At 48.6% G+C, this 72,089-nt stretch overlaps 3 non-coding genes across 3 annotated transcripts; 1 reads left to right on the plus strand and 2 right to left on the minus strand.

Annotated features, from left to right (window-relative positions):
- Positions 1–11,538: 11,538 nt before the first annotated feature.
- Positions 11,539–11,610, minus strand: TRNAA-UGC (transfer RNA alanine (anticodon UGC)). Its single transcript has one exon. It is a non-coding gene; the product is annotated as a tRNA-Ala (tRNA).
- Positions 11,611–23,282: 11,672 nt separating this feature from the next.
- On the plus strand, positions 23,283–23,354 carry TRNAA-UGC (transfer RNA alanine (anticodon UGC)). The gene has a single exon. It is a non-coding gene; the product is annotated as a tRNA-Ala (tRNA).
- A 14,678-nt stretch (positions 23,355–38,032) lies between these two features.
- On the minus strand, positions 38,033–38,104 carry TRNAA-UGC (transfer RNA alanine (anticodon UGC)). The gene has a single exon. It is a non-coding gene; the product is annotated as a tRNA-Ala (tRNA).
- Between the last annotated feature and the right edge of the window lie 33,985 nt (positions 38,105–72,089).

Below are 72,089 nucleotides of genomic sequence, written 5' to 3' on the forward strand. Positions count from 1 at the left end.
GTTGGTTACATGTTGGTTATAGATTGGGCGGCTGGAGCTCTTGTTGGTGGCTATAAAAAGAGCTGGCTGGGTATTCAAGTCGGTGGCACTCGGTGTGCTAAAAGATACTGCTCTCTGATAGTGTGTACACAATTGCTCTGTGAAGCACGTGCACGCTCCACTCGAAAAAATGGTTTGAATATTCGAGTGGGCTAATGTATAGTCTGAGTTTCCGGGTCATGCAAGTATGCGCAGGCGATACCTCCCAGCTACTGGCGTACGTCGCGAGAGTACGCAGCTTGGACGCCTCAGCACCACGCCACTTCGAATCATGTACCACTGCCCGCAAACGTACCACGATCACTCGAGCGCGTCGCCTGGAATGACACGTAGCTGACGCTGTCATTTCTCTCCGAGACAATGTTGCACGGTGCAGGGGCTGGCGATAGCGATTGGGCTTCAGCTAGCCTAGCGCAGCCACCACTCAGCGGATGTAAAGTCAATCAAAGTAACGCACTCGGGCGCTCGTCTTATACTTTTGGGCGCCGGTATATATATGCGATCTTGAAGTGTTGCACTATTCGGATTGGAAAATAAGGAAATGGCTAGAAACCGACGTGCAGCGCCAAGGCAGGGAGGATGCATTAGCGTTATCAGCGCCGACATCTTATCTTTCACGCAAAGGATGCTGAACAACGTTGTACGGCAACCTATTATCTACATGTACTGTGATAGACTGCAGAGCACTATGGAGATTGTTCTCACGACGCTGTTTAAACGCCGCCGCCTCGCCCATTCTTTCAAGGAACAGCTTCACCAGGTTTTCACAACCTCCTTTATCTACGACTATTACGTTGGGTACTTTTAATGCCTTGCTCATCACTTTCTACACGCAACACGCTTCTTCTCTTGCCTCTGCACGTCACCGCGCACGTTTCAAGGATGGGAACTGTCGCTGTCGTTAAATGTATGACTGACGTTAAGCACATTGAACCCGCGTGAGTTCAAAGCACTTTCTATAATTTGCGCTTGCTTGAGCGCTAGGCTGCTGAACCGTAGGTCGTAGTCTCGATCCTAACCGAAGTGGCGGGATTTTGACAGAGGTGAAAAGAAGAAAAAAAGCCTGTGTGCTTTGCGATGTCCGCGCACGTTAAGAAATTATAGGTGGTCTGATTAATCCGGAGTCCTTCAATAGGTCAGTGCCCATTCACAGCGTCGGAACATCCAACTCCCTTATTTACATACTGACCCGAAATGAGCGCGTTTGATCCCGGCTGTGGCTGGGGAAGTTTGATGAAGGGGAAATTCTAGAGGCCTGTCTACTGTGCAATGTCAGGACACGTGAACGATGGTAAAAATTTCCAGAGCCTTTCACAACAGACTCCACCATAGATAAACCAAAACAAACTAAACCAATCCACAACTTACGAAGCACTATTTCAGGAGGCAACTACGAACTGAATTCAGTTTCCGCTCGCCAGTATTACATTTTTTATCCAGTATCTGAATATTTTTTTCTTTTTTTATGATGCCAATCGCGTTTCTGGTTACTAGGCCTAGAGTACAAAACAATGCATTTAGATCATTCTGCTTTAGTTTTAGTGCTGTTTATTTACACTTTCGAATGGTCTTTGGCAGATTTTTTTATTAAAAGCTAGATTCTTTTGTTAATGCTAGTGGATTTGATCTATTTTAAACAAGCCAGTTTTCCTCATTTCTTATATGTATGTGATGTTCACTGTTGGGCGCAGTTTTCTAGTCTTTGTATTCCTGACATAGCGACAATGGTGAATCGGTATCTACAGGCGGCACATACGCCTTCAATTACGAGTCGATAGCATAGATTTCGTGGCCACTAAATGGAGTAAAAAGTAGAGTCGTATGTTGTTACTGCAGTGTTGTTTAACAACGCCTACGACATGGCAGCGAATGCCTGCAGGCCACCTACGTCCTCCCACTAGGCAATACGAAGATTTTCTGATGGCTGGCATGCCATAGCGGACAATCTCTATGCTGCCGTCGGAATAGCTTGCCGAGAGCTAGGAAAGCGAGAAAAACGCCCAAAACTGTGTTGGTGTGGTTTTGAGCATAAACTGTCAACCTAGCAAAAGCAGCTCCTAAAACCATAGCTAATGCTGCCTTTATGAGCCACGGTGTATTAAAAAATTTCAAGCGAACGTTATTAAAACATCCTATAATTACCACATAGCATGTGCCTTGATAAACGAACAAATTTCATTGCGTAAAAGTGTTTCGAAAGTTAAGAAAAGCTGTTGACGCCCATGTCACACAACGTAAGAAAAGAAAACTGTTCCTTGGCGGTAACCGCGCTATACTTTGAGATCTTTTCGGAGATCTGATTGCGTGGAGACAATTTCCAAGTAACTAAATTCTCCATCCTCACTGCAGTATCCGAAGCCACTCTGCGGAATGACTTCTCTTCTCTGTCAGCGCTAGCTCTTGACTCAAGACATTAACAAGAGTGCACTTGAAGAGTTCCTGCTGTGTTAAACTTCTTGGCCTTGTCTGTGTGTGTGCAGCACCCTTTGTTAAAATATCTGACCGACTCGCCCAGCAACGCACTCTCTTAAACAGAAGTTGAAGACAAATTGTATATAGCCTAAATTTATGGAGTAGAAAAAATCGCAGCCGACGTGAGACGCGTCCGTGTGCTCCGGCAGACACCTGGCGGTCCGTCGCGCCGCACATAATAGGCCTTTTGCCTTTCTCCTCAATCGAAACGCGGCGGCCGCAGTTGGGTTCGCACCCAGGTACTCCGGCTCAGTAGACGACCGCCTTAACCACTGAACCACCGCGACGGCGCATTCTGAACCGAAAAGCTTCGCTACGCTATGTAAAGGTCTTTGGGTAGGCAGCACAACCAGCTTGAACGACCTTCAGCCCAATCAAGGATCCCTTATGGCGCGGTTCAGTTGTCCACCGAGATGTGAGACAGATACTGCGCCATTTCCTTCGGTCAAAAACCAGTTTTCGATCTTCAATATTATACTAATCACGAGAACAACCTGGACCCATTTCTTATTGTGTAAATAGTTACTGCGTAAACACAGTTTACACAGTTTTTACTGTGTAAACTGTCCCCTCTCTTCTTTGATTTCATTTCTCCACTCTGCATGCTATTTATTTCCACTCTCCTGCTCAGGTGCTTTAGTATCGATTGCAGATGCTGGGGCTAGAAAAAATCTTTTCCTTCCTTTTTATTATTATTTTAATAAAAAACCACTTACACATATACTTCATTTTCTCCGTCTTCCTTTCATTTTCGCTCCCACTTTTATCCTTCTCTTACGGCGCGATTCAGGTGTCTATCAAGATATGCAAGTTGCTGTGCCATTTCATTTCCTCTAATCCAGAGAAAACAAATTAGCCGCCGACGTTAATTGGCGTTGACAACGTTGTAGAGGTTGTTGATTTTTACGAAAGGAAAGACGCACAACTGGCTGTCTGCGTCAGTGGACACCTCAATCTCGCTTTCATGTAGGTGGCTTTGGTGTCCAAACGCAAAAACTTGCTTTGATTGCGCTTTGACCCGCCGCGGTGCCTCAGTGGTTGGGGTGCTTGGCTACTGATCCGGAGTACCCTGGTTAGAAGCATCTTTTCTTAGACGAAAAAGAAATCTGCGAAGGTGGTTCGATACTGGTCCAGGAGTCCACGGGCTTGTGCTTCACATAGAGCCCGGTCCACCTGCCATTTCTGGCCGGCGGGCTCAGCGGTCCGTAAAGCAGCCTCCCGGGAAGAATGAGTAGGATTGGGGATGAGGGGTGCTGCCAGTGGGGAAGGACATTCCGAAAGGTAGTGGAAAAGTGTGGATCTCGGCGCGCCACAGGTGTTACAATGAGGAGGAAAGCTGGGGTGAAAGCATTATAGACGGTAGTGTTAAATAAAGCAGGCCGTCTGTAATTGTTGCCATGTGGCCCTGGAAAAGGGCGACAGTATTGTGGGGTGGTGGTAATGTCATGAGGCTGATTTTGTAGAATGTTGTGATTTGATGAGTTGTGTAAATGACCGATGAGGCCTCTTGTGCAGGGTTGGATGCCTGATCGTCCAGGGTCCGGGAGGAGAGTTCTTGGGACAGCCCATGAACGCGCTCATTACTGCGGATCGAGGCATGCCCAGGGATCGACGACACTGTCGAATGACCGTTCGGTCGAGAGAGGTGGCTGTGGCAAGAATACGGTGTGTGCCCGGCGTCGCCACGCCCTTTAGCTAGTGGCGGCATGTGGCCTGGGAATCTGTGCAAATTTCGGTTATGTTTTTGTCAATGCTACAGTGGGACAGCGCAAGTGCAATGGCGGCTCCTTCCGCCTCTGCAGATGAACTAGTTCGGATAGTGGCGGTGGCCCCCACAGTGCCGTCTTGATAGGCTGCGCCTGCCGTGAAGAATCCTGCTTTAGAATTTTCGGCCGCGTCGACATAAAGTACATCGGAGCGGTTGCTTTGTGTTTTGGAGTAATAGCACATTCGAGCCTGCCGCCTACCTTGATGGAGGCTAGCGCTCATAATGGGTGGTAGGGGATTCTGATATCTGTGATCCTGCGTGCGCATAGAAATCATGTAAGGTGTAGGACTTGTTTGCGTGGGAATGGGGGATTGAGACACCTGTCGCAGTAAGCATTGTCCTGTTTCCGTGCGACTCAGGCAGACTAATTGGTTGGTGCGTTGAGTCGCTATTAATGCGATCATGGTTTTGTGGATACCAGTGGCCGGGAGACGTTTCATGCTAATCGTCCGTGGAAGACGTAGGGCGGAGTTGGCAGCCGTGCGTATTAGGATGTCTGCCTGTCGTGTTTGGCGCTGAGTGAGAATGTAGTATAGGAAGTGGTATGTAATGCGGCTAATGATTAATACAGTGGTCATATTGGTCTCGCGATCAGAGCAGCCACCTGTTTGGTCTGTCTTTGCAAGAGCTGAGGAGTGACGGCTGCAGCGAGCGTCTTGTTAATGAGAAGGCCGAGAATCTTCACCTCAGACACAATGGGCTCTGGATTCCCATACATGTGCAGTTCAATGGGGAGGGGAGGAGTTTCAGCTGCAAGAGTTCCGATTTATTTGAAGAACAACGGAGGCCTGTGTTTGTTATTTGGGTGGTGGTGATATATATGGCAGATTGCAGGATATTCTGGGCTGTTCCAATGGATCCTCCCGTTATCCAGAGGGTTATATCATCTGCGTGTATGGCTGTGTGGATCCCTGGGATAGCAGCAAGGGCATTTGCCACTGGCGCTAGGGCAATACGGCAATGTTAAAAAGTAAGGCTGATAGGACCACCCCTTCTGGGGTTCCCTGTTTAGGCCGGGGGAAAGGCTGGGAGGCGACATCCCCAAGGTGGAATTCTGCCGTGCGGCCCTGCAGGAAGGCCCGAACATATTGCCATATGCGGGTGCCGCAGATATGGCTATGACTCATTGTGTCGAAAGCCTTATGAATATCCAGGGCCAATATGGCTCGCGCGGCGGCTGCACGGCGCTTAGCGTAAAAGAGAGACTCTTCAAGGCAGAGAAGTACGTCTTGCTCCGAGATGTTTGAACTGTAGCCAAATTGAACGTTGGAGAGAAAGCCTGTTGTTTCTAGGAACAGTTCCAGACGATTTAGAATTACATGATCGAAGTGCTTGCCGACACACCTCGTTAAGAAGATGGGGCGCAATTTTTGAAGAGTGAGGGGTTTGCCCGGTTTGGGTATAAATCGCGTGCTGGCATGGGTCCAGGTTGATTGGAGCGCCCCAGCGTGCCAGTGGTTATTAAAGAGCTCAGTGAGTTCTTGGAGGGAGACCGTCCAGACTGAGTAGTGCCGTGTACGTTATGCCATCCAGCCCCGGCGCCGTAGAACGGTGAATGCTAAAGAGTGCTCGGCGAAATTCGTTTAAGGTGATCTCGGCATCTATTTTCGGGTTAGGTGGAGGTAGATTGGGTGGATCGGCTGACTGAAGCGAGGTGTGTATATAAGTGTCCCGTAGTTGGCCAATTACGTCTGTGTCCTTTTGGAGATCTAGTTGTATTAGACGTTGTGCGTTTACTTGTGTCTGAGATTTAGAGGTATTTGGATTTAAGAGAGCGCGTAGGAGGGACCACGTGCGTTTAGTGCCTAATGTACCCTTGAGGTTGTTACAAAAGGTTGCCCAGTTTGCGCGGGCTAGCGTGTTCGCTCATTCTTCTGCGTCGCGTCTGAGAGCGGCAATGCGGAGTCTCAATATACGATCGTGTTGCTGGTGATGCCAGCGCTTCAGAAGTCCCTGTCGGGTCTCCCATAGATGAGGCAGATGTGGATCAATCTGCGGCGTCATAGGGGTGTTTTTAATGCGTTTGCTGTTCGCCTGGATAGCTCCCGCCAGACGGTCTGTCCAGTCGGTGACAGTATGGGGTTCGCTGGAATCAGCTGCCAAGTATGAGCGTAATTTATCTCATTTGGTGAGGAGCTGTGAACGAGGGTTGAAAATCTTGGAATCGTAAGCAATAGTAGTGGAGACTGGAAAGTGGTCACTCTGAAGCCTGTCTTGGAGCACCGTGTGAGATTTAACGATTATGCTCGGTGTGGCCCATGTGAGATCGGGTGTGGTGTCACGGGTGACACCTTGCCAATGGGAGTGGGTACGGTGGAGTTTGTGATCCGGCCAAGGTTGTAATGTCAGTAAACGTTAAAGATCCGCAGGTGGTCGAAATTATTCCGGAGCGTACACTACGATACCTCTCTCTTCGTTTCTTGTTTCAATTCCTCCCTTATCTCTTCCCTTATAGCGGGTTTCACGTGTCCAACGATATGAGACAGATACTGCGCCATTTACTTTCCCCAAAAACCAATTAATATTATTATTATTATAATGACATAGAACAGCACATGGGCACCTTAGCCTTTCGGCTCCATCAAAACGCAGCCGCCGTGGTATGGTTCGAACCCGGGAACTCCAGATCACTAGCCAATTTGGCTTCCTTAAATTATGTGCAATATTCGCGCCTCATTTGAATTCGAATTTGGTTTCATATCTCCGCATAAAACAAACAATAAAATAGTTGGGAATATCACCGAAGCTATATTATATATATACTGTCTCGTGTGAGCGCCTTTAATGTAGTTTTAAAGAAATCAAAGATGTTTAACAAATAAAAAGCACACTACTTTATGTGTGTCAGTATGGCTATGTATGGAAACCGCCAGTCGGTAGACCCCAAACGTAGCCCCGAATATGAAGCTTTTCCCTTTCGGCCAGGATTAATCAGAGCTAAACCACAGGCATTTTCGTCTTTTCTTCACTTGGTTGCGGCCCCGCCGCGGTGGCTCAGTGGTTAGGGCGCTCGACTACTGATTCGGAGTTCCCCGTTTCGAACCCGACCGCGGCGGCTGCGTTTTTATGGAGCAAAAACGCTCAGGCTCCCGTGTGCTGTGCGATGTCAGTGCACGTTAAAGATCCCCAGGTGGTCGAAATTATTCCGGAGCCCTCCACTACGGCACCTCTTCTTCCTTTCTTCTTTCACTCTCTCCTTTATCCCTTCCCTTACGGCGCGGTTCAGGTGTCCAACGATATATGAGACAGATACTGCGCCATTTACTTTCCCCAAAAAAACCAATTATTACTCTTGGTTGGCCCCGCCGCGGTGGCTCAGTGGTTAGGGCGCTCGACTACTGATCCGGAGTTCCCGGGTTCGAACCCGACCGCGGCGGCTGCGTTTTTATGGAGGAAAAACGCTAAGGCGCCCGTGTGCTGTGCGATGTCAGTGCACGTTAAAGATCCCCAGGTGGTCGAAATTATTCCGGAGCCCTCCACTACGGACCTATTTGTTCCTCTCTTCTTTCACTCCCTCCTTTATCCCTTCCCTTACGGCGCGGTTCAGGTGTCCAACGATATATGAGACAGTTACTGCGCCATTTCCTTTCCAACAAAAACCAATTATTATTATTATTACTCTTGGTTACTCCTCTATCCCTTCCCTTATCATGTATATTGATGTAAATAAAGTTCTATTTTATTTTTACGGCGCAGTTGAGGTGTACGCCAATCTGTGAGACTGATACCGCGCCATTTACTTGCCCTCTACCAATTTTCTTGCGTTCTGCAGACAGTATAGGTTGCGCGCCCAACCTGTAACCCTGGCAGGTGGCTTTAATGGTTGATCGCGAGAGGATAGATGGGTGGAAACAACTTTTATTAGATGAAAGAAAACATTATCTTCCGGGGTGGTCCCCTACTGGTCCAGAAGTGCACAGGCATGTGCTTCACATAAAGCCCAATCTACCAGCCATTTCTGTCCGGCGGGCTGAGCGGTCTATAAAGCAGTCTTCCAGAAAGAATGAGTGGGATTGTGGATGGGAGGCACTGCCTGTTACACAACCAAAACGTGCACAGATTCTGAGGGCGCATACCGCTACTACGTAAAGGGCGAGGCGACGCCGGCCACACATCATATTCTTGCGACAGGCGCCTCTGTCGAACGAAAGGTTACTCTGTCGTGGATCCGTGGGCATCGCTCGATGCCCAGTAATGAGCGAGTTCATGCGCTGGCTCGAGAGGTCTCCTCCCCGAACCTGGATGATCAGGCACCCAAGTCTGCGCAAGCGTCCACATCGGCCCTTTCTACATATAATCAAATCGTCACATTTTCCAGAGTGAAAATGAGGTTGGTCACCCATTGAACGCTGCAGCCTATTGGTGCAGTGGCGCGTGTCTATCACAACATTGTCAGCGCTAATGCATGCAGCCCCAGATCTCTCTCTTTCACTCTGTCACCACCTCCACGCACCTCGCGATTGAGATCCACTGACCCAAGGAGCATTTGTGCGCCCGTGAGCTGTGCGATGTCAGCGCACGTTAAAGATGCGCAGGTGCTCGAAATTATTCCGGAGCCCTCCCCTACGGCACCGCTTTCTTCCTTTCTTTTTTCATCATCATCATCAGCAGCAGCAGCCTTACTACACCCACTGCAGGGAAAGGCCTCTCACATGTCTCTCCAATTAACCCTATCCTTTGCCAGCCGCATCCACCCTTTGCCTGCAAACTTCTCAATCTCATCCGCCCACCTAACCTTCTGCCGCCCCCTGCTACGCTTACTTTTTTCTTTCACTCCCTACTTTATCCCTGCCCTTACGGCGCGGTTCAGGTGTCCAGCTATATATGGGAGAGATACTGCGCAATTTCCTTTCCCCAAAAACCAATTCCTTTCCTCAAAATCATCGGCGTCTAGAACGTTATCAGCGCCAACGCTAATGAACGCAATGAACATCGACAGCTTTTGTTTCGCATATCCTCTATTAGCTGAGCTAATCGAGGTCTTTAAAGTGTACTGTCATCACACTGCACACGGGAGCCTTTGCGTTTCGCCTCCATCGAAACGTTGCCGTGGCGGTTGGTTTCGAACCTGGCTACTGATCCGAAGTACCCTGGTGCGAACCCGACCGCGGCGAAAATGTTTTGATGGGGCCGAAACGCAAAGGTCCCCGTGTGCTGTGCGATGTCAGTACATGTTAAAGATCACTAGGCGCTCGAAATTATTCTAGAGCCCTCCACTACGGCACCTCTTTTTTACTTCTTTCAGTCCCTCCTTTATCCCATTCCTTACGGCGCGGTTCAGGTGTCTGCCGAGATGTAAGATGGACACGGCACCATTTCCTTTTTTTATTAATTGGTTTTTGGGGGACAGAAAATGGCGCAATATCTCTCTCATATATCGTTGGACACCTGAACCGCGCCGTAAGGGAAGGGATAAGGGAGGGAGGGAAAGAAGAAAGGAAGAAGAGGTGCCGTAGTGGAGGGCTCCGGAATAATTTCGACCACCTGGGGATCTTTAACGTGCACAGACATCGCACAGCACACGGACGCCTTAGCGTTTTTGCTTCATAAAAACGCAGCCGCCGCGGTCGGGTTCCATTTCCTTTCCCCAAGAACGATTTCCAATTCACAATAATAGAACGGCTGCCACTGCAGCGGGTTCCCGGATACTTTCTGTCACTTGGAGATCTTTAACGTGGACTAATATCGCACAACCCACGGACGCCTTCCCGTTTCGCCTCCATCGAAACGCGGCTACCGCGTCTCGCCTTCAAACCTGGGACCTCCACTTAGGCAGCCGAGAAACCTAACCGCTGAGCATTTCCATTCCTCAAAACGAGCGAAAGGTTTAGACTGCGTTGATGTCAAGGAAAGAAAAGGCGTATAACTGGTTTCCTGTGTGAGTAGACACACCAATCGCGCCTTGAGGTACATCCCGCCGTGAAAAGTCTTCGGGCCCACAGCGTGCAGTTCAAGTGGAATGAATTGAAAATTTATTTCTGAGGAAAGTAAATGCGTTCACGTGTAGTCGAATGCAGCATTCAATTGTATTGAATGAAAATAAAAGATAAAAAGAATAATAAATTAATAAGCTCCAAGAAACGCTAAATGGCAGAAAAAAAAAGAAAAATTGAGGATGAAAGAGGACATGGACAGGCTTTCGCAGTAGCGCTCATAAGCAGACAAGTGAAATCCTGTAATTATTTACCAAGACCGTGGTGGTGGTGCCGACCTTCAAAGAGAACTGTTCTTCGGCAGCATATTTCATGCTTTTCAGTGCTAAACGCCAGTCATTTTCTAAGCTTTGGCACTGTAGGAGTAATGCCACTTGCCAAGCTCCGCTGTACATCCGCTTTAGGGCATAAGCACGACGAAGCGGATGGCGGCGCGTGAGAAGCGCTCGGGCTGGACTCCACTATTTAAATATTACCCGCTACAACTCAACAGCTGCATGCACGGTTCCGTTAGACCATGGCAATACTAAGTCAATTCATCTTTACTGACGTAAGTAGTGTATATTTATGCTTATCATACGGGAGTTTTCAAGCCCACCTCCGGTCTCCTGGTCTGCCGTGCGCAGGAAGTTTTCCTCATCATTCAACTTTTTCTTTATTCGAAGTCAGCTTATAACTCCCCCCCTACCCCGTTCTTAGAACCTGTACCATATTCAAGCCACGGCCCGGTCTCCCGCAACTTATTGACTTCCTTGGCATTGAAATCTCCAACGATGACCTTGATGTGCGCTTTTACTTCACTCATTGCCAATTCAACGTTTCCCCAAAAGCTTTCCGCTACATCGTCATCATGACTGCATATTTGCGCAAGGGCAGGCGGGTCTTGTATGTTGCGACTTTCAACATGAAAGTTGGCCGGCAACACCAGATGGCGGACAGCAGCTATAAATACAGTGTAGGCAATGAACTCAACTGCGGTTGACGAAAACCAGTGAACGTCGTTATGGTCAGACACTCAATGTCTGTAGAAATTACCGCTCAATGTTGTTTTCATGACAATGCGCGCGCTGGCTGAGCATGTAGTGGCTGAAGAGTCTGGAGGAGATTACCGAAATGAAATTTAAATGCCTCTCATCACATTGTGGAACGATGTGTCAGCAGCTGTTTATGAACACGAATTTCGAGCGTTCTAATGCCGCGTCACACTGGCAGGCTTCGTGCATTTCTAGCGAAGTGGGTCATATATAGTAAATTTTGCTTGTCTGCCATCGCTAGCCCACCAACTCCCCCACATTTGCAGGAATATTAAAAAAAAACATACCACAGTGGAGGAGCCGGGGGTCGAACCCGGGACTTCTCGCATGCAAAGCGAGCGCTCTACCTCTGAGCTACACCCCCGCGGTAGTGGGAGTGATTATAATGGCAATATGTGCTTAGATTTGTGCGCACTGTTTTTTGTCTTGCGTATTTTTTTTACATTTGTAAGCATAAATTCTTATAAATGTAAGAGAGTAATGTCACTACTCATTATAGATCCGCAGGTGGTCGAAAGTATTCCGGCGCTTTACACCTCGGCACCACTTTTCCTTTTGCTTTGACTCCCACCTTCATTCTTCCTGCAGAGAATAATAATATTATTGGAGTTTGGGGAAAGGAAATGGCGCAGTATTTCTCTATAAGCCATCAGCGTTGAGAACGTTCTAGACTGCTGTGACTTTGAGGAAAGTAATGGCGCAGAACTGGCTCCCTGGGTCAGGGGACGCATATGTGGTGGTAGGTGGTTTTATTAAAATAATAATAAAAAGGAAAGCTAGCCCCGGCATCTGCCATCGGTACTGATTAAGAATCTGAGGAAATGAAAAATAGCAGGCAGAATGGAGAAATGAAATGAAAGAGTTGAGGGCACAGGTTGTGCGCGCGATTAGTTCATGATAATAATAATAATAGTAATAATAATAATAACAATAATATTTGGTTTTGGGGGAAAGGAAATGGCGCGGTATCTGTCCCGTATATCATTGGACACCTGAACCGCGCCGTAAGGGAAGGAATAAAGGACGGAGTGAAAGAAGAAAGGAAGAGAGAAGTGCCATAGTGGAGGGCTCCTGAATATTTTCAACCTCCTGAGGACCTTTAACGTGCACTGACATCGTACAGCACGCGCGCGCCTTAGCGCTTTGCTTCTATAAAAACGCAGCCGCCGCGGTCGGTTTCGAAAATAATAATAATAATAATAATAATAATAATAATAATAATAATAATAATAATAATAATAATAATAATAATAATAATAATAATAATAATAATAGTTGGTTTTTTTGGGGGGGGGGAAGGAAATGGCGCAGTATCTGTCTCATATATCTTTGGACACCTGAACCGCGCTGTAAGGGAAGAGATAAAAGAGGGAGTGAAAGCAGAAAGGAAGCAAGAGGTGCCGTAGTGGAGGGCTCCGGAATAATTTCGACCACCTGGGGATCTTTAACGTGCACTGACATCGCACAGCACACGGGCGCCTTAGCGTTTTTCCTCCATAAAAACGCAGCCGCCGCGGTCGGGTTCGAACCCGGGAACTCCGGATCAGTAGTCGAGCGCCCTAACCACTGAACCTCCGCGGCGGGGCGAGTTCGAACCCGGGAACTCCGGATCAGCACCCGAGCGCCTAACCACTCAGCCAACACGGCGGGTTTCCTTCAGAGAAAAAATACGGAACGAACGAACGAGCTTTATATGCAGACGCGGCAGAAAACATCAATCGGAGCGTTCATACTGTCGGTGGTGGATGTGGTGGTGCTGAAAAAAAATTATTTTTGGCGAAGCCCTTATAGTCCAAATTTCAGAGGCGGGCTGCTTCCTGTTCGTGGGTGGTGGCGGGCAGCCAGTGTCCGAAGGCGACCTTTTCCCCCCTTTTCACCAGCCTCAGTTGCCAGGCCGGGTAGGAGCCAGAAACTACAAGCTCCCACCCCGCCGAGTTCGCGAGAGCCCATTGGGCTGGTGGTTGCAGTTGCGGCAAATGAATATAATATGGTCGAATGTGGCTCTCGGAGCCTCACAAAGGGAAGATTTGTGAGCGTGAGCAGAAGGGAAGAAAAGAGCAAGGAGGGGGCGCTGGGGAAGGAGAGCTGTGAGCCTGGAGTTGTCGCCAGGTTGTCGTTGTTTTGTCAGGGATGTGTGTGGCTGGGTGTAAAGTAGGCGTTCTTCGCGGTTATGTACACTGATGTCGTGGTATGTGATCACCCGCTCTCTGCCACTGCCTGGGTCTTCGGCATGCACCGCTAGATTGACGTAAGCTAGTGAAGCGGAATGGACCACTTCGTTACCGGGATTACCGGAATGGGGCGGTACCCAGATTATTTGGATGGAGCGAGGTGGTTGGGGAGTTGTAGGTGAGAATTTTATAGGCGGCAGCATGTACCTTCCCGCGAAAATATTGAATGGCAGTCTTGGAATCCCTCAGGATGAGGTTAACAGTGGAAGACGATATCGCTAGCGTTATGGCTGCTTCTTGACTTGTATCGAGTTGTTTGCCCTGATCGAGCCTGCTATTGTGTGTTGTAGGTTGTTCAAGAGTATGAAGAGGGCGTAAGCAAAGAGTTGGCAGTACTCTGTGGCATCTATGTAGGCTATGTCAGGTTCATTTTCATGTGCTTTATGCAAGGCGCAGGCGCGGGTGGCCCGACGAGTCTGGTGGTGGACTGGATGCATATTTTTATGTAGGGGGTGTATAGTGAGATGGTCCCTGACGTATTTCGAGACATTGCGGTTGTTAAAGGCCGATGGACTGATCGGTCGAAGCTGCAGTCAGGCTAGAATATGGCGTCCAGTAGTAGTGGAAGACAATCTGTCTATCCAGGCTATGCGGTGTGCTTCTGTCAGCTGAATGAGCGTGTTGTCGACTCCGGTGCGTAAGAGACGAAAAATCAGGATGCGTTTGGGCAGACTTGAGGCCGTCTTGTAGTAACGTCTTATTAGTGCGTCTATCTTTTCTGCCTCTGTTTTGGTGAGGTAGAGGTAGGGGAGGAGAGGGAGTATAGCAACCGGCTTATCACGAACGCTTGTACCAGTTTTCGGAGGCTCTGTTCGCGCATGCCGCGGTGTATATTTTTCATGCGATGATTACTCGAATGATCATTTGCGTGGAGCCAGAGAGGTTGGGTGGAGTAACAATAGTTGTGACTTGGCAGTGGAGCAAGCGGAGCATATGAAGGCCGTGCACTACGGCACCACTTTAAATCTTGAATAAAGAGTTTCTTCCATCCTTCTGAGATTGCCTGCGGTGGCCCACAGCGTAATGTCGTATGCGAGAAAAAATGGTAGACACTCAAAATCTGAGAACGTTTGTCAGCCATCAGAATGAGTGTGATGTTAAAAGAAATAGAGTACCGACCCTTGAGGCTTCCTTCGATTAACTTGAGGGAAAGCGGAGGATTTCAGTGTTAAAAATAATAATATTAATTGATTTTTGGAGAAAGAAAATAGCGCAGTATCTGTCCCATATATCGTTGAACACCTGAACCGTGCCGTAAGGGGAGGGATAAAGGATGGAGTGAAAGCTGAAAGGAAGAGGTGCTGTAGTGGAGAGCTCCGGAATAATTTCGACCACCTGGGGATCTTTAACGCGTACTGACATCGCACAGCACACTGCGCCTTTTGCGTTTCGCCTCCATCGAAACGCGGCCGCCGCTGTCGGGTTCGAACCCGGGAACTCTGGATCAGTAGCCGAGCGTCCTAACCACTGAGCCACCATGGCGGGAAGGATTTCAGTGGGCCGACCCGAATTGCTGCTGTGTGATCCCGGAGGAAAGAGGTGATGTAGTATTGCGTTCGGCTCTCAACACCCATGTGAGTCAGAGCGCCTAATATGGCAGTGTGGTATACGTTGTCAAATACCTTTTGAAGCTTTAAGGCCAGCAGCGCTTGTGTTCGTTTGCAGTGCCGAGGGTGGAGGAAGTCTTCCGATATCGCAAGCCCAGTGTGCGCTGTGTAGGGGAAAGGAAATTGCGCAGCATCTGTATCACATATCGGCGGACACCTGAACCGCGCCGTAAGGAAAAGCATAAAGGAGGGACTGAGAGAAGAAAGGAAAAAGAGGTGGCATATTGGTGAGCTCCAGGATAATTTCGACCACCTGGAGGACTAGGAAAAAGATTTATTAAGAACATAAATACTGGATGGGTAAAGTAGGAGAACCCATTGGCCGCCATCATATTCCGGCCCCTCTCAACCAGCGTATCTGGTCGAGAGGACTGTGGCTATGAAGGGTTACTTCCCAACGCTCCTATGTCGGTTCAGGATTGCTGTCCAAGTCTGGGTTTTCTTGACATTCCAAAATTCTGCAAAAGAGTGTGCCGACTGCTCCACAGAATGGGCAGTACGAGTCGTAGGTGTCTGGATACCATTTACTCAAGTAGGGATTGGGCAAAGTATTAGTTTGAATCGTCTGATTATGTGCTCTTAAAATTTGCTGAGGGTTTTGTGAAGAAAAGGATATCTCCTTCTTATGATCTTACAGTACTCCGTAATTTTTGCGTAGCTTATTAAGGATGAGGGGTTGTTGGCTGTGTCAGAGAGAGGCTCCGTGCCTGATACTCGGAGGAGGAGAGCTCGAGAAGCTCTATTGGCCGCCTCATTGCCCGTCGTTGATAGGTTCCCTGGCGTCCAGAAGGTCTGGACGTTAGAAGGATTAGACGTTTGCGAAATTTCCCACCGCGGAGCCCCAACGTCACCTCTAAAGTAACTGCCCGCCGCTGCTTGTGAGTCGGACGTAACCGTTGCCTCGCTGTTCTTTGATATCGCTAGCGCGATAGTTGCTCCTTCAGCCGATGTGGTATCCACCGCTTGGATAACGTTGCTTGCTATTATATCCCCCCAGGGTGAAACTGCTGCAATTCTTGCGACCCCCTTCACGGGTGCAGCCACATTGACGTAGATCGTGTCCTTGCTTCCATGCCAGCACTTAGAGAGGTGAACAGCTTTGGCTAGTCTGCGTCCTTTATTGTATTCCTGATCCATGCGCTTTGGTACGGGGAAAGTCGCGATGTGTGATCTCATCTGCATGGGCATGTCGATCTTGTCGGTGAATTTCCGGGGACGGATTCTCAGTTTCGGTAATATTTTCCTGCCAGGCTTAGATTCGAGAGCCTGATAAGTTGATTTACATGGTGGGCCTCTATTAGTTCATCGATGGTGTTATGGATCCCCAACTGTATTAAAGGCTCAGTGGATGTGCACAATGGAAGTCCCAGCGGCGTCTTAACTGCCTTTCGAATAATAACATCAAGTTGGTCATTGTCCTTCTTCCAAAGCAGTAAGTACAGGGTGGCGTATGTTATGTTAGAGAGAATGAATGCTTGAAGTAATTTTAGGGCCCCCTTCTCTCTTAGCCCATTTATTTCCTTGATTACCCGGAGCAGCCTTTTACAGACTTGCTCGAGATTGGCTTTTGGCTGTCTGATTGTAGTGGTGTTAGTGTTGCCATTGCGTATGACAGCTCCCAGGGTCTTGATCTCTTTCTTGATCGGAATGCTCATACCCTGGACCATAATAGCGACGGAGGTACTGGACGACAAAAGTTTCTTATTCTGTTTCTGCCGTGGTCGATCAGGAGTAACTCGAATTTTTCAGGAGAGCACGCAGGAGAGCAAGGGCGATTGTCGCCTCTTCTGCCGTTTCCGAGGATTTCGTTATGGTAGTGCCGGAGACTATCAGTCTACCTTGCGTATCCACCGCCGTTTGTGCGAACGCTTGTTTCTGGGGATATTCTGCGGCATCTACATATACTGCATGTTCATCTTGGTTGTATATGTCGTGTAGAGCTTTTGCCCTAGCCCTTCTTCTCCCCTCGTGGTGAGCAGGATGCATAATCTTAGCTAGTGGCTTAACTATTATTACCTTAGCGATGCGTTTAGGTATCTGTGTTTTGGTATCTTGGGGTGGCAACTGTATGCCTAGTCTTAAACGATCAAGTATGGTTCTTCCTGCTTTGGTGCGGGAAAGCCGGCCTCTCTGCATTGTTAAGTGTGCCTCTGTAAGCTCGTCTAAGGTGTTGTGTACTCCCAAGCCCAGAAACCTTTCGGTGGAGGTACAGTTCGGTAGCCCTAATGCTGCCTTGTATGCTGTTCTAATCATAGACTCTACTTTGGCTTTTTCACTACTGTCTCCCAAGCCCAAAAAGCCAAGCGATATTGGTCATTTATGAACAATCTCCCTGAAGTCGTCTCTGGGTAAACTGTTCGAGAGGGTCGTGAGCGCGCGACTGAAGAGACTCCTTAGGAATAATGATACTCACCCGGAAACGCTGTATGGGTTTAAAGAAAAGCTGTCTACACAGGATATTCTCCTTGGTATCAGAGAGGATATCCTGGACAACCCCGGCAGATGTCAGGTCAAGGCCATCCTTGCGCTCGATTTAAAAGCGGCATTTAGCAATGTCAACCACCAGGGAATACTGGAGGAGCTTAAGAGAATCAACTGTGGCGACCGCACATTTAATTACGTAAGGGGCTTTCTCTCCAATAGGAAAGCGTCAGTAAAGATTGGTGATCCGACCTCCTCAACATTCAATCTAGGTTCCAAGGGCACTCAACAGGGCGCGGTCTTATCTCTGCTTCTCTTCTTCAACCTGGCTACGCGTGGGCTACCAGAGAATATGGACCGAGTTTAACGCATTGAGCACGCTATATACACCGACATTACGATCTGGTGTTTCAGTGGTAAAGAAGGGGAAATTCACGACCGGCTTCAGGAAGCAGCGAATGTCGTGTGCCAGCATGCGGCGAGGCATGGTTTAACGTGCTCTCCTGACAAATTCGAGTTACTCCTGATCGACCATGGCAGAAACAGAATAAGAAACTTTTGTCGTCCAGTACCTCCGTCGCTATTATGGTCCAGGGTGTGAGCATTCCGATCAAGAAAGAGATCAAGACCCTGGGAGCTGTCATACGCAATGGCAACACTAACACCACTACAATCAGACAGCCAAAAGCCAATCCCGAGAGAGTCTCTAAAATGCTGCTCCGGGTAATCAAGGAAATAAATGGGCTAAGAGAGAAGGGGGCCCTAAAATTACTTCAAGCATTCATTCTCTCTAACATAACATACGCCACCCTGTACTTACTGCTTTGGAAGAAGGACAATGACCAACTTGATGTTATTATTCGAAAGGCAGTTAAGACGCCGCTGGGACTTCCATTGTGCACATCCACTGAGCCTTTAATACAGTTGGGGATACATAACACCATCGATGAACTAATAGAGGCCCACCATGTAAATCAACTTATCAGGCTCTCGAATCTAAGCCTGGCAGGAAAATGTTACCGAAACTGAGAATCCGTCCCCGGAAATTCGCCGACAAGATCGACATGCCCATGCAGATGAGATCACACATCGCGACTTTCCCCGTACCAAAGCGCATGGATCAGGAATACAATAAAGGACGCAGACTAGCCAAAGCTGTTCACCTCTCTAAGTGCTGGCATGGAAGCAAGGACACGATCTACGTCAATGTGGCTGCACCCGTGAAGGGGGTCGCAAGAATTGCAGCAGTTTCACCCTGGGGGGATATAATAGCAAGCAACGTTATCCAAGCGGTGGATACCACATCGGCTGAAGGAGCAACTATCGCGCTAGCGATATCAAAGAACAGCGAGGCAACAGTTACGTCCGACTCACAAGCAGCGGCAGGCAGTTACTTTAGAGGTGACGTTGGGGCTCCGCGGTGGGAAATTTCGCAAACGTCTAATCCTTCTAACGTCCAGACCTTCTGGACGCCAGGGAACCTATCAACGACGGGCAATGAGGCGGCCAATACAGCTTCTCGAGCTCTCCTCCTCCGAGTATCAGGCACGGAGCCTCTCTCTGACACAGCCAACAACCCCTCATCCTTAATAAGCTACGCAAAAATTACGGAGTACTGTAAGATCATAAGAAGGAGATATCCTTTTCTTCACAAAACCCTCAGCAAATTTTAAGAGCACATAATCAGACGATTCAAACTAATACTTTGCGCAATCCCTACTTGAGTAAATGGTATCCAGACACCTACGACTCGTACTGCCCATTCTGTGGAGCAGTCGGCACACTCTTTTGCAGAATTTTGGAATGTCAAGAAAACCCAGACTTGGACAGCAATCCTGAACCGACATAGGAGCGTTGGGAAGTAACCCTTCATAGCCACAGTCCTCTCGACCAGATACGCTGGTTGAGAGGGGCCGGAATATGATGCCGGCCAATGGGTTCTCCTACTTTACCAATCCAGTATTTATGTTCTTAATAAATCTTTTTCCTAGTCCTCCAGGTGGTCGAAATTATCCTGGAGCTCACCAATATGCCACCTCTTTTTCCTTTCTTCTCTCAGTCCCTCCTTTATCCTTTTCCTTACGGCGCGGTTCAGGTGTCCGCCGATATGTGATACAGATGCTGCGCAATTTCCTTTCCCCTACACAGCGCACACTGGGCTTGAGATATCGGAAGACTTCCTCCACCCTCGGCACTGCAAACGAACACAAGCGCTGCTGGCCTTAGAGCTTCAAAAGGTATTTGACAACGTATACCACACTGCCATATTAGGCGCTCTGACTCACATGGGTGTTGAGAGCCGAACGCAATACTACATCACCTCTTTCCTCCGGGATCACACAGCAGCAATTCGGGTCGGCCCACTGAAATCCTTCCCGCCATGGTGGCTCAGTGGTTAGGACGCTCGGCTACTGATCCAGAGTTCCCGGGTTCGAACCCGACAGCGGCGGCCGCGTTTCGATGGAGGCGAAACGCAAAAGGCGCAGTGTGCTGTGCGATGTCAGTACACGTTAAAGATCCCCAGGTGGTCGAAATTATTCCGGAGCTCTCCACTACAGCACCTCTTTCTTCCTTTCTGCTTTCACTCCATCCTTTATCCCTCCGCTTACGGTACGGTTCAGGTGTTCAACGATATATGAGACGGATACTGCGCTATTTTCTTTCTCCAAAAACCAATTATTATTATTATTTTTATCACTGAAATACTCCGCTTTCCCTCAAGTTAATCGAAGGAAGCCTCAAGGGTCGGTACTCTATTTCTTTTAACATCACACTCATTCTGATGGCTGACAAACGTTCTCAGATTTTGAGTGTCTACCATTTTTTCTCGCATACGACATTACGCTGTGGGCCACCGCAGGCAATCTCAGAAGGATGGAAGAAACTCTTTATTCAAGATTTAAAGTGGTGCCGTAGTGCACGGCCTTCATATGCTCCGCTTGCTCCACTGCCAAGTCACAACTATTGTTACTCCACCCAACCTCTCTGGCTCCACGCACCAGATCATTCGAGTAATCATCGCATGAAAAATATACACCGCGGCATGCGCGAACAGAGCGTCCGAAAACTGGTACAAGCGTTCGTGATAAGCCGGATGCTATACTCCCTCTCCTCCCCTACCTCTACCTCACCAAAACAGAGGCAGAAAAGATAGACGCACTAATAAGACGTTACTACAAGACGGCCTCAAGTCTGCCCAAACGCATCCTCATTTTTCGTCTCTTACGCACCGGAGTCGACAACACGCTCATTCAGCTGACAGAAGCACACCGCATAGCCTGGATAGACAGATTGTCTTCCATTACTACTGGACGCCATATTCTAGCCTGACTGCAGCTTCGACCGATCAGTCCATCGGCCTTTAACAACCGCAATGTCTCGAAATACGTCAGGGACCATCTCACTATACACCCCCTAGATAAAAATATGCATCCAGTCCACCACCAGAGTCGTCGGGCCACCCGCACCTGCGCCTTGCATAAAGCACATGAAAATGAACCTGACATAGCCTACATAGATGCCACAGAGTACTGCCAACTCTTTGCTTACGCCCTCTTCATACTCTTGAACAACCTACAACACACAATAGCAGGCTCGATCAGGGCAAACAACTCGATACAAGTCAAGAAGCAGCCATAACGCTAGCGATATCGTCTTCCACTGTTAACCTCATCCTGAGGGATTCCAAGACTGCCATTCAATATTTTGCGCGAAAAGGTACATGCTGCCGCCTATAAAATTCTCACCTACAACTCCCCAACCACCTCGCTCCATCCAAATAATCTGGGTACCGCCCCATTCCGGTAATCCCGGTAACGAAGTGGTTCATTCCGCTTCACTAGCTTACGTCAATCTAGCGGTGCATGCCGAAGACCCAGGCAGTGGCAGAGAGCGGGTGATCACATACCACGACATCAGTGTACATAACCGCGAAGAACGTCTACTTTACACCCAGCCACACACATCCCTGACAAAACAACGACAACCTGGCGACAACTCCAGGCTCACAGCTCTCCTTCCCCAGCGCCCCTTCCTTGCTCTTTTCTTCCCTTCTCCTCACGCTCACAAATCTTCCCTTTGTGAGGCTCCGAGAGCCACATTCGACCATATTATATTAATTTGCCGCAACTGCAACCACCAGCCCAATGGGCTCTCGCGAACTCGGCGGGGTGGGAGCTTGTAGTTTCTGGCTCCTACCCGGCCTGGCAACTGAGGCTGGTGAAAAGGGGGGAAAAGGTCGCCTTCGGACACTGGCTGCCCGCCACCACCCACGAACAGGAAACAGCCCGCCTCTGAAATTTGGACTATAAGGGCTTCGCCAAAAATAATTTTTTTTCAGCACCACCACATCCACCACCGACAGTATGAACGCTCCGATTGATGTTTTCTGCCGCGTCTGCATATACAGCTCGTTCGTTCCTTCCGTATTTTTTCTCTGAAGGAAACCCACCGTGTTGGCTGAGTGGTTAGGCGCTCGGGTACTGATCCGGAGTTCCCGGGTTCGAACTCGCCCCGCCGCGGAGGTTCAGTGGTTAGGGCGCTCGACTACTGATCCGGAGTTCCCGGGTTCGAACCCGACCGCGGCGGCTGCGTTTTTATGGAGGAAAAACGCTAAGGCGCCCGTGTGCTGTGCGATGTCAGTGCACGTTGAAGATCCCCAGGTGGTCGAAATTATTCCGGAGCCCTCCACTACGGCACCTCTTGCTTCCTTTCTGCTTTCACTCCCTCTTTTATCTCTTCCCTTACAGCGCGGTTCAGGTGTTCAACGATATATGAGACAGATACTGCGCCATTTCCTTCCCCCCCCCCAAAAAAACCCAACTATTATTATTATTATTATTATTATTATTATTATTATTATTATTATTATTATTATTATTATTATTATTATTATCGAAACCGACCGCGGCGGCTGCGTTTTTATAGAAGCAAAGCGCTAAGGCGCGCGCGTGCTGTACGATGTCAGTGCACGTTAAAGGTCCTCAGGAGGTTGAAAATATTCAGGAGCCCTCCACTATGGCACTTCTCTCTTCCTTTCTTCTTTCACTCCGTCCTTTATTCCTTCCCTTACGGCGCGGTTCAGGTGTCCAATGATATACGGGACAGATACCGCGCCACTTCCTTTCCCCCAAAACCAATTAATATTATTGTTATTATTATTATTACTATTATTATTATTATCATGAACTAATCGCGCGCACAACCTGGACACAGTTCTTATTCTTTAAATTGTTAGTGTATATTACCTCTCCCCCATGCTCTCTTCCTGTGCCCTCAACTCTTTCATTTCATTTCTCCATTCTGCCTGCTATTTTTCATTTCCTCAGATTCTTAATCAGTACCGATGGCAGATGCCGGGGCTAGCTTTCCTTTTTATTATTATTTTAATAAAACCACCTACCACCACATATTCGTCCCCTGACCCAGGGAGCCAGTTCTGCGCCATTACTTTCCTCAAAGTCACAGCAGTCTAGAACGTTCTCAACGCTGATGGCTTATAGAGAAATACTGCGCCATTTCCTTTCCCCAAACTCCAATTAATATTATTATTCTCTGCAGGAAGAATGAAGGTGGGAGTCAAAGCAAAAGGAAAAGTGGTGCCGAGGTGTAAAGCGCCGGAATACTTTCGACCACCTGCGGATCTATAATGAGTAGTGACATTACTCTCTAACATATATAAGAATTTATGCTTACAAATGTAAAAAAAATACGCAAGACAAAAAACAGTGCGCACAAATCTAAGCACATATTGCCATTATAATCACTCCCACTACCGCGGGGGTGTAGCTCAGAGGTAGAGCGCTCGCTTTGCATGCGAGAAGTCCCGGGTTCGACCCCCGGCTCCTCCACTGTGGCATGTTTTTTTTTAAATTCCTGCAAATGTGGGGGAGTTGGTGGGCTAGCGATGGCAGACAAGCAAAATTTACTATATATGACCCACTTCGCTAGAAATGCACGAAGCCTGCCAGTGTGACGCGGCATTAGAACGCTCGAAATTTGTGTTCATGAACAGCTGCTGACACATCGTTCCACAATGTGATGAGAGGCATTTAAATTTCATTTCGGTAATCTCCTCCAGACTCTTCAGCCACTACATGCTCAGCCAGCGCGCGAATTGTCATGAAAACAACATTGAGCGGTAATTTCTACAGACATTGAGTGTCTGACCATAACGACGTTCACTGGTTTTCGTCAACCGCAGTTGAGTTCATTGCCTACACTGTATTTATAGCTGCTGTCCGCCATCTGGTGTTGCCGGCCAACTTTCATGTTGAAAGTCGCCACATACAAGACCCGCCTGCCCTTGCGCATATATGCAGTCATGATGACGATGTAGCGGAAAGCTTTTGGGGAAACGTTGAATTGGCAATGAGTGAAGTAAAAGCGCACATCAAGGTCATCGTTGGAGATTTCAATGCCAAGGAAGTCAATAAGTTGCGGGAGACCGGGCCGTGGCTTGAATATGGTACAGGTTCTAAGAACGGGGTAGGGGGGGAGTTATAAGCTGACTTCGAATAAAGAAAAAGTTGAATGATGAGGAAAACTTCCTGCGCACGGCAGACCAGGAGACCGGAGGTGGGCTTGAAAACTCCCGTATGATAAGCATAAATATACACTACTTACGTCAGTAAAGATGAATTGACTTAGTATAGCCATGGTCTAACGGAACCGTGCATGCAGCTGTTGAGGTGTAGCGGGTAATATTTAAATAGTGGAGTCCAGCCCGAGCGCTTCTCACGCGCCGCCATCCGCTTCGTCGTGCTTATGCCCTAAAGCGGATGTACAGCGGAGCTTGGCAAGTGGCATTACTCCTACAGTGCCAAAGCTTAGAAAATGACTGGCGTTTAGCACTGAAAAGCATGAAATATGCTGCCGAAGAACAGTTCTCTTTGAAGGTCGGCACCACCACCACGGTCTTGGTAAATAATTACAGGATTTCACTTGTCTGCTTATGAGCGCTACTGCGAAAGCCTGTCCATGTCCTCTTTCATCCTCAATTTTTCTTTTTTTTTCTGCCATTTAGCGTTTCTTTGAGCTTATTAATTTATTATTCTTTTTATCTTTTATTTTCATTCAATACAATTGAATGCTGCATTCGACTACACGTGAACGCATTTACTTTCCTCAGAAATAAATTTTCAATTCATTCCACTTGAACTGCACGCTGTGGGCCCGAAGACTTTTCACGGCGGGATGTACCTCAAGGCGCGATTGGTGTGTCTACTCACACAGGAAACCAGTTATACGCCTTTTCTTTCCTTGACATCAACGCAGTCTAAACCTTTCGCTCGTTTTGAGGAATGGAAATGCTCAGCGGTTAGGTTTCTCGGCTGCCTAAGTGGAGGTCCCGGGTTTGAAGGCGAGACGCGGTAGCCGCGTTTCGATGGAGGCGAAACGGGAAGGCGTCCGTGGGTTGTGCGATATTAGTCCACGTTAAAGATCTCCAAGTGACAGAAAGTATCCGGGAACCCGCTGCAGTGGCCGCCGTTCTATTATTGTGAATTGGAAATCGTTCTTGGGGAAAGGAAATGGAACCCGACCGCGGCGGCTGCGTTTTTATGAAGCAAAAACGCTAAGGCGTCCGTGTGCTGTGCGATGTCTGTGCACGTTAAAGATCCCCAGGTGGTGGAAATTATTCCGGAGCCCTCCACTACGGCACCTCTTCTTCCTTTCTTCTTTCCCTCCCTCCCTTATCCCTTCCCTTACGGCGCGGTTCAGGTGTCCAACGATATATGAGAGAGATATTGCGCCATTTTCTGTCCCCCAAAAACCAATTAATAAAAAAAGGAAATGGTGCCGTGTCCATCTTACATCTCGGCAGACACCTGAACCGCGCCGTAAGGAATGCGATAAAGGAGGGACTGAAAGAAGTAAAAAAGAGGTGCCGTAGTGGAGGGCTCTAGAATAATTTCGAGCGCCTAGTGATCTTTAACATGTACTGACATCGCACAGCACACGGGGACCTTTGCGTTTCGGCCCCATCAAAACATTTTCGCCGCGGTCGGGTTCGCACAAGGGTACTTCGGATCAGTAGCCAGGTTCGAAACCAACCGCCACGGCAACGTTTCGATGGAGGCGAAACGCAAAGGCTCCCGTGTGCAGTGTGATGACAGTACACTTTAAAGACCTCGATTAGCTCAGCTAATAGAGGATATGCGAAACGAAAGCTGTCGATGTTCATTGCGTTCATTAGCGTTGGCGCTGATAACGTTCTAGACGCCGATGATTTTGAGGAAAGGAATTGGTTTTTGGGGAAAGGAAATTGCGCAGTATCTCTCCCATATATAGCTGGACACCTGAACCGCGCCGTAAGGGCAGGGATAAAGTAGGGAGTGAAAGAAGAAAGTAAGCGTGGCAGGGGGCGGCAGAAGGTTAGGTGGGCGGATGAGATATAGAAGTTTGCAGGCAAAGGGTGGATGCGGCTGGCAAAGGATAGGGTTAATTGGAGAGACATGTGAGAGGCCTTTCCCTGCAGTGGGTGTAGTAAGGCTGCTGCTGCTGACGATGATGATGAAAAAAGAAAGGAAGAAAGCGGTGCCGTAGGGGAGGGCTCCGGAATAATTTCGAGCACCTGGGCATCTTTAACGTGCGCTGACATCGCACAGCTCACGGGCGCACAAATGCTCCTTGGGTCAGTGGATCTCAATCGCGAGGTGCGTGGAGGTGGTGACAGAGTGAAAGAGAGAGATCTGGGGCTGCATGCATCAGCGCTGACAATGTTGTGATAGACACGCGCCACTGCACCAATAGGCTGCAGCGTTCAATGGGTGACCAACCTCATTTTCACTCTGGAAAATGTGACGATTTGATTATATGTAGAAAGGGTCGATGTGGACGCTTGCGCAGACTTGGGTGCCTGATCATCCAGGTTCGGGGAGAAGACCTCTCGAGCCAGCGCATGAACGCGCTCATTACTGGGCATCGAGCGATGCCCACGGATCCACGACAGAGTAACCTTTCGTTCGACAGAGGCGCCTGTCGCAAGAATATGATGTGTGGCCGGCGTCGCCTCGCCCTTTACGTAGTGGCGGTATGCGCCCTCAGAATCTGTGCACGTTTTGGTTGTGTAACAGTCAGTGCCTCCCATCCACAATCCCACTCATTCTTTCTTGAAGACTGCTTTATAAACCGCTCAGCCCGCCGGACAGAAATGGCTGGTAGATTGGGCTTTATGTGAAGCACATGCCTGTGCACTTCTGGACCAGTAGGGGACCACCCCGGAAGATAATGTTTTCTTTCATCTAATAAAAGTTGTTTCCACCCATCTATCCTCTCGCGATCAACCATTAAAGCCACCTGCCAGGGTTACAGGTTGGGCGCGCAACCTATACTGTCTGCAGAACGCAAGAAAATTAGTAGAGGGCAAGTAAATGGCGCGGTATCAGTCTCACAGATTGGCGTACACCTCAACTGCGCCGTAAGAATGAAATAGAATAGAACTTTGTTTACATCAATATACATGATAAGGGAAGGGATAGAGGAGCAACCAAGAGTAATAATAATAATAATTGGTTTTTGGTGGAAAGGAAATGGCGCAGTAACTGTCTGATATATCGTTGGACACCTGAACCGCGCCGTAAGGGAAGGGATAAAGGAGGGAGTGAAAGAAGAGAGGAACAAATAGGTCCGTAGTGGAGGGCTCCGGAATAATTTCGACCACCTGGGGATATTTAACGTGCACTGACATCGCACAGCACACGGGCGCCTTAGCGTTTTTCCTCCATAAAAACGCAGCCGCCGCGGTCGGGTTCGAACCCGGGAACTCCGGATCAGTAGTCGAGCGCCCTAACCACTGAGCCACCGCGGCGGGGCCAACCAAGAGTAATAATTGGTTTTTTGGGGGAAAGTAAATGGCGCAGTATCTGTCTCATATATCGTTGGACACCTGAACCGCGCCGTAAGGGAAGAGATAAAGGAGGGAGTGAAAGAAGAAAGGAAGAAGAGGTGCCATAGTGGAGGGCTCCGGAATAATTTCGACCACCTGGGGATCTTTAACGTGCACTGACATCGCACAGCACACGGGAGCCTGAGCGTTTTTGCTCCATAAAAACGCAGCCGCCGCGGTCGGGTTCGAAACCGGGAACTCTGAATCAGTAGTCGAGCGCCCTAACCACTGCGCCACCGCGGCGGGGCCGCAACCAAGTGAAGAAAAGACGAAAATGCCTGTGGGTTAGCTCTGATTAATCCTGGCCGAAAGGGAAAAGCTTCATATTCGGGGCTACGTTTGGGGTCTACCGACTGGCGGTTTCCATACATAGCCATACTGACACACATAAAGTAGTGTGCTTTTTATTTGTTAAACATCTTTGATTTCTTTAAAACTACATTAAATGCGCTCACACGAGACAGTATATATATAATATAGCTTCGGTGATATTTCCAACTATTTTATTGTTCCTTTTATGCGGAGATATGAAACCCAATTCGAATTCAAATGAGGCGCGAATATTGCACATAATTTAAGGAAGCCAAATTGGCTAGTGATCTGGAGTTCCCGGGTTCGAACCCGACCGCGGCGGCTGCGTTTTTATGGAGCAAAAATGCTCAGGCTCCCGTGTGCTGTGCGATGTCAGTGCACGTTAAAGATCCCCAGGTGGTCGAACTTATTCCGGAGCCCTCCACTACGGCACCTCTTCTTCCTTTCTTCTTTCACTCCCTCCTTTATCCCTTCCCTTACGGCGCGGTTCAGGCGTCCAACGATATATGAGACAGATACTGCGCCATTTACTTTCCCCAAAAAAACCAATTATTACTCTTGGTTGGCCCCGCCGCGGTGGCTCAGTGGTTAGGGCGCTCGACTACTGATCCGGAGTTCCCGGGTTCGAACCCGACCGCGGCGGCTGCGTTTTTATGGAGGAAAAACGCTAAGGCGCCCGTGTGCTGTGCGATGTCAGTGCACGTTAAAGATCCCCAGGTGGTCGAAATTATTCCGGAGCCCTCGACTACGGACCTATTTGTTCCTCTCTTCTTTCACTCCCTCCTTTATCCCTTCCCTTACGGGGCGGTTCAGGTGTCCAACGATATATGAGACAGTTACTGCGCCATTTCCTTTCCACCAAAAACCAATTATTATTATTATTACTCTTGGTTGCTCCTCTATCCCTTTCCTTATCATGTATATTGATGTAAATAAAGTTCTATTTTATTCTTACGGCGCAGTTGAGGTGTACGCCAATCTGTGCGACTGATACCGCGCCATTTACTTGCCCTCTACCAATTTTCTTGCGTTCTGCAGACAGTATAGGTTGCGCGCCCAACCTGTAACCCTGGCAGGTGGCTTTAATGGTTGATCGCGAGAGGATAGATGGGTGGAAACAACTTTTATTAGATGAAAGAAAACATTATCTTCCGGGGTGGTCCCCTACTGGTCCAGAAGTGCACAGGCATGTGCTTCACATAAAGCCCAATCTACCAGCCATTTCTGTCCGGCGGGCTGAGCGGTCTCTAAAGCAGTCTTCCAGAAAGAATGAGTGGGATTGTGGATGGGAGGCACTGCCTGTTACACAACCAAAACGTGCACAGATTCTGCGGGCGCATACCGCCACTACGTAAAGGGCGAGGCGACGCCGGCCACACATCATATTCTTGCGACAGGCGCCTCTGTCGAACGAAAGGTTACTCTGTCGTGGATCCGTGGGCATCGCTCGATGCCCAGTAATGAGCGCGTTCATGCGCTGGCTCTAGAGGTCTCCTCCCCGAACCTGGATGATCAGGCACCCAAGTCTGCGCAAGCGTCCACATCGGCCCTTTCTACATATAATCAAATCGTCACATTTTCCAGAGTGAAAATGAGGTTGGTCACCCATTGAACGCTGCAGCCTATTGGTGCAGTGGCGCGTGTCTATCACAACACTGTCAGCGCTAATGCATGCAGCCCCAGATCTCTCTCTTTCACTCTGTCACCACATCCACGCACTTCGCGATTGAGATCCACTGACCCAAGGAGCATTTGTGCGCCCGTGAGCTGTGCGATGTCAGCGCACGTTAAAGATGCCCAGGTGCTCGAAATTATTCCGGAGCCCTCCCCTACGGCACCGCTTTCTTCCTTTCTTTTTTCATCATCATCATCAGCAGCAGCAGCCTTACTACACCCACTGCAGGGAAAGGCCTCTCACATGTCTCTCCAATTAACCCTATCCTTTGCCAGCCGCATCCACCCTTTGCCTGCAAACTTCTCAATCTCATCCGCCCACCTAACCTTCTGCCGCCCCCTGCCACGCTTACTTTCTTCTTTCACTCCCTACTTTATCCCTGCCCTTACGGCGCGGTTCAGGTGTCCAGCTATATATGGGAGAGATACTGCGCAATTTCCTTTCCCCAAAAACCAATTCCTTTCCTCAAAATCATCGGCGTCTAGAACGTTATCAGCGCCAACGCTAATGAACGCAATGAACATCGACAGCTTTCGTTTCGCATATCCTCTATTACTGAGCTAATCGAGGTCTTTAAAGTGTACTGTCATCACACTGCACACGGGAGCCTTTGCGTTTCGCCTCCATCGAAACGTTGCCGTGGCGGTTGGTTTCGAACCTGGCTACTGATCCGATGTACCCTGGTGCGAACCCGACCGCGGCGAAAATGTTTTGATGGGGCCGAAACGCAAAGGTCCCCGTGTGCTGTGCGATGTCAGTACATGTTAAAGATCACTAGGCGCTCGAAATTATTCTAGAGCCCTCCACTACGGCACCTCTTTTTTACTTCTTTCAGTCCCTCCTTTATCCCATTCCTTACGGCGCGGTTCAGGTGTCTGCCGAGATGTAAGATGGACACGGCACCATTTCCTTTTTTTATTAATTGGTTTTTGGGGGACAGAAAATGGCGCAATATCTCTCTCATATATCGTTGGACACCTGAACCGCGCCGTAAGGGAAGGGATAAGGGAGGGAGGGAAAGAAGAAAGGAAGAAGAGGTGCCGTAGTTGAGGGCTCCGGAATAATTTCCACCACCTGGGTATCTTTAACGTGCACAGACATCGCACGATTTCGCTCGGCGTTCGCACGGGGAGTCAGACGTGCTGGTCGTCGGCTTCGGCGATTTTCAGCCGGAGCAGCGGAAGTTTCCGCCTGACCCTAGCAAGATCATCCCCAACGTGCACCGAAAGCTGTCGGGAACATCTGGACACCAGTTTTTTCCAAGGTGGGCCCGGTTAAACCCCCTTTTCGGGCAACACATGGCCCGATCGGGCCGGTGGCGCGGCTAGGCCTAACGGCCGAACCGGTACCCGGCACATCGGGGCCTCTGGCCACTGACGCCAGTATGGCTGCTACGCAAATCTCCTGCCGAGGCTACGACCCCGAGAACATGCACTGGACAACGGTTCACCCAGCGGAAACCGCAGGCCCAGTTTCGGCAACGGTTACCCCAGCGGCAACCGGAGGCCCAGATTCGGCAAGATTTCGCAGCGCCGCGTTGAACGCCGCAGTGCTGCGCCGAGCGCAAGACCAAGCCTTAAAGCCGGCGTCCGTAGACGCGGCCGGCGTTCACGCCGGAAACCAGCAGTCACCCGCCCCGCGCGCGGCGGGCCGCAGTCGGCGACTGCTCACGAAGTGGAAACCGCCTGTTATTCCCAAGCCTGCTCCAGACGACTACGTCGTCGTCATCAAGCCCCGGACCCGCGTCTCGTTGTACGAGACTTTCCAGGAGACCGGCTACGGCCGGGCGTTCACGGCTCTCCTGGGCGCGCAACCCGCAACAGATCTTACCATAATACCGGTAAGAGAACAAAACCTCATTATTGTTCACACTGCGAAACCTGAGCTAGCCGACCGTATCATCGGCGAATTTGAACTTAATGGACCCGACGGGAAGGTCCCCCTTGTGGGGCACCTGCGCCAAGACGACAAGGACGTCTGCAACGGCGTCATTACCGTCCGTAACTCTGAAACTACGGACTCGCTCCGTACTAGGCTCCAATGGCGCTTCGGCACCATCGTGGAAGTGCGAAAATTTGGGACATCCAACAAAGCGAGACTGACTTTCGCCGGAACAGAGAAGCCACGTTTCGTGCACTACGACTCGGAGCTTGTACAAGTTAGGCCTTACCAGCGAACCATTCCAGCCTGCCGACATTGCGGTGTGGTCGGCCACCGCGTGGACGCCTGCCCCGGCCAGAGGCTGGACCGGTGCGGCCTGTGCGGACAGCAGGCTCTACTCGTTGAGGGGGAGCGGGCCCCTCACCAGTGCAACCCAAAGTGTTCAGTGTGCGGCGCGGCCCATGCCACGGGGGGGCCCAGCGTGTACTGCTAAATATCGCGCTATCCAGCCCACGCAGGCCGAGCGCGGGCGTAAATCGAAGCGAAACCGACGCAAGCGTGGCAAGCGTCGCCCGGACAAGCTGAAGGCCAAGGCTGCCGACCAAGCCATGGACCAGCCTGTGAATTCCTCTACTGGGAGCCAAGGGAAACCTCCAGCTGCGCCACCGCCGCCTCAACCCGGTGCAGCGAAGCCCCTCGGACCTCCACAAAACGGCGGCTCCAAGACGTGGGCAACCGTTGTCAAGCAACACTCCCAGGTGAGCGGCGCCGGCAGGGCAGCTTCTCCCTTCGCTCCCCCTTCCCAATCCCAACAACGGCCAATCTCTGCCGAACAAAAAGAAATATCTGCTCTCCGCGAGCAGGTTGCAAATTTTCAAATGCGCCTCGCAATAGCGGAGGCCCGCCAAAATTCCCCCAACCACACCTCTGCCTCACCCGCAGCAGAGGCAATGGAAAGCGACGCAACCCCTTCAGGACAGGCTGCGCATGCCCTCACGGCAATCGAGGCGAGAGTGAGCGCGCTCGAAACTCAAGTTAACAACAGAATATCCGCATTGGAAACGCAAATCAATGCCACACTTACGGCGGCACTCAACAAAATAAGCCACCTTGCGGCATCTATCCCGAACCTCATAACCGCTCAGTTCGCTCAACTCACCCGCGCTCCCAAGCGCGCTGGCCCGCTCAAAACCTCCGCAGGCCGGCAGCTCAAAGCGTCTAGGCGTCGAATCGCCGGAGAAGAAGAAGAGGTCCCCTGTGCCATCCTCAGTATAGAGAACGCTCCTCTCTTTGGAGCCACTGGCTCTCAAGCCTCCTCTCTCCAAACTCACAACTCTACCCTTGATCATGGCGGGCGCCCCTAGAAATAGGAAGCATCCGCGAAGCAATTCGATCCCTATTCAAATTGTGCAGTGGAACTGTCGCGGATTCAAGGCACGCACAAAGCGAGCCGATCTACGCCTTTTCCTTACAACGTTCCCAGAATTACCTGCTGTGGTGGCCCTTCAGGAGCCAGGAAATGGCGCCACCCTTGCCAGTTACACGGTGTACCAGCAGAATGCGCATAGCTGCCTCTGCGTAGATAAAAATTACACGGCCTCCCAGGTTGACCTGGATCTTAGCGCTACTTTCTCCTATGTAATGGTGACGATCCTTCCGCTACGCAAACAGGACCCCCCATTGCACATACTCAACATTTACTGTCCCCCAAAGCTACCAAATGTTACATTCGCAGATATCTTCAGCCGGGCTTTGAAGGTCGCGAATAGGGATCCCCTCATAATCGTTGGGGACATTAATGCTCCCAGCACCTTATGGGGGTACACACGTGAAGAGAAACGCGGACGCAAGTTGGCGGAGCTTGTTTCCACACTGGGCCTTACTCTTCACACGGATCCCGCGCAACCCACTCGTATAGGTAACTCCGTTACACGCGATACGTGTCCGGACCTCACCTTTACGAAAAATATTCGCTATGCAGATTGGAGGAACACCGAGGAATCCCTCGGTAGTGACCACTGCATAATTACCACTACAATCCATACCAAGCCACTCACAAGACCACAGGCCAAAGCAAAACTACCCGACTGGACCAAATTTAGGAACAGTTACACCAATCCTCAATCGATAATGGACCAAGGATACTCAACGTGGTCCCAACACCTAGTATCCCACTTGAAATCAGTCGAGCAAAATGTTCAACTCTCAGAGGCGAGCCCGGCGGAGGATAACCACCTCCTCCACCTCTGGGAGGCACGACACAGCCTAGTCCGCCGCTGGCGTCGTCAAAAACACAATCGGAAACTCAAAATTCGAATTGCGGATATCACCCAACAGGCGGCACAATACGCGGCCCAACTCGCCGACTCCAATTGGGTGCACCGATGCAACACTGCATCTCGGCAAATGTCGAGTCGGAGTACGTGGCGCCTCTTCCGCGCTCTTATTGATCCGGCACAAACCCGTACTGAGACACAAAAACAGCTTCAAAGGGCTATACATAACTTCACTGGAGACACGGCCAAACTGGCCGATGCGCTCCGAGACCAATATTTGAGTATACACCAGGATCCCCGTGGTCAGGCGTACTCGTATGCAGGTACCGAGAACGCGGATTTGGATCAACCGTTCCAGCTCCATGACCTAAAAGCGGCTCTGGCTAAAATGAAGCGAGGTACAGCACCAGGCCGGGACAAGGTGACGGTAAAGCTTATTGCCAACCTCCCAGATCCCGCCTACGAAACTCTCCTCGATTACTTCAACACTATCTGGATTGGAGGCACACCACTCCCCATAGATTGGAAAACGGCACTAGTAACTTTCATTCCCAAGCCAGGTAAAGCCATTAACACCGACAACCTCCGGCCCATCTCCCTCACTTCGTGTGTGGGGAAGCTGATGGAGATTATGGTCCGCGACAGATTGTCGGCTTTCCTGGAACAACAAAACATTTTCGCAGACACCATGTACGGTTTCCGCCCACACCGGTCCGCACAAGATGTCCTGTTGCAACTTCACAAGGAGATTCTCGACCCCGTCGAGCACCCCAGCAATGATAAAGTAGTCGTCGCACTTGACCTGCGGGGGGCTTTCGACAATGTGACCCACGAGATCATCCTATCCCACTTGTCGCAAACACATTGTGGGCGCAATACTTTCAATTATATCAAACAATTCCTTACAGATCGCCAATCCTATATCCGGCTACAAGACACAGAATATGGCCCATATCAACTTGGTACACGAGGGACCCCACAGGGAGCTGTCCTCTCGCCATTACTATGTAATCTGGCCATGATGAAGCTCCCTACCCAGCTGGCGGAGGTCGCCGGTGTGCAGCACGCTCTGTATGCGGACGACATCACCCTCTGGGCAACACAACAATCGGTTGGAGACATCGAGACCAACCTGCAACAAGCGGCAGCTATAGTGGACGAATACGCTCGTCGCTGTGGTCTTGAATGCTCCCCGAGCAAATCTGAATTTGTGCACATACGCCCCAACTCAAAGTGCACAACCAAAATTGCCCTTTCCCTACTTAGCGGACCGATACCTGAACACGCGGAGATCCGGGTACTGGGGCTTTTCATTCATCATAGGCGCAAGATAGACACTACCCTAAACAAGTTACGTAAGGTGGGGGACCAGGTGGGTCGGATGCTCCGCCGGGTGTCCAATAAAAGGGGGGGACTACGATGCAAAGATGCCCTGCGGCTGGCCAATGCATTCGTGACCAGCCGGATTTTATATTCGGCTCCCTACCTCCACCTACGCAAATGCGATGAGAATGCCTTAGAGGTAGTTCTCCGCAAGATTTATAAGAGAGTGCTCGACCTCCCCATAACGACGTCCAACAAGCGTCTCCTCGGTCTGGGGATGACCAACACCTTTGGGGAGTTACGAGAAGCTCATCTTAACAATCAATACTTGCGCCTAAGCAAAACACCTGCGGGGAGCCGCCTTCTAACCCGCTCACACATTTCCTACGCAACACATACAGAAGAACGGGTCCGCATCCCTGAAGCCTGGCGCTTTGCACTCCAGGTGCGACCCCTTCCGAAGAACATGACTGCAGACACCCATGATGGTCGCCGTCTCGCGCGGGCGGAGGCTATTTCTCAACAATATGGCCACAAGCCAGGTGTCTTCTATGTGGATGCGGCCGGCCCGCACCATGGGGGTTGGTACACGGCGGCCGTCATCCACCAAAACACTACAGTTCAGGGCCTTACTTTCCGTGCCCCAAACATTACATTTGCGGAAGAGATCGCCATTGCACTGGCCGCCGCAGATCCAGAGTCCCGAGTCATTATTACGGACTCCAGGGGCGCCTGCCGCAATATTGAGCAAGAGTACATTCCAGACCGTGCTTTCAAAATTCTCCACGCATGCGATTACACAGGGTTTCCGACCCATCGTACCATCGTGTGGGCTCCGGCTCATGCGGGTCTTGAGGGGAACGAGGCAGCCGACGCTGCCGCCCGCGCGCTTACTCACCGGGCGTCGCCTCATCCGCAGCCTGATCCGGAATTCAATTTCAATCCGGCCATCACCTTTAAAGAGATCACCTCTCTTTATCAAAATTTTCATGGTCTCTATCCCCCTCCCTGTAAAGGCCTCACCAGGGTGGAGGAGCGCTGGCTTCTCCGCCTCTATACCAATACTGTACTGTGCCCGGCAGTACTTAAGCACTTCAATTCTTCTTTCTCTCGGGCGCGTGCCCACACTGTGAGGAGGAGTTTTCGGACACCTACCACATGGTGTGGGCATGCCCTTCCAATCCTGCCTACCCCACCCCACCTCCACCCCACTCGAGAGGCCTGGGAAGCTGCCCTGCGCGGCTGCTCAGAACTCCATGCCCAACAGGCATTGGTAGCTAGAGCCCGAGCCGCTGCGGAAGCTACAGGCATCCCGGACTAGGGCTCCGTCCTAGTGTTTGTAAGGGACGGGCCCTTCCGGCTCGCCCCCATCGACCTCTCACTGTAAATAGAAATAAAAGTTTTCCTCCTCCTCCTCAGACATCGCACAGCACACGGACGCCTTAGCGTTTTTGCTCCATAAAAACGCAGCCGCCGCGGTCGGGTTCCATTTCCTTTCCCCAAGAACGATTTTCAATTCACAATAATAGAACGGCTGCCACTGCAGCGGGTTCCCGGATACTTTCTGTCACTTGGAGATCTTTAACGTGGACTAATATCGCACAACCCACGGACGCCTTCCCGTTTCGCCTCCATCGAAACGCGGCTACCGCGTCTCGCCTTCAAACCCGGGACCTCCACTTAGGCAGCCGAGAAACCTAACCGCTGAGCATTTCCATTCCTCAAAACGAGCGAAAGGTTTAGACTGCGTTGATGTCAAGGAAAGAAAAGGCGTATAACTGGTTTCCTGTGTGAGTAGACACACCAATCGCGCCTTGAGGTACATCCCGCCGTGAAAAGTCTTCGGGCCCACAGCGTGCAGTTCAAGTGGAATGAATTGAAAATTTATTTCTGAGGAAAGTAAATGCGTTCACGAGTAGTCGAATGCAGCATTCAATTGTATTGAATGAAAATAAAAGATAAAAAGAATAATAAATTAATAAGCTCAAAGAAACGCTAAATGGCAGAAAAAAAAGAAAAATTGAGGATGAAAGAGGACATGGACAGGCTTTCGCAGTAGCGCTCATAAGCAGACAAGTGAAATCCTGTAATTATTTACCAAGACCGTGGTGGTGGTGCCGACCTTCAAAGAGAACTGTTCTTCGGCAGCATATTTCATGCTTTTCAGTGCTAAGCGCCAGTCATTTTCTAAGCTTTGGCACTGTAGGAGTAATGCCACTTGCCAAGCTCCGCTGTACATCCGCTTTAGGGCATAAGCACGACGAAGCGGATGGCGGCGCGTGAGAAGCGCTCGGGCTGGACTCCACTATTTAAATATTACCCGCTACACCTCAACAGCTGCATGCACGGTTCCGTTAGACCATGGCAATACTAAGTCAATTCATCTTTACTGACGTAAGTAGTGTATATTTATGCTTATCATACGGGAGTTTTCAAGCCCACCTCCGGTCTCCTGGTCTGCCGTGCGCAGGAAGTTTTCCTCATCATTCAACTTTTTCTTTATTCGAAGTCAGCTTATAACTCCCCCCCCCCCCCTACCCCGTTCTTAGAACCTGTACCATATTCAAGCCACGGCCCGGTCTCCCGCAACTTATTGACTTCCTTGGCATTGAAATCTCCAACGATGACCTTGATGTGCGCTTTTACTTCACTCATTGCCAATTCAACGTTTCCCCAAAAGCTTTCCGCTACATCGTCATCATGACTGCATATTTGCGCAAGGGCAGGCGGGTCTTGTATGTGGCGACTTTCAACATGAAAGTTGGCCGGCAACACCAGATGGCGGACAGCAGCTATAAATACAGTGTAGGCAATGAACTCAACTGCGGTTGACGAAAACCAGTGAACGTCGTTATGGTCAGACACTCAATGTCTGTAGAAATTACCGCTCAATGTTGTTTTCATGACAATGCGCGCGCTGGCTGAGCATGTAGTGGCTGAAGAGTCTGGAGGAGATTACCGAAATGAAATTTAAATGCCTCTCATCACATTGTGGAACGATGTGTCAGCAGCTGTTCATGAACACGAATTTCGAGCGTTCTAATGCCGCGTCACACTGGCAGGCTTCGTGCATTTCTAGCGAAGTGGGTCATATATAGTAAATTTTGCTTGTCTGCCATCGCTAGCCCACCAACTCCCCCACATTTGCAGGAATTTTAAAAAAACATGCCACAGTGGAGGAGCCGGGGGTCGAACCCGGGACTTCTCGCATGCAAAGCGAGCGCTCTACCTCTGAGCTACACCCCCGCGGTAGTGGGAGTGATTATAATGGCAATATGTGCTTAGATTTGTGCGCACTGTTTTTTGTCTTGCGTATTTTTTTTACATTTGTAAGCATAAATTCTTATAAATGTAAGAGAGTAATGTCACTACTCATTATAGATCCGCAGGTGGTCGAAAGTATTCCGGCGCTTTACACCTCGGCACCACTTTTCCTTTTGCTTTGACTCCCACCTTCCTTCTTCCTCCAGAGGATAATAATATTAATTGGAGTTTGGGGAAAGGAAATGGCGCAGTATTTGTCTATAAGCCATCAGCGTTGAGAACGTTCTAGACTGCTGTGACTTTGAGGAAAGTAATGGCGCAGAACTGGCTCCCTGGGTCAGGGGATGAATATGTGGTGGTAGGTGGTTTTATTAAAATAATAATAAAAAGGAAAGCTAGCCCCGGCATCTGCCATCGGTACTGATTAAGAATCTGAGGAAATGAAAAATAGCAGGCAGAATGGAGAAATGAAATGAAAGAGTTGAGGGCACAGGAAGAGAGCATGGCGGAGAGGTAATATACACTAACAATTTAAAGAATAAGAACTGTGTCCAGGTTGTGCGCGCGATTAGTTCATGATAATAATAATAATAGTAATAATAATAATAACAATAATATTAATTGGTTTTGGGGGAAAGCAAATGGCGCGGTATCTGTCCCGTATATCATTGGACACCTGAACCGCGCCGTAAGGGAAGGAATAAAGGACGGAGTGAAAGAAGAAAGGAAGGGAGAAGTGCCATAGTAGAGGGCTCCTGAATATTTTCAACCTCCTGAGGACCTTTAACGTGCACTGACATCGTACAGCACGCGCGGGCCTTAGCGCTTTGCTTCTATAAAAACGCAGCCGCCGCGGTCGGTTTCGAAAATAATAATAATAATAATAATAATAATAATAATAATAATAATAATAATAATAATAATAATAATAATAATAGTTGGTTTTTTTTGGGGGGGAAGGAAATGGCGCAGTATCTGTCTCATATATCGTTGGACACCTGAACCGCGCTGTAAGGGAAGAGATAAAAGAGGGAGTGAAAGCAGAAAGGAAGCAAGAGGTGCCGTAGTGGAGGGCTCCGGAATAATTTCGACCACCTGGGGATCTTTAACGTGCACTGACATCGCACAGCACACGGGCGCCTTAGCGTTTTTCCTCCATAAAAACGCAGCCGCCGCGGTCGGGTTCGAACCCGGGAACTCCGGATCAGTAGTCGAGCGCCCTAACCACTGAACCTCCGCGGCGGGGCGAGTTCGAACCCGGGAACTCCTGATCAGTACCCGAGCGCCCTAACCACTCAGCCAACACGGCGGGTTTCCTTCAGAGAAAAAATACGGAACGAACGAACGAGCTGTATATGCAGACGCGGCAGAAAACATCAATCGGAGCGTTCATACTGTCGGTGGTGGATGTGGTGGTGCTGAAAAAAAATTATTTTTGGCGAAGCCCTTATAGTCCAAATTTCAGAGGCGGGCTGTTTCCTGTTCATGGGTGGTGGCGGGCAGCCAGTGTCCGAAGGCGACCTTTTCCCCCCTTTTCACCAGCCTCAGTTGCCAGGCCGGGTAGGAGCCAGAAACTACAAGCTCCCACCCCGCCGAGTTCGCGAGAGCCCATTGGGCTGGTGGTTGCAGTTGCGGCAAATGAATATAATATGGTCGCAATGTGGCTCTCGGAGCCTCACAAAGGGAAGATTTGTGAGCGTGAGCAGAAGGGAAGAAAAGAGCAAGGAGGGGGCGCTGGGGAAGGAGAGCTGTGAGCCTGGAGTTGTCGCCAGGTTGTCGTTGTTTTGTCAGGGATGTGTGTGGCTGGGTGTAAAGTAGGCGTTCTTCGCGGTTATGTACACTGATGTCGTGGTATGTGATCACCCGCTCTCTGCCACTGCCTGGGTCTTCGGCATGCACCGCTAGATTGACGTAAGCTAGTGAAGCGGAATGGACCACTTCGTTACCGGGATTACCGGAATGGGGCGGTACCCAGATTATTTGGATGGAGCGAGGTGGTTGGGGAGTTGTAGGTGAGAATTTTATAGGCGGCAGCATGTACCTTCCCGCGCAAAATATTGAATGGCAGTCTTGGAATCCCTCAGGATGAGGTTAACAGTGGAAGACGATATCGCTAGCGTTATGGCTGCTTCTTGACTTGTATCGAGTTGTTTGCCCTGATCGAGCCTGGTATTGTGTGTTGTAGGTTGTTCAAGAGTATGAAGAGGGCGTAAGCTAAGAGTTGGCAGTACTCTGTGGCATCTATGTAGGCTATGTCAGGTTCATTTTCATGTGCTTTATGCAAGGCGCAGGCGCGGGTGGCCCGACGAGTCTGGTGGTGGACTGGATAGATATTTTTATGTAGGGGGTGTATAGTGAGATGGTCCCTGACGTATTTCGAGACATTGCGGTTGTTAAAGGCCGATGGACTGATCGGTCGAAGCTGCAGTCAGGCTAGAATATGGCGTCCAGTAGTAGTGGAAGACAATCTGTCTATCCAGGCTATGCGGTGTGCTTCTGTCAGCTGAATGAGCGTGTTGTCGACTCCAGTGCGTAAGAGACGAAAAATGATAATGCGTTTGGGCAGACTTGAGGCCGTCTTGTAGTAACGTCTTATTAGTGCGTCTATCTTTTCTGCCTCTGTTTTGGTGAGGTAGAGGTAGGGGAGGAGAGGGAGTATAGCATCCGGCTTATCACGAACGCTTGTACCAGTTTTCGGAGGCTCTGTTCGCGCATGCCGCGGTGTATATTTTTCATGCGATGATTACTCGAATGATCTGGTGCGTGGAGCCAGAGAGGTTGGGTGGAGTAACAATAGTTGTGACTTGGCAGTGGAGCAAGCGGAGCATATGAAGGCCGTGCACTACGGCACCACTTTAAATCTTGAATAAAGAGTTTCTTCCATCCTTCTGAGATTGCCTGCGGTGGCCCACAGCGTAATGTCGTATGCGAGAAAAAATGGTAGACACTCAAAATCAGAACGTTTTTCAGCCATCAGAATGAGTGTGATGTTAAAAGAAATAGAGTACCGACCCTTGAGGCTTCCTTCGATTAACTTGAGGGAAAGCGGAGGATTTCAGTGATAAAAATAATAATAATATTTGGTTTTTGGAGAAAGAAAATAGCGCAGTATCTGTCTCATATAGCGTTGAACACCTGAACCGTGCCGTAAGGGGAGGGATAAAGGATGGAGTGAAAGCAGAAAGGAAGAAAGAGGTGCTGTAGTGGAGAGCTCCGGAATAATTTCGACCACCTGGGGATCTTTAACGTGTACTGACATTGCACAGCACACTGCGCCTTTTGCGTTTCGCCTCCATCGAAACGCGGCCGCCGCTGTCGGGTTCGAACCCGGGAACTCTGGATCAGTAGCCGAGCGTCCTAACCACTGAGCCACCATGGCGGAAGGATTTCAGTGGGCCGACCCGAATTGCTGCTGTGTGATCCCGGAGGAAAGAGGTGATGTAGTATTGCGTTCGGCTCTCAACACCCATGTGAGTCAGAGCGCATAATATGGCAGTGTGGTATACGTTGTCCAATACCTTTTGAAGCTCTAAGGCCAGCAGCGCTTGTGTTCGTTTGCAGTGCCGAGGGTGGAGGAAGTCTTCCGATATCTCAAGCCCAGTGTGCGCTGTGTAGGGGAAAGAAATTGCGCAACATCTGTATCACATATCGGCGGACACCTGAACCGCGCCGTAGGAAAGGATAAAGGAGGGACTGAGAGAAGAAAGGAAAAAGAGGTGGCATATTGGTGAGCTCCAGGATAATTTCGACCACCTGGAGGACTAGGAAAAAGATTTATTAAGAACATAAATACTGGATGGGTAAAGTAGGAGAACCCATTGGCCGCCATCATATTCGGCCCTCTCAACCAGCGTATCTGGTCGAGAGGACTGTGGCTATGAAGGGTTACTTCCCCAACGCTCCTATGTCGGTTCAGGATTGCTGTCCAAGTCTGGGTTTTCTTGGACATTCCAAAATTCTGCAAAAGAGTGTGCCGACTGCTTCACAGAATGGGCAGTACGAGTCGTTGGTGTCTGGATACCATTTACTCAAGTAGGGATTGGGTGGCAAAGTATTAGTTTGAATCGTCTGATTATGTGCTCTTAAAATTTGCTGAGGGTTTTTGTGGAGAAAAGGATATGTCCTTCTTATGAGCTTACAGTACTCCGTAATTTTTGCGATAGCTTATTAAGGATGAGGGGGTTGTTGGCTGTGTCAGAGAGAGGCTCCGTGCCTGATACTCGGAGGAGGAGAGCTCGAGAAGCTGTATTGGCCGCCTCATTGCCCGTCGTTGATAGGTTCCCTGGCGTCCAGAAGGTCTGGACGTTAGAAGGATTAGACGTTTGCGAAATTTCCCCACCGCGGAGCCCCAACGTCACCTCTAAAGTAACTGCCCTGCCGCCTGCTTGTGAGTCGGACGTAAACGTTGCCTCGCTGTTCTTTGATATCGCTAGCGCGATAGTTGCTCCTTCAGCCGGATGTGGTATCACCGCTTGGATAACGTTGCTTGCTATTATATCCCCCAGGGTGAAACTGCTGCAATTCTTGCGACCCCCTACACGGGTGCAGCCACCATTGACGTAGATCGTGTCCTTGCTTCCATGCCAGCACTTAGAGAGGTGAACAGCTTTGGCTAGTCTGCGTCCTTTATTGTATTCCTGATCCATGCGCTTTGGTACGGGGAAAGTCGCGATGTGTGATCTCATCTGCTATGGGCATGTCGATCTTGTCGGCGAATTTCCGGGGACGGATTCTCAGTTTCGGTAATATTTTCCTGCCAGGCTTAGATTCGAGAGCCTGATAAGTTGATTTACATGGTGGGCCTCTATTAGTTCATCGGTGGTGTTATGTATCCCCAACTGTATTAAAGGCTCAGTGGATGTGCACAATGGAAGTCCCAGCGGCGTCTTAACTGCCTTTCGAATAATAACATCAAGTTGGTCATTGTCCTTCTTCCAAAGCAGTAAGTACAGGGTGGCGTATGTTATGTTAGAGAGAATGAATGCTTGAAGTAATTTTAGGGCCCCCCTTCTCTCTTAGCCCATTTATTTCCTTGATTACCCGGAGCAGCATTTAGAGACTTGCTCGGATTGGCTTTTGGCTGTCTGATTGTAGTGGTGTTAGTGTTGCCATTGCGTATGACAGCTCCCAGTGTCTTGATCTCTTTCTTGATCGGAATGCTCATACCCTGGACCATAATAGCGACGGAGGTACTGGACGACAAAAGTTTCTTATTCTGTTTCTGCCATGGTCGATCAGGAGTAACTCGAATTTGTCAGGAGAGCACGTTAAACCATGCCTCGCCGCATGCTGGCACACGACATTCGCTGCTTCCTGAAGCCGGGTCGTGAATTTCCCCTTCTTTACCACTGAAACACCAGATCGTAATGTCAGTGGTATATAGCGTGCTCAATGCGTTAAACTCGGTCCATATTCCTCTGGTAGCCCACGCGTAGCCAGGTTGAAGAAGAGAAGCAGAGATAAGACCGCGCCCTGTGGGAGTGCCCTTGGAACCTAGATTGAATGTTGAGGAGGTCGGATCACCAATCTTTTACTGACGCTTTCCTATTGGAGAGAAAGCCCCTTACGTAATTAAAAGTGCGGTCGCCACAGTTGATTCTCTTAAGCTCCTCCAGTATTCCCTGGTGGTTGACATTGCTAAATGCCGCTTTTAAATCGAGCGCAAGGATGGCCTTGACCTGACATCATCCGGGGTTGTCCAGGATATCCTCTCTGATACCAAGGAGAATATCCTGTGTAGACAGCTTTTCTTTAAACCCATACAAGCGTTTCCGGGTGAGTATCATTATTCCTAAGGAGTCTCTTCAGTCGCGCGCTCACGACCCTCTCGAACAGTTTACCCAGAGACGACTTCAGGGAGATTGTTCATAAATGACCAATATCGCTTGGCTTTTTGGGCTTGGGAGACAGTAGTGAAAAAGCCAAAGTAGAGTCTATGATTAGAACAGCATACAAGGCAGCATTAGGGCTACCGAACTGTACCCTCCACCGAAAGGTTTCTGGGCTTGGGAGTACACACAACACCCTAGACGAGCTTACAGAGGCACACTTAACAATGCAGAGAGGCCGGCTTTCACCGCACCAAAGCAGGAAGAACCATACTTGATCGTTTAAGGACTAGGCATACAGTTGCCACCCCAAGATACCAAAACACAGATACCTAAACGCATCGCTAAGGTAATAATAGTTAAGCCACTAGCTAAGATTATGCATCCTGCTCACCACGAGGGGAGAAGAAGGGCTAGGGCAAAAGCTCTACACGACATATACAACCAAGATGAACATGCAGTATATGTAGATGCCGCAGAATATCTCCAGAAACAAGCGCTCGCACAAACGGCGGTGGATACGCAAGGTTGACTGATAGTCTCCGGCACTACCATAACGAAATCCTCGGAAACGGCAGAAGAGGCGACAATCGCCCTTGCTATCATTAACACAGAAGCTACTACCATACTGAGCGACTCTAAATTTGCATACGCAATTATGCGAGGGGCAGAATTTCTCAGGCAGCAATGAGCATATTGGGTCAAACCAAAGACTTAGAATTATTGAATTGATATGGGTCCCGGCTCACTCGGGGAACCCTGGTAACGAAGCGGCACACATAACAGCTCGAGGATTCGTCAGCCGAACAGGGGCCGCTGTCGTTGCTGAGAGTTTCTCGAAGGACGGTCTATCATCTTTTCACGATATTACTAATCATTTTAAACTTGAAAGGAGGATATTCCCTCCTCCAGACAAAGCCTTTAATAAGGAGCAGGAGACCACTTGGAGGCGACTCCAGACGCGATCCTTCATGACGCCTTACATGTTGTCAAAATTCTACCCCGGTGAATACGACCCTGCATGTACATTATGTGGTGATATAACCACTTATGATCACCTATTGTGGAATTGTAAAGAGGAGCCGCCCCCGAAATCTCTAATACAGGTTCCTACTCTCGAGCAGTGGGAGGCCGTGTTGGTCAGCTCAGACTTGGGAGTTCAAACCCGGGTCATTGAATGGGCTACCCAGGTCGCTGTCAGTCATGGACTGATAGCCACCTAGCACGGATCGTCTGCATTCTGCCTTTTCTGACGAATTAAATGTTTTCCAATCCAATCCAACCTTACAAAAGCAAGTTGCCAAGAGTCGGGGACCTGGCCCTTGTTCCGGTGCTTGCTTTTTGAAGTATTTCATTATTTTCTTTGAAGAGGGTTCATCCATGTTAACGAGCATCTTGCTGTTTATCTGGCCCTGCCCTGGAGCGGTGTTCTATAGCACGACTTCAAGCTCCGTCCTCAGTTCTGCCGAGTTGAGGAAAGCAGGACCATTGAAAGAAGCGGCCTGAGAAAGAAGCGGCATGATTACCAATACAGTTTTCACGCTTCTACTGCAGCAACGATTCGCAGTGGGTGTGCTCATGGCTCTCCGAACAAACCTTGCATAGGTGCTTCCCGCTGCAGTTCTTTGCAACGTGGCCGATTCGCCGGTAGTTGAACCATCGGAGTTCTGGTCTAAAGTATTCTTGCCAGGATAACTAGTGAAGCCCAAGAACACCCTCTCTGGCAATGGGCGGTCTTCTCTGCTTGTGAGAATCACTGAATATATGGGACGGGATACCACCGCTCCATGCTCTTGACGCCGGTACATAGTCTATTGGCGTGTCGAGTTTATTGCGGCATCCCTCAGAAATTGTAGTTGCTCATCGCTCAGCTCCATTTTCCCAACGTTTCGTGTGTAGGGCTCAAGAATGGAAGGATTGACACCTAACACAGCCACTTCAGATAGCAATACCAGAGGCTTAGCTGATGCCAAGGAATTAACACATACAGAGACACTGTCGTCTCTATTTATCCTGAATGACGTAACTTTCTCCTTCGCGGCAGAAACAATTTCTGACGAAAATTTGTTTGTATTCACTTGCCAAAAGTTTCAGCCCTCTTGACTCGGATGGGACACTACAGGAATCCGTTCCTTCCACTTTTTATTATAGGAGACAAGCGTAAACGGGGCTTCATCACACTCCGACTCGCTCTGCGCATTGTGTAAGGTGCTCTTATTATAATTGGCTCTTTCCTGAAGGCTAGGTTTTTTGTTCTCCACTTCCGCTACTTCATCCTCTGCGGGAGGATGCGTTGGGATAGATCCCACTCCGTTAACACCAGTAATGGTGGTTCGAGGACGTTATTCACCACATGTTGGTCAGCCGATGCTTAACTGGACGCCGGAATGCATTTAGTATGACGGGATACCTATCGCAACATGAGGTTCGGAAGACTGGGTTTTTTTCGGCGTTGGTCTCCAACCACCGCGGTGGCTGCGGACACGCGAAATCAAACAGAGCGCATTCCGTACCATGAACTGGACGTACCGAAATCCCGGTGGAAGACTTGTTGCCCACACGAGGACCAGTGGGCTCACGAAATGGCCGTCATACACAAATTCAAAAAAAAACGACGGAGCGCAGCAGAACAGCGATCGAACAGGAGCACCTCTTCCTTTAACATGTTATTATAGAAGAACACAATATGGTATCAGGCGAAGATGACACTTGACTAAGAGCTCTTTACTTTGCACTTGAAAGTGTAATGCTTGGCAGCACATTCCCACTATAGTCGGATAAAACTTAAGAACGCAGCGGCTTCCACGTCCAAGAACACCTTCCAGCCAATGGCATCGGCCGCTTCTCATCACCCTGCTAGTGTGAAAAAGCAGGAGGTGGTAAATGAAAGGGGATAATCCCTCCCCTCATAGGTCGGGGATAGACTCTTGTTTACATTGTGGCGCAGCTCCTATATTTTCACGCTTGTAGGGTTGTGAGAATTGGCCGACGCCATTGGCTGAAAGGAGGTCCTTTGAGAGATAAAAGCTGCTGCGTTCTTGAGTTGTATCTGACCTTAAGCAGTAGCCAATCTTTCAGCATATTCAGAGCGCGGGAGTTTCTCGTCGTCATATAAACTTTTTGTATGATGTGTCCTTCAATATTCCTCTGGATTTACCGCGTTCTTTCTTCGAAAAAGGCACCCCACCCCCCCCCCTTTTTCTAGAGGAGAGTAGCGAGTTCCCATGTGCAGTTCTCCCTGAATTTTATAGTACAACAAAAGTCCGTGTTGCTCGTGAAACCTGCTTGGCACGTACTCCCTTTTAAACGGAGAGAATCGGGCCTCGGCAGCAACTGCAGCCATTCCATTTATGTGACACTGCTTCCTTAGAATTATTCAGTATCGTCATCACTGTTACAATCAGGCGTGCGACACTTGTGGGAACCAGGCGTCGGCTCCTGTGAGGGGTGCGCATTGACCAGCGGACTATTTGCTCTTCACATGCAAGGCACCGTGAAGCGTCTTCTCTGTCTTCACCTTTCTGGCTACTCTCAATCCTTGAATGCTGATACAGATAGGACTTCATTACCAATGAGCTTTTGGCTGCTCTTTAGAGCTCATTGGCTGTGCCGTGGTCAGCACAAGATGTTGAACTGCAGGCGCTGCACCGCTATATTAGCTATGAATACCCAATACACAAGCCTAACTTTGTAACAGCGGTTCTACAAAGCGGCGTGAGATAAACAGTCTGGAAGTTCGTTTTCCCAGCATCAAGGATTCTCTTTATGAGACAGCGCACCGTTTTGTTTGTTTCAGATCTCTATGCAATATCTCTCTGTATTCGAACAGTAAGTTTGCTGCTCTCTGGCAACGATAAAAATGTGAACTAATCCGCAGCGTCCAGACATGCACCTTTTGTAAGGCCGCAATATATATGCTGAATTCAAATATAAGAATGTCTGCTTGTTCAGTGTGGGTAGAAGCACTTATCACTCCGTCAGTCTTTGAATGCGGCGTTGACATTGCATTCGGAGAGATTATTCGATTGGAATATTTCGGACACCGAAAGCAATGGCAAGAAACCCAATTTGAAATACTTTATCAGTTGGATAAAAAATTGACTACTAATTGTAGTGTCATTATGTGAAAACTGCGAGCAGGATTAATAATGTATACACGCCATTAACTTCACGGCAAAGGTCTTGCTGCTGTAGTTGCTTCACATTTAGATAAAAAAGGCCACTTAAATGGTATTAATTAGCAAGTATGGAAATATTATCTGTGTCCCGCTCTATAGCTACAATCCACGCTTCCTGTTGCACGTTACGGACGTCATAATTTATTTGGGGCTTTATTTTTTCAGTGATAATAGTGAACCATCTTTTGCGCCGCTTATTCCTGTGCTTGAATTCCCAGTCCCTTGAACTTTCAAAAGCTGTTCCCTGCACCGGACAGTCGCATCACAAATATCGCTTTCCCTTTGCTACAATGCAGGTCCTTCCCAACTACATATGTTCAGTGTATATGCCATGTACACTGCCACACGTCCAAACAGTAAGCATGTGGTGAATGCTGACACTGTGCAGGCGCTGGTGCTGATCGTGCTGTGCAAGCCCTACTGCCACCATCTACGCAAGGTGAAGAACGGCCAGCCGCTGTACACGCCCTACGACCACGGAGCCCACCGCGACCACCACTGCGTGTTCGCACCCGCGCCGCGTCCCGAATGGAGCGCCGTCATCGGCAGCCGCTTCCCGGCGGCTAGCGTCAGCGCCGACACCTCTGTGGCCACAGTGAAGCGAGCCGCTAGCAGCCTAGTTCCGCGTGCTCAATGACCGAGACGCTACTCGTCTGGCCTTCAGGACAGCGTTTATCTGATTTTGTGTGTGCACTGTTTTCACTAAGCAGCTACTACTAAGAATTTTTTTTAGATGTTATAAAAATCACACATTACTTCATTTACGTGCTTGTGTCACACAGCACTGCTTAAAGCTCTCGCTAAGCTCGCATAAAGTTTCTCTGCTTTGGCGGCACGCAAGCACGCTCAAGGAAATATGAGACAAGTTTGTTTTATTTTACTTTACGTTATTGCACAAGGACTGAATTTTAAGGAACAAGCAGTAACTCATTGTGCAAAAACTCGTTGCTTCTTGTTTTCGTACCATTCGTAAGCCCTAAATTGCTATGCTATTTTATATCCGAACCTAAAGTGTGGCTTACGGTTCTCAGCACAGATGCTGCTACCTTGCTACTAAGGAAAGATAGCAATTTTTTGCATTAATGAAAGGCTTTTAAGATGAACAAGTCTCGGCGTATCACTTTTGTTAGATGTCGGTAATCTGCTAAGTGAAGGCAGACTGAACGAAAACAATCGTAGTTCAAACTATGCTGCATCTTTCCAACCACTTCTCACACACTCTAAAGCTCTAAAGGTGAACAAAACAGGGACGTTAAAGTAAAGATTGCTACATTGTTGCCAGCAATACCTTTTTGCAGTCATGCCCCTCCGGAATGCCTCTTTCCAGCTTTTACACGTTTGCGGAGGCGAAAAACGTTGACAAAGTTGATCTGTCCTTGACTCTTTCGAGTACTTGTGTTGCTCGATTGCCTACTACAGAAACATTGGCGTCAGAGGCACAGCATGATACCATTACTCGGGAATGAGCCGCTATGGCATTCACTGTTTGCCGTTTAGAGTCATGCTCTGCCAATTCCTCTCGAAGCTTCTGTCAATAAAGCACCAAAATTAACAGACCACGGCAAGTTGCACACTAAGCCATGAGTGAAAATTGCGTGCGTAAGAACTGGTGAAAAAGAGGTCTGTCACGTTCGCCGAGGTACACAATTGTTTTATCTTATGTACCACTTCTCGAACTCTCAGGGCACTGGATTTTACTTTGATTTGCTTTTTGCTGAAGAGCAGTGTCGGACTCTTCTCTTACGCCAGGACCTGTTCATAGGCTTCAGATTAGTGTTTTGCTTAGAAGGGACATTAGAAGAACAATTATGCCTAAAATTTGAACAACCTGCATGAATAACGGGACGGGTAACACCGTCTGCAGTTTCTTGATGCGTGCTCTTGTAATTCTTAGGTTTTAGCCCCACAGCAAATGTATCAGCAAGGTAGTAGCTGCCAGCATGTCTAGCACCAGACACTAACATTTCATGCCTTACGCACAGTGAACTCTTTGTTGCAAGCATGAGCTGCGTTTCAAAGGTCCCGAAACCTTTTCCTCTAATTTTAGACACGCGATCTGAGGAAGCTACTTTCTTGAATAATAAAAAGCCTCGGCTGCTATGGCCCACTGCACTTAGAAAGATGACATGCATTCTACAGCATAAATAAAAGAGCAAAGCATCTCATTGTGCCCACCGTTAAGCATCAGCTCCACCCCGTGGGCAGACTGAACTTCGAAAGCGTTTTGTTCAAGTAACTCGTTTTTTTTTCCAATTGTCCTCTGCGACTTGCACGCCATTATGAATACTTCTTTCTGATTTACGATTTATTGAGTCTAATTTGTTTCTCTCAGTACCCTCTGAGTCCCATAGCCGCAGGGGGTGCTTGCTCTTGTGGCTGTAAATCCGGTTTTAACTCGACTAGAGCTAGACTCAAGAACCTTATCGAGTGAGACTAATTTAGCGGTTTTGGTCGAGGAGTAATCGAGCAATAAATGTGAGGTCATAGAGCTTAGTTAAGTTAAGCGTCCCGGTGAAGTGCATAGAGTGTTAAAATTGTCGGATGTACTCGGATGCCTTTCTTGAGAGGCAGAGAACTAACAACAAGGGCAATGAAAACGCGAAGAAAACAACAGTCATCAGAAATATGGCTGTGCGCACTTGCAAACACTGATGGCTAGCAGACTACGAGAGCCGGGATTAACACTAAGGAGGGTTCGCCACTGCGCCGCAACGTGGCCGCTGTGCTATGCTTTGTTTTTTGCTCGTGTTTCCGCCTTTGGCATTGGCATCCAAATACTCGTCGCCGGGCACTCACTAGCAAAACCGACCTTTCGAGCACTTGTAACCATTCTTCGATTATCCATTTCTAAAACTTTAAAATTTCTGCAGCTCAAGTGCTTGTTGAAAATTCCGACATGATTTCTGATGGAAATCTTGATGAACACATTGAAAACACATTGATAGGTGCGTTGAAAACACATTGGCGACATTGGAAATAATCCTGTGATTGTTGAAAGATGAGCGAATATTGGGCACATGGCAGACTCGGTGGAGGCGGTGGAAGCTCATGTTAGCAACGATGGTGGCAAAGTTGGGCTTGTTGGTAACATGTTGGGCAAAAAGTGCGCGGCTAGAACTCATGTTGGTGACGATAGAAGAAGAGCTGGATTGATATCCTAGCCGGTAGCGCTGGATGTGCTCAACGAAACTGATCTCTGATTGCGTGCACACAACTGCAACTGTGAAACGCGTGAGCGCACCACCTGTGCCCCTCGCAAAAATGGTTCGGGTATCCGAGTGGGCTAATGTATAGTATGTGAGTTTCCTGGTCATGCAAGTACGCGCAGGAGATACATCCTAGATATCGGCGTAGGTGGCAAGAGTACGCAGCTTGAGCGCCTCAGATCCACGCCCTTTCGAATCATGTAAGACTTCCCGTAATGGTACCACGATCACTCGAGCGCGTCGCTTGGAATTACATATTTTAGCGTAGCTGACGCTCTCATTTCTGTCCGAGACATTGTTGCACGGTACATAGGCTGGCGATTGGGCTTCAGCTAGCCTAGCATAGCCACCGCTCAGCGGATGTAATCTCAATCCAAGCAACGCACTCGAGCGCTCGTGTTATATTTTCGGGCGATGGTATACATACGCGATCTTGAAGTGCTGGACTATTCGAACTGCAAATAAGGGAATGGCTAGAAACCGACGTGCGGCGCCAAGGCAGGGAGAAAGCGATAGCGTGATCGGCGACAACGTCTAATCTTTCGCGCGAAGGCTGCTGAACAGCGTTGTACGGCAGCCTATTATCTGCATGTACTGATATATACTGCAGGGCACCATGGAGATTGTTCTCACAACGCCGTTTTAACGCCGCCACCTTACCCATTCTGCTGCCTATCAAACGTTTTAAGGAACAGCTTCACCACATTTTCACGACAACCTCCTATATCTCCAACTATTACGTTGTGTACTTTGTAAGGCCTTGCTGACCTATTTCTACGCGTTTCTTCTCGTGCTTCTGCACTCCACCGCGAACGTTTGAAGGATGGGCCTTTTCGCTGTCGTTAAATGTATGACTGACGTTAAGCACATTGAGCACGCGGGGGTTCAAAGCACTTTCAATCAGCCGCGGTTGCTCAAGCGCTAGGCTGATGAACCCTAGGCCGTAGTCTCGATCCTAACCGAAGTGGATACATTTACTGAGGTCAAATGAAAAAAAAAATGCCCTTGTGCTGTGCAATGTCAGTGCACGTGAAGAAATTACAGGTGGTCTAAATTATTACGGAGCCCTCCAGTAGGCCAGTGCCCATTTACAGCGGCGTAACGTCAAACCACCAATTTATATACTGGCCCGAAAGGCGCGCGTTCGATCCCGACCGCGGCTGGGGAATTTTGATGGAGGGGAAATTCTAGAGGCCTGTCTACTGTGCGATGTCAGGGCACGTTAAAGATTGTAGAAATTTCCGGAGCCCTTCACTACGGACTCCCTCATAGATAAACTGTGTTGGTGTGGTTTTTGCATAAAATGTCAACCTAGTAAAAGCGGCTCCTAAAACCAGACCTCATGCTGCCTGTATGAGCCACGGCGTATTCATAAACCTCAAGCTAACGTTATTGAAACATCCTAGAAGTACCACATAGCATGTGAATTGATAAACAAACAAATTTCATTGCGTAAAAGTGTTTCGAAAGTTAAAACTGTTGACGCCCATGTCACAGAACGGAAAAAAAGAAAACTGTTCCTTGGCGGCAACCGCGCTATATTTTGAGATCTTCCCGGAGATTTGAATGCGTGGAGACTATTTCCAAGTAACTAAATTCTCCATCCTCACTGCTGTATCCGAATCCACTCTGCGAAATAACTTCTCTTCTCTGTCAGCGCTGGTCCTTGAGTGTTAAACTTCTCGTCCTTGTCTTCGCGCCGCGCATAATAGGCCTTTTGCCTTTCTCCTCAATCGAAACGCGGCCGCCGCAGTCGGGTTCGCACCCGGATACACCAGCTCTGTAGACGAGCGCCTCAACCACTGAGCCACCGCGACGGCGCATTCTGAGCCGACTAGCTGCACTACGCCATGTAAAGCAGTTTCGTATAGGCAGCACAACCAGCTTGAATGACCTTCAGCCCAACCAAGGATCCCTTAAGGCGCGGTTCAATTTTCCACCGAGATGTGAGACAGCTACGGCGCCATTTCCTTCGGTCAAAAACCAGTTTTCGATCATCAATTTTTTAGTAATCACGCGCACAACCTGGACACATTTCTTATTGTGTAAATAGTTTGTGTATATTACTTCTCCCCCTATCCTTTCTTCCTGTCCTCTAACCTCTTTCATTTCGTTTCTCCACTCTGCCTGCTATCCTTTATTTCCGCTCTCCAGCCTATGTGCTTCAGTATCGATTTCAGATGCCGGGGCCAGCAAAAATCTTTTCCTTTCCTTTTATTATTTTAATACAAAAACCACTTACACAAACACTTCAATTGTCTCCGTGTTCCTTTCGTTTTCTCTCACACTTTTATCCTTCCCTTACTGTGCAATTCAGGTGTCTATATAGATGTGACAGTTAAAGCGCCATTGCATTTCCTCAAAACCAGAGAAAACAAATGAGCCGCCGACGTTCATTGCCGTTGAAATCTTTGTAGAGGCCGCTGATTTTCACGAAAGAAAAGGCGCACAACTGGCTGTCTGGGCCAGTGGACACCTCAATCTCGCTTTCATGTAGGTGGCTTTGGTGTCCAAACGCAAAAACCTGCTATGATTGCGCTTTGACCCGCCGCGGTGGCTCAGTGGTTGGGGCACTTGGCTACTGATCTGGAGTACCCGCGTTAGAAACAACTTTTATTAGACGAAAAAAAAATATTCGATGGTGGTCCGCTACTGGTCCTGGAGTCCACGGGCTTGTGCTTCACATAAGGCCCGATCCACGAGCCATTTTTGGCTGGCGGGCTGAGCGGTCCGTAAAGCAGCCTCCCAGGAAGAATGAATGGGATTGGGGATGAGGGGTGCTGCCAGTGGGGAAGGACATTCCCAAAGGTAGTGGAAATTTGTGTATCTAGGCACGCCACAGGCGTTACAATGAGGTGGAAAGGTGGGGTGAAAGCATGAGAGACGGTATGATGAAATAAAGCAGCCCGTTTTTATTTGTTACCATGTGGCGCTGGATAAGGCCGACAAGTTGCTGTGTGGTGATGGTAATGTCATGCGGCTGATTTTGTAGAATGTGGTGATTTGAGCATATGTGTAAAGGACCGATTAGGCCTCTTGCGCCAGGGTTGGGTGCCTGATTGTCCAGAATCCGGGAGGAGAGTTCTCGAGCCAGCGCATGAACGCGCTCATTACCGTGAATCAAGGCATGCCCAGAGAACGACGACACTGTCGAGTAACCGTTTGGTCGAGAGAGGTGGCTGTGGCAAGAATACGGTTTGTGGCCTGCGTCGCCACGCCCTTTAGCTAGTGGCGGCACGCGGCCTGGGAATGTGTGCAAATTTTGGTCATGTTTTTGTCAATGCTAAATTGGGCCAGCCCAAGTGCGATGTCGGCTCCTTCCGCCTCTGCAGGTGAACTAATTCAGATAGTGGCGGCGGCCCCCACTGTGTTGTCTTCATAGGCTGCGTCTGCCATGAAGAATCCTACTCTAGAATTTTCGGGCGCGTCGATCGACATAAAGATGATCGGAGCAGTTGCTGTATGTTTTGGTGTAATAGGTCGCTCGAGCCTGCAGCCTACCCTGATGGAGGCTAGCGCTGAAAATGCGCTGTAGTGGCTTCTGATATCTCTGATCCTGCGTGCGCAGAGAAATTATGTAAGGTGTAGGACTTGTTGGAGTGGGAATGGGTGGATTGAGACAGAGCTGTCGAAGTAAGCATTGTCCTGTTTCCGTGCGACTCAGGCAGACTAATTGGTTGGCGCGTTGAGCCGCTATTAATTCGATCACAGTATTGTGGGTACCAGTGGCCAGGAGACGTTTCGTGCTAACCGTCCGTGGAAGACCTAAGGCGGAGGTTACAGCCGTGCGTATTAGGATATCTGCCTGTTGTGTTTGGCGCTGAATGAGTATGTGGTATTTGAAATGGTATGTAATGCGGCTAATGATTAATGCAGTGGTCATATTGGTCTCGCGATCAGACAGCCCATGATTGCGTGCTGCCACCCGCTTGGCCTGGAGAAAGGCTGGTAGGCTACATTCCCGAGGTGGAGTTCTGCCGTGCGTCCATGCAGGAAGGCCCAAACATACTGCCATATGCGGGTGGCGCAGCCCGTAGTGGCTAATGTCGTCAGGATATGGCCATGGCTTATTGTGTCGAAAGTCCTATGAATATCCAGGGCCAGTATGGCTCCTGTGGCGGCTGCACGGCGCTTAGTGTAAAAGAGACTATTTAAGGGCGGGAAGTACGCCTTGCGTCCATATGTATGGGTGGAAGCCAAATTGAACGTTGCAGAAAATTTTTTCCTTGATTTTTCTCTGATTTCCAGCCTTGGCGCATGCGCTTGGTCGTTAGGCTGAAGTCCTGGTTGAGACGGCTTTGTGTTTTTCCTTTAGTCGGAAGTTAGCGCTCGTGCTGTGTGTTCTGTCTTCGTCCGTCATTTTGTTTTCGCGCTCCTTTTCTCATGGATGAATACCGACTCGCCCAACATTCCACCCTTGTCTGTCATCATTGTGTCGGCGGCATCTGAGCAGGGGCAGCGGAAATAAAGGATAGAAGGCAGTATGAAGAAGAGAAATGAAAGAGGTGAGGGGACAGCAAGAAAGGACATTGGGAGTGGTCATATATACACTATTTACAGAGTGTCAAAGTAAAGTTGTCCAGGTCGTGCACGTGTACAGTCAATGAGAAAAATGAAATTAAAATAAAAACACACGCGCACAACATTTTGCACACAACAGCTGGGGTGGGGCGCCCAGCTGTTAAGCGTCCGATATAGTGCACGGGGAGCGTTCGGTTACATCGCATTAATACCTGGCGCAGAACAGACGGGACGTCAAGTCCGTATGTTCGAGAAATGTACAGAGGCTCACCATAGTTCGCTCACGGGTGCGCGCACTGCCCTGCGGCCACAATAGTGTCTTGAGCGAGTCTGGCAGTAAGCCCAGCTCTCTGTAGGCCGCGAGCATATCACGACGAGCATCAGCGAACGCGGTACAGCGAAGGAGCAGGTGCTACAGTGTCTCCACTGCACCGCAGCCATCATACACATCACTCGTCGCGAGTCCGTGACGCACCCGTCGGTCCCCGGGCCACACGCAGCCGATGCGCGCGCGGAGGATCATATCGCGTTGCTACCACGAAAGAACGCGGCCGCCGTTGATGCTGGCGATGCGCTCACCTCCGGCGATGCGTGGGTCGGGGTGCTGTCGTCGGAGATGTTCGTGAACGACCGAACGCACGTCCTCCAGCGCAAGGGGGAGATCACGTGGCGGTAGCTGGTGTGCGGCGGTCGTGAGTTCGTCGGCCTCCTCGTTGCAGGTGATGCCGCAGTGGCCGGGAATCCACTGTACACGCACAACGCATCCTTGCTGCGCCAAGGACTCGACACTTGCGCGGATGTCGCGCACTAGTGGGGTACCACGGCCGTTGCACTGGAGGCGGGTGAGGGCGGCGCGGGAGTCGCACAGCAGAGCACTCCTGGGTGGAGGAGGGACGATCGAGAGCAGCAGGTCCAATCCCAGCTGGATCCCCATCAGCTCCGCCGTGGTGGAGGAGCCCAGCTAGGTGGTGTTTGCCTGGTTGTGCAGCCACAGCGCGGGTATGGCAGCCGCCCCTGCGAGGGAGTGGCAGTCGCGGATCACTGAGCCGTCGGTGTACACGAGGAGATGGTCCTGAAGCTCCTCGTGTATGACGGCTCTGGTCAGCTGCTGCAGAGCGCACAGGGGTGTGCTCCGCTTTCCCGCGATGACTTTTATACCCAACTTTCAATTTTCAGTTTTCTCTTTCTTCTTTCCCTCCCTCCTTTATTCGTACCTCTACGGCGCGGTTCGGGTGTCCACCTAGATATCTGAGATGGTTACTGCGCCATTTCATTCCTCAAAAACCAAACAAAACAAGTGAGCCGACTGCGTTCATAGAGTTCAATGGCGCTGACAACTTTGCAAATGCCGTTCATTTTCAGGAAAGGAAGGGCACACAATCGGCTTCGCGGGTCAGTGGAGACCTCAATCTCGCTTTCATACGTGGCGTGGGTGCAAGAGCAAGTGCAAGAGCCGGCTTTGATTGCGTTCCGTACTATGGATAGGCATCGCGCCTCCCATCCCAGTCGAAAAAAACACCAGCCCGTTTCTGGTGTATACACCAAACCGGCTTTTCAGACACGGGTTCTGCTGTGACCCGGTGTAGTGTTTTCTGGTGTGACCGTGTCTGGTGTTCCGACCAGACCGGGATTTTAGATACGGGTCCTGATGTGGCGTAGTGTGGTGTGTTTTAGTGTGCCCCAGTCTGGTGTTTGCTGTCACCCGGTCGTCTGATACCGGCTCTGGTGTGCTGTGGTTTAGTGTTTCCTTCTTTTGTTAGTGTGCCATTTGATTTGGTGTGGTTGGTGTAGCGTACCATCTCTTTGTAGAGATGCTGTGAGTTTGGACATACTATCACGACCAAAATAGAGATCCCTGCGAGGCACGCCAAATGGTGTAACACTGTAAGCACTCCTGATGTCGAGACAAGTGCACTAACATCCACCGATCTCGCTGCGCTGGTCTTTACGGCACGAGCATTGTATCACGTAGCACCTGCACGCAGTTAGGCATAGTTTCGCACACACTCGCAGTGTCATAATGTTTCGCGTGATTGTACGCTAGAGCATGCACACAACCACATCATTTGTGTTCTTGCCGAAGATGGAGAGCAAGCACGTATCGAAAGAAAGAAAAAAATGCTCACATTTGCTCAAAAGCATACTTACTTTTATTGGTAGACAAAATTGGGAGTCCAGTTAAGCTAGAGGCCCTTGCGTCATAGCGTTAATCGTTTCTGACAAAGTCGATTACCTTTCATTTCCCTGATAGCAGTTTGAATCCAGTTGTGTAGCCACAATGCTGATGGAACAAAAGAACAAAATCAAATTTGTGTTAAGTAACTATACTAATCACAGTGCAAATGCAACTATCAAATGCTGCCATTAAATTTAACTAAATGGTGCAAACATGTACTACACAATCAATACGACTCGCAAAGCTTCTGCAGTGAACCAACTGGGTCTTTTGCTTTAGAGTAAATCAATGGTACTCACATAAAGCACCCTACTTGCATTAAGTTGTTTGAAACGAGTTGCTGGATTAATTAGTATTTCATTACTTTCATTCACACAGTATGACGATTAACACGGAAATAGGGAAGACAGAAAAAGCGCTTTGTGGTGCCTCCTCTCTTGCCCCTGTTCGTCATCATGCTTGAGAAAGAAAGAGTCAATTATTGTGATGTTTTTAATTCATAGCTGATTGCTTATATTTACACCACAGCTGGGTGCCCCTGCTTCATAATCTGTATTCCTATCGTATTTTGGCGTTGCAGCTGATATTGAGCTTGGCAGTCCTTCTAACAAAAAATCAAGCTTTCTAAGACAATCAACAGCACTCAAGCACATAGGGTAATTTCATTCATTGCCAGGCTCAGGGACTACTACTTCGTAACCTCGAGAAATAAATTGACATGGAAATTTTACTGCTGTAGAAAACAACAAAAAGTAAGAGGAATTAAGGGGTTAGACAAGTTATTAGAAGATGCCTGTAAAGATAGGCACAAAAACGAGATAAGCTGCGGGTCCAGTAAAAAAAATATTTGATGCGAGGTATACATTTCAGGGCGGTAAAATCCATGTATTGAGACTTTTTATGCACACAAGGGGCAGAGCAGTAAAGCACTGGCTGGCTGCAAGTATTTAAAATACCATTTTTCTTCATTTCTTCCTATTTTGCCAGCAAACTATAAAAATTCGACTGTTGAAATTTATTTTAAGCTGAATGCCACACACCAAACAACAAGGCTGGAATGTTAACAATCCGAAAAGAAACCTTGCTCCCATTCAATTTAAATGACAATTATAGAAGATGCTCTGAACATTGGCACTGGTAAAACCACAAGAGATGTGCAAAAAAAGCTGCCAGATTATTTTCCTGCTGAATGTATTGAAACCAAAGCTGCCTGAGCGCACATCAGTTTTGTTTGGGTGTTGATTGCTATACACATCCTGAGCTTCTGAAGCAATTCACTGCACACTACCTGCATACACTTGCACACACACAAAACACACAGTAGATTCGGCGTGCTGTGCACTGCCCACTATGATGCCTAGCACTGCCTCTCTTCCAGTGAGATGCACTTCTTTTGGTGCATCCACGCATTAGGGTTCCAGTTACAAAAAGGTCCGAGTTGATTACGAGCCAAGTGAATAAACAGAACCAGTTTACAGGTTCTAAGCAGGCAGATCACTAGCAAGAGCCGCTTCTCACAGCAAGGCAGATAAAAATAACGGCTGAGGACACTGTAGTGAAGGGCTCCAAATTATTTTAGACCAAGTGGGGTCCTTTAAGCTTCGCTGACATTGTATCGCAGACCGCCGCCTTTTACAAAGTAACAATGTTTACTGCCGCACTTATACATAACACACAAGTCGCATGATCCCTTCCAACTTGTATGCAACAAAGTATTGCAACCGCATCGAGCATCTCTACAAGGCCCCACTGGGCCGTCCCTGCTAAGTGCGAAAAAGTGGCTAGGATATGCTTTGTCGTATTCAATGCCACAAACTAAATTTACAAAGCATGCAGCAAAACTAGCAAAAGATAGCTCAAGCACACCTGTGCTTGAGTAAAAAGTAGTCAAAACTTTTTTACATATAAACTGAAGTAGCGCAATATAGGACATGATTTGCAAAACAGTATGCATAACAGCTAGCAACAGAGCAGAGAAGGAAAAGGGAAAGAGGGGCTCATTATGGGCTACATGATCGACGCTAACAGTCAATTCCATCATGGCATATGTCAGCTAAACAATAGGTCAGCTAGCATTCAATTAAAGCTTATTTTCATGCAAAATGCTTGCAGTGATGGCTAAAAGTTATAACATACAAATTTTCGTCGTTGATGCAGTAGAATCCAGAGGATTCATGAACGATGGCAAAAGTGACGGCACCCACGAATGCCTATACTGAACCAGCAGAACTTAGGCCTCAGCACTTAAAATCTAAGCATCAGGGCCAATGACTGCTAAGTACCATCAGTCGTCCGTTTTCAAGCATTATACTGAAGTATTCATTGAAATTTGTTCATTACCGTTGATTTCATTGATCATGCACTGCTGTACTGCACTTAGAGCCTAGGCCTTTAAGCTGCTTTTATCCTCATACGAGCTAACGGCACCCGTGAATTAACCTCCTGTAAATAAACTTTCACATGAAGACAATATCTACACCGGACATATTTTTGTGCGCTGGAATGATGTCTCATAATTCTGCCCAGAGCCAACTATCCCAGCCCTCTACGCTTAGCCTAGTGGAGAACCTTTTCCTTGCCATCCACTGTCACCTCCTGAGCACATGCTACTGGAACTGCATTGTGCAACTGCTTCTGTTGACCAGATAGTAGTGGTAGTCCTCTAGCGATGTACTGCATCTTTTGGGATTCTCTTCATTTTGTCGTACAGTGCCTTTTCTATTTTGAATTCAGATACACCTACAGGAAAAAGAACGCACGCATAAAAATTTTAGCCATATAAGCAGCCAGGAATATGATATTAATTGCATTTATACACTTCACAGCGGCAGTATGGTTTAACGCATGTTGAAGAAAGAAAGAAATCACCTTGTTTATTTCCAACACAAAACTTACACCTTTACTTTGATGACCATGCAGTAGTGCTGAGTTCTGATAGGAGTGTGAAGTACAAAAGACAACTGCATGCTTTTCCTTTTATATTTTTAAACTTTAACTGCACAATTAATAAACAAAATTTTACCTCATTGTTGAAAATCGCAGATTGGTTTGTGTAGCAGCAAATACTAAAAATAAAAAGACTAGGAGCACTGCCAGAGTGTAAATTAACACGCAGTGACTGCTAAGAGCAATATTTAATTACAATTCTTCCCCATTCTCTTGCCAAGCAAGGCACTAACGGCGGTTGACCTGCAGTATAGCTAATATGTCCTCAACATGTTGACTGGTTAAAAAATTTTTTGTGAAAAATGAACGAAACATGACTTAACTTTTTTTGAGCTAGAAGTGCATGAGCTATTGATATAGCCCAAGGCAAGCAACTTAGTGCCTTAGAATAGTTTTCAACGAGGAGCCCACACGCAGAGAGGCCGCACTCGCCACTGTTTTCTTATACAAAGCAATACTGGAGTGCATGAACCGTGGTGTTCATGCTAAGAATTACACAAAGTGAAATAGAAACAATACTAAAGGGCAAAGAAAAATTAGAGACAAGTTCTGCCATTACAACTTATGTAAGAGTAGAGTGTACATGTTCATAAAGGAGTAACAAATGGTCTTTTTGAAATTTTGCGCAATCATCAAAATGTTACGAGGATAGTCAGCATGCCTTTTCTTCACACGAAAGGTTCCTCCGGTGCAGTTTAGTTTCGTTTTAGTACAGTGCCTTTAAATGACAAAAATTGGTCAAGGATCACAAATTACTAATAAGTATGTGCTATCATTTTCATTTCCTTGCTTCATTACTTCTTACCACAATATCTCAAATGTCCCACACGATTTGCTGCAGGAGCAGAAATACGGTGTCCACCATTCACATTTCATGTAGGACGTGGCTGCCTTTTCCAAGTGTTATACTCATTTTCACAATGAAAGGGCAGTTGTGCGAGTTTGACTGCAAGCAAAAACGTTATTTGAACCCAATAGCTTAAAGGTGCACTAAATAGGAATCTGAACTCACCTTTTTACCGCAGGAACTTTTTCTACACGTTCCTGAAATGCATAGAAACTAGTAATTATTGTCCTGCGTGGCTGACTGCCATAATTAAATCGGATTAATCGTCCCGGCTGCCGCTTTTTTTAACTCAACGCAGTAGGCAAGAGTCGGCGAACGCGTCAGCCAGTCCCGTGGTCCGTAATATTATGCTTGTGAAAGACGACTTGAGGTGTCAATGCTCATCAAAGTTGCCTTTAGATCTCAGCTTTGGTGTCCTCATAAAGTGAGGGTAGGGTGCTAAGTTATAACGACCAGTTTTCATGGCTGGTACATTGTGCTACCCTACTTCAATGCTGAAGGCTGTGACAAACTATCCTCCAAAATCTGCCATCTGGCATAAAGGCTGAAAAGAAAAATCAAATGAAGGACCACTCATGCCCGAAATTATTCTCTAATAGCACAGTTATGCACATCATAAAGAAAGGAGACAACCGGCACGAAGTTATACTGGTATTTTTTTGCCCCAGCTGCTCGCTCATTTGAGCCACAGTATCCTAACTAACGCAACAAAAAAGACATGACTGTTAAAGAAAGCATATTAAGCCCACGTAAACGCTCATCAGCAGTGAGAAAAACAAAATATAAGCCCTCATAATAATACAAAAGTCAGGCAACGAGGCCACTGTGTCATCCACCAACTAAGGGAACGTGCACAGTCTATACACTGTAAATGCGCAAACTCTACATCAGAGCAAAACATGCCCTGCAATTGTGAAACAAATTTGTGTCAAATTAAGATTCTTAGCAACAGTAGGCATCACCATTCATGGCATCTGCAAAAAAGGAAGAGGGCGCCTAAATTATGCTCTACAATTTAGAATTCAGCTTTTCAGTAAACTATACTTTGTCTAGTAACATGAGCACCGGTAGAAGTGAAGGCCAAAATGGAAGGAAAGCTGCCAGTTGTTATGAGGCCTGCAACAAAATAAAACACTGAAGAGAAGGGATGCACAAACAGAAAAGAAGGCATGCCCTATGCGAGGACACAACACAAAATAACACAGGGAAACAGGGCACGGTGAATGAATGAAAACAGGACTACAAAAATAAGTCAAGCTGTACTAAACATTGCTACTTCATAATATTGAGAACAGCAAAATGTGCAAAACTTAAAAATTAGTGTCAAGGACTATTAACACCTATTTTTATCATATATATTTTACTGCTGCATTAGACATTATAATACATTAATAGACAAGTGGTATCCGCCTACAGCCTTTATATAGTTTATAATTCTATTTCTTTTCCTCGTGTTGTTTAGTCTTGATCAGCCGAATTATGGCTGTGATGCCTAGTTGGCCTTTAGGTCTCCTGAGGCATAGAAAAAAGTACAATATAAACGTTGATATGCAACTTTACTTCACTAAAACACCTAAAACAGCCTGTTTCAAAAGCTGGAATGACAAAAAATGCCGTATCAGCAGTTATATTACCAGTTTTCTTGCCTTTGACATTACCTGAAAACCAACAACACGTCGCAGCCATCGTTCGGTTGATAGAAATGAAACAACATAGAGAAAGACAATTATAGATTACTTACCAGCCATAGAGCAAATGCCACGGGGTGGTCCATTTACATTAATGTCTAAGGCATCCTTTGAAAGAAGACCCAAGCAAATACCTGGTGTCCATTGTATATGTAATTTCTTTCAAGCTTTGTTTAACTGTTTTATCAGATAGCATGCCGAAAAGCTGAGTCAAACAGGTCACTACAAGCTCCTAATTTCCTGTGAGTGTATTAGAGCAAGTATATTCACTGACATTGCACAGTGGCATCACCAAGCAAGTGCAATGGCAAAAAAACACATCTAAACTGACCACGATAGTAACGAGAGTAACCGAGGCTGGGTCAGTAGAGGATTTTCAAGTCGGGGCACCAATGCAGCATCACCTCCGGGAGCTGCACTGGCTAGTTTCCATCGAAGCGGCCTGCAGAGGACGGTGAGTAACTGCGGTGCGGAAGAGGTGAGCGGGAACGGTGGGCTGTCGGGAGGGAGAGCGGCTGGTTCTACGAGGAGGCGGTGTGGACTCGGCGCTGGGTGGGTCATTCCGAGGCGTGAAGCGACGGGGTCCATAGTCATAACGGCGGTCGACGTAGGGCAAAGGTCGGGGAGGTGCGGACCAACGGCTGCGGCAGTGGCGGGAGATGTGGCCTACGCGCGAGCACGTAAAGCAGATCGGCCGGTCGTCAGGAGTACGCCACTCATCCGGATTGCGATACCTTGTGTAACTTGGGACGAAGGTGTTGCGGGCCGTAGCAGTAGCGACCACGGGAGAGATGGGGCTCGCACTCCGAGGTTCGACGGGACGATGGCTGGAGGGCATGCCCAAGTTGGCGACCTCCTGGCGGACAACAGCTTGAATAAGGGATATATTGGCCAGGGTGTTGTCCGACAAGGGCGCGTTGGGCGTAACAGGAGCCAGCGCCTCAACTTCACGGCGCACGATGCGAGTCACGTTGTCGGGGTTGGAAGGCTGCCTTAGTGTCGGCAGATCCTCGCACGTGGAACTGGCAGCTGTGTTAGGCAGGCGGTCGAAGCGGTGTGCAATGCGCCGGTGCTTGGCTTGCTCGAAGCATCGACACACCTGCAGAACGGAGTCAACCGTAGAGCAGTCCCGGCATAGAAGAAGGTGGAAGGCATCGTCGGCAAAGCCTTTAAGAATGTGGCCTACCTTATCGTCTTCGGTCATGTTGGGATCGACCTTTCGGCACAGTGCCAAGACGTCTTGAATGTATGCAATATATGATTCAGTGGCCGTTTGGGCGCGAGCTGCAAGTTCTTTTTTGGCAGCAAGCTGACGGCCAACTGGTTTCCCAAACAGGCCGCGGAGCTTTTGCTTGCAGGCATCCCACGTGGCAATCTCTTCTTCGTGGGTTTCGAACCAGACGCGTGCGGTGCCGGCGAGATAAAATATTACATTGGCCAGCATCAGCGTGGCGTCCCACCTGTTGTGCTGGCTAACACGCTCATAAAGCGAGAGCCAGTCCTCGACGTCCACGCCATCTGTACCGCAGAATGTGTCCGGGTCGCGAGGGTGGTCTACGACGACAGTTGGCGTGGCAGGCGCAGACGGAGGGGCCGGGTCGGTAGTCATCTCGCCGGTTCGGCCCGTCGTCTCGTCGGCTCGTCGGGTCGTCGGCATGTCGGCTCGAACTCGCGACCTTTACCAAAAGATGTTACGGGGATGTTACGGCGGTAAGTCTATATTGGCGGCTGCTCTGAGATGGCCCGCACTCAGCTCAGAACCGAGCACCCAGCTACCAACTGTCAACGTCGTCGTCGTTCAGCGCACCGCCACTTCTTCGTTCATGATTCGTTCACTTGTAACACTATCATGGTGAACACTCACCTATTTTCATTTATCAACTTTATAATTTTATGCATAGGCTATAATTGAACACATCCTGAAGTAGTTTGTAGTCGACGGTGCTTAATTTTTCTTCAGATCTAGAGGCAGTGAAAATATTGCAACTACAGTAGAGGCCGCAGAAGAGAAGCTTACAAGAGAAGCTGTCAAATCCAATTAGTTTTTCATTTTCTAGGCGCATTCATAGCTGCACTATGTAACACCGTTCATATTATTTTAGCCAAGTGAGATAACACGCCTTTGCTGGAGCAGTCACTGAGGAGTGCCATGTGACACCGGCATTACTGCAGAAGAATGACATGGTTATGCTTCTGCTATAATTGTCTATGAGGAGTGCTATGTGAGCTGGTTACTAGAAAAAAAGTACAAAAGCGCGGGTTTCCCTTCTTCTTCTACCCTTTTTGTTGCGCTGTCAACTTTGCATTTTTCAATCTCGGGTTTAAGAAAACGTGTTTATGATTCTTGCTTAAAGTCACAACGAAATTTTAGAAATGACAGAAGAAATGTTCGAACCACCACTGACAAAAAAAAAGAAAATTGTTTGCTTGTTTCGGATTCATAGACTCCCTACATTGTAGTACTAGGAGTCTCAGATTCCTCGTTACTCTTGGTAGGGGTTCTGAGGCCAGCCGAGACACCCTGAATTTAAGCACTGCTTCATACTGAGCATGAAAGCGGCACTATCTGATGATGACCTATTGAGAAGAGACACACGTTATTTTGAATAGGGGAATGCCAATACATGCCATCAACGTTCTGGTGCAAAACAGACATTGCAACCCACTGATCTTTAGCACAGAGGTTAAAAAACAGAGCTTATAAAACTCAATATATATTCGTGCTCTGCAGATGTACGCTGAAGGGGCACAGGCAAGAACAGCCCCAAATCTGGACAGTAGAGACATCCTCTCTGACGAAGCTTTTTTCAGACCTCTTCACTACTGAACTGCAGGCACTTCAACTGCACATCATAATTTCCAGCTATTTTTTCTTGCACCCGCAATGCCTGCACTTCCGGGTAATTATTTGTATTACTGCCATTTCAAAAAACCGGAAGAAAATGTTGAAATAGCCTAACTTTAAATACATAAAGCCACTTGCTCGCAGTAGTTTTTCTGATAAGCTCTGTACTACTTAGGTTATTCAAAACCACTTAATTTGAAAGGGCCACAATGGGCTCCTTTTCTAGGGGTACTTCGTCAAAATTTAACAGTTATTTTTGTTCACGGCCGCCTGCAACTTAAAGAACTTTACAGCTACAGGCAGCGTTATCAATGTTACACAAGTGACCGAGCAGGCAGCTCCCTGTTTGTTGCGGTAGCGCAGTGACGCGCCACTCAATTAACTCAGTGCTTGCATGCCTTGACGCGTCACACCCCTCCCACCCTGAACGTGACATCTGTATCTGGTGTAATCGTCGCGTAGAGGTGTGTTCTAACCTTAAGACGCCACATCAGATCACAATAAAGACACACATACGGGTAGCGAATAACACAACGCTAAAGAGACGGAGCGGCGCACGCTATCAGCAGTCCGCCACGGGCCGATAGTGGCGCCAAAAAACACGCGTGGTGGCAGCACACGATCGCGTTTCACGTCGAATATTGAACAGGAAGTAGGGCAACCACATTAACAAAATCCCAAAACATAGTCACACAGTTTGCTGGGCCAGCGCCTTGCAGGGCGGTATCCAATTGCCACACTTACATTTAGGACTCCTACACATAGCTGCCGTTTAGCAAACGCATCTATGCACACACCACGGCACTTCCGCCGCAACGCAAATCACTGTGAACACTGACGGATCAGCATGTTGATGATTCGACGTGGAATGCACTTTGCTGCCGCGGAAACAACCAGTGAACCACGCAGTTGAGTTTCCCCCTTCAGGAGGTTATGAGAGGAAACACCTTGTGGATGAAATCGGGGTTTCTTGATGACCCGGTGGTTCCAACTCGCAAACATTCACATTACTCGAAGCAAGGAGAAGGTTAACTATGTATTTACAACATAAATAAAGCAAGACGAAACAAAGCAAGGAGAAAACTATTTACATGACTAAACTGTTGATCAGACGAATTCAGCCCTCGTTCAACCCTGTGCGCGTTTTTTACACCCTTTGTCTCCGCCCTTAGAAGGGACAGCCACCGATAAGATTAAAAGCGACACACCTCACCAATCAGTGGTCAGGGAAAGGAAAATAAGGTTTCTGCCAACCAATAACAGATTGGGGAAAGAGTGCTGATTAAACATTTTCGAGAGGAGAGGTTGCAATCAGATGCACAAACAGCACAAACGCGACCACCCTCACCCACGGCACCCACAGCCCAGCCGTTACCACTTTTCTCTCTTTCGCGCACGCGACGAAGATATGCCGACGAGGACATCGCTAAGGTTGTTTACAGAACACACCGCAAGAGAAGAAGACCATCGCTAAGAGAATAGTGGGTTTCCTGTCACCCGGCTAATACACAGCCGTATCTCGTGCGCCCCCGAAACCTCGTCAACACCTTGACAACGAACACATGTCGACAGCTGCACATGGTTAGGCTTCTTAAGACGGGTTATGCCCGTGACGGCGCGCAGTAAACAAGGATGTCCGCCACACGAAGGGGAGGCCAGGAGGGGACGGGTTTCTTTGTTGGCGACTTCCGACCCCACTGGAGCGGCCTTCCTTGCGAGCACAAGACCAACGAGTCCGCAGAAAGGTCAGCGAACTCCACACCTCCCAACCAAGAATGTCACGCAGACACTTGCTGTCAGTGTGACATAAAAGTCCAGCCATAGTATCCCGGAACAATATTACACACACGCGCGCATGTATGCTCGGCTGTTCCATCAGTCCACAAACACATACATCGCGCGCACCTTTGCGTTTAATTCAATCCGCACACACAAGGTTAGGACCCCAATCTGCACATTCCAGAATCCACCATGTCAGATCGGTGCACCAAATTGGCAGAAATGATCTCTAGCCGCCTACATTTTGAAACAGAACATTATGTTTCTTTTCAGTGTTGTCCACAAGATTGAACGAAATTTCTGATTTATCCGGAACAGCGCCGTTTGTAAAGGCTGCCGCCGCTATCTGATCTCCCTTATCGCTTTTCTTAAAATCAATAGAGCTCACAGACTCCCAACGGGCCACGAAGGTTGCTTTTGCTATTGCGTCTGCATTGGCCCTTACTTTGAATTTTAGATTAGGGTTAGATCTGTCATCGGCAACTTGACCTCCATTTTGACATGCAGTTTCCGGCAGTGCTAGCCGCTTCCAGCGTTGGCAGCCGGCGTTCTCCTCAAAGAAAAGCATGCGCTCATTCATTATCCTTTTACGATCACCTTCGGCGCCTTGATTTAACACTTCTGCAAATGGGGCAGGTTGCTCCATGTGGAATCCTAAAGGAATGGAGGCATTGTCCGCATCCACCAGTTTCCCATGTGCTGCGAAACTAGCATCTGTTCCTGTTAAGTCCCAATCTGCTGCAGGAACATTTGCAGCTTTCTGATCTGCCTGAACCTCCACTAAAGCCCCGGGTTTGTCGCGAACCGAATCGTGGGGAATTTAGAAATGCTGTTCGAAATCTGAACTCTGAATTTCTTCTTCTAGCTGCTCCCTTTCATAGTGCTCTGTCAGTGCGTGTGTTTCCGGTTTTACCAGCTGCCCTACACCTCTAGCTAGATCTGCTGTCATTGTGAGTGCGAACAGTGTTAGCATCGGCTGGCAACTCCTCTTTGGCAGCTAGATTGCCATCGACTGCAAAGCACGTTCTCGCACTCAGATCCGCCTTCTCGTCCTTGACCCTTACTCCTGCGTCAGAGTTAGCGCACATAGACCGGGTCACGATGCTTAACTCTTGGTCGCGAGCAACACACTCAAGTGCCTCCTGGGTCTGCACTGTATTCGGTTGCTCGGATAACACATTCGTCACAGGAGTGAGTAAAGCCCCTATGCCTACAGTACCTTCTTTTGGCTCGGCACAAAACGATAGATCAGCTTCTCCTCCTTGGAGAACCACAACTTTGTTTTGTTATTTCGGTCCCTGAATCCACATAGGCTTCAGAACTCTGACATTCGGTTGGCAAGTCGCCACATGCCAGATCCACCGTGCGATCTTGTTGACTGACCTTATTAACATTATTCTCCGACTGGGAACGTAGCTTATCTGGCGCCAGTATCTCTACCTGAGCTACTCGCCCGCACACATCTCCCCTCACCGCTCGAAAATCTTGTTCTTGCATTTCTGGACAGTCATTCATCGAATGCCGAAATTTCATACAGACACAACATTGAACTGATGCGAATAAGACCTCGCTATCGACTTTCGCCCCCTGCCTTAATTTCAATTGCTTCTGCGCAAGGTTTCTCTTTTCCAGCTCAATTTGGAGTTTCAAATTTTTAATTTTACTCAGCTTTTCAGTCTCCTCCTGCTCAACACGTCGCATCCTGCCCTCCTGATCATACCGTACGGCAGCCATCTCCGTTTTCCGTTCTGTCGTTTCTAGCACGTACACACTACACCGACATAGTAAATTCGGAGAAAGCAGAAAGGTCTTCTACCTTACTGGTTGCTTTCTGCCCCGGTGATCTCGTCGTCCTCAGTGATGACGACAGGCTCCTCGATGCGGACGACTTGAGCTCTGAATCTCTAAGCAGCTCGCCGACTTCTGCCTCGTTTGACTGGCTTGGCTTGGTCGCCTGGTTACTTTTCAGCAGCTCGCTGACTGGAACCCTTTCGAGGTGGGCACCTGGTTCTTTTCAGCAGCTCGCTGACTCGAACCCTCGATGGCTTGTTGTTGCCCGGCTCCTTCAGCTCCTAGCTGACTTGAGCCTCTGATGTCCTCTCAAACTCGACCCGTGATCCTGAAGCTCTCGACGTCAGTCTTTCGACGCAGCTTCGCGTTTTCTCCTTTAGGACAAACAGCTTGTCCACCGACTTGTTCTTCTAACCTTCCGTCCAATGATTCGAGCATAAAAAGTTGCAATACTGTCGACTGCGCCAGTTGAGTTTCCTCCTTCAAGTGGTTATGATAGGAAACACCTTGTTGATTAGGAAATCGAGGTTTCTTGACCCGGTGATTCTAACTCGCAAACATTCACGTTAGTCGAAGCAAGGAGAAGGTTGACTAGTTATTTACAACATAAATAAAACAAGAAGAAAGAAAGCAAGGAGAAAACTATTTACATGTCTAAACCGTTGACCAGACGATTTCAGCCCTCGTTCAACACAGTGCGCGTGTTTTAAAGCCTCTGTCTCCGCCCTTAGCGGGGACAGCCACCAATAAAATTACAAGCCACACACCTCACCAACCAGTTGTCAGGGAAAGGAAATAAGGTTTCCGCCAACTAATCACAGATTGGGGAAAGTGTGCTGATTAAACATTTAGAAAAGAAGAGGTTGCAATCAAATATACAAACAGCGCAAACGCGACAACCCTCTCCCACGGCACCCACACCCAGCCGTTACCACTTTCCTATGTCCTTCGCACACGCGACAACCATATGCCGACGAGACGATCCCTAAAGTTGTTTACAGAACACACCGCAAGAGAAGAAGACCGTCGTTACGGGAATAGTGGGTTTCCGGTCACCCTGCTAATACTCAGCCGTATCTCGTGCGCCCCGAAACCTCGTCAACCCTTTGACAACGAACACATGTCGACAGTAGTACATGGTTAGGCTTCTTAAGACGGGCTATGCCCGTGGCGGCGCGGAGTAAAGAAGGATGTCCGCCGCCCGAAAGTTAAGCCAGGACTGGACGGGTTCCTTTGTTGGCGACTTCCGACCCCACTGGAGCGGCCTTCCTCACGAACACAAGACCAACGAGTTCGCGGAAAGGTCAGCGAACTCCACACACGCCGCAGGGAAACGAACAGGACAGAGCTGACAGAGCCTCGTCCCTTTCGTTTCTTCTCGACTTTGTGCTCGCTCGTTTATTTTCGCGGTGGAAAATTGCACGCATTCCTGCGCTACACTGTGGGTCTCACCTGGAAACAAACACTCGACGCCTTACAGTAACCGTTTTCTTCTCTTGCATCACGGCTGCGTTAAGGAAAAGGCTGCAGCGGCTGCCATGGTTGCAGACGAACGTGTTTTCAAGATGAAGCCTCTCCATGCTTCTAGGCGTGGTCACTTTTTCACGAAGTACGCGAACGGCTGCATGTTGACCCGTGGTGTTTGCTACGATAAGTAGGAAACCCAAACGCGAGTTTGTAGCAACGATTTTGAAATCAGACACAAACAGCACCCGAACGACAGCAGCACGGACCATGTCACGGCGCGGCGAAAGGCCTAGCCGGATATTACGCCGGGATACTCCGGTGTCATGGAGGTAGAGAGAGGGGGTGTTGCTACGTCCTGCCACGTGACCTGGCAGCCAGCGCGCTGGATTTCAATGGCATTGGGAAGCACGCTAGGCGCTGGCGCGTGGCTATTAGCGTTGCCCTTGTCATGCCAAGTAATACTGTGAATTGTTACAAAGTTCGAGTTACACTAAGGCGCTTCGCTCCTCCGTGTCTTCGAGGTACCACAATCAGCCCCTCAAAGGCACTCAATGTTGCATGAGGCGTCGTATTCAATCGTCAGATTTCCTACAGACACTGAGTAATCCACCGTGATATTCGACATATAATTATTTTGATATAGTGAAATTATTATTTTATGGTGTGAAGTATTTGCTTTCATATCTATTGTATAA

This window comes from Amblyomma americanum, chromosome 2 (assembly GCF_052857255.1).
Source record: "Amblyomma americanum isolate KBUSLIRL-KWMA chromosome 2, ASM5285725v1, whole genome shotgun sequence".
NCBI classification, from domain to species: Eukaryota; Metazoa; Arthropoda; class Arachnida; order Ixodida; family Ixodidae; genus Amblyomma; species Amblyomma americanum.